This window comes from Tenrec ecaudatus, chromosome 6 (genome assembly GCF_050624435.1).
Source record: "Tenrec ecaudatus isolate mTenEca1 chromosome 6, mTenEca1.hap1, whole genome shotgun sequence".
Taxonomy (NCBI): domain Eukaryota; kingdom Metazoa; phylum Chordata; class Mammalia; order Afrosoricida; family Tenrecidae; genus Tenrec; species Tenrec ecaudatus.
In genome coordinates, this window is record NC_134535.1 from 7412128 (window position 1) to 7482025 (window position 69898).

At 52.0% G+C, this 69898-nt stretch overlaps 1 protein-coding gene across 1 annotated transcript; it reads left to right on the forward strand.

The window, feature by feature from the left end:
- Window positions 1–12782: 12782 nt before the first annotated feature.
- On the forward strand, window positions 12783–60579 carry A4GALT (alpha 1,4-galactosyltransferase (P1PK blood group)). Its single transcript, XM_075553534.1, has 3 exons — window positions 12783–12883; window positions 57395–57530; window positions 59335–60579. The coding sequence occupies exon 3, from the start codon at window positions 59380–59382 to the stop codon at window positions 60442–60444; it is 1065 nt and encodes a 354-aa protein (XP_075409649.1). The 5' UTR covers window positions 12783–12883; window positions 57395–57530; window positions 59335–59379; the 3' UTR covers window positions 60445–60579.
- The last annotated feature ends 9319 nt before the right edge of the window (window positions 60580–69898 follow it).

Genomic DNA, 69898 nt, shown 5'->3' on the forward strand with positions numbered 1-69898 from the left:
GAAGTGATTCGAATGGTTTTTACTTGACTTTTCCTGCCATAACACCCCTTATCCCACATTTTAGGGGTCCAGCGTGGGGGCTCCCCCAGTTTCTGAGTATATCTATTCAAATGATGCATTCTGGAACTGGGGAGATCATTACAAGATTAACTCAGGGACAAACAAGACCCACTGTGAGAGGGACCAGAGCGGAAACTCCATTAATACTTAATCTTCGTACTCCCCTGAGGAAACAGCATGGGGCCACGCCTGACCTCCTCTAGGTATTATACAAGGGGGAAGGATAAGCCAACACCCCCATTGGCCCAGCACTGATTGCTCTGAGACAGGAGTCGGACATTCCTCCACTCACCACCCTTTTTACCCTGTTCTGACACCATCCTTGCCGCCATGGCGCTCGGCCTTGGTCATCCATTGCCATGGTCCCACAGTCAATACTCAGAATTATAGGGTTGATGAGGGAAGCTACCAGATTCCCACAGATCGGAATCAGAAAACATTAAAGATGCACCTCTCTTGTCCACAGTGTCTCAGCCAGGCTGGCAGGCACATCTCTGCTGCTTGTCTCTCAGCTACGTGGCCTCTTAGTCCCTGCTCTGCTCAGACAAGTGTTACAAAGCCCTTGAGAGCTGGCGGATGCCAACAGAGCCCCTCATTCTGCAACTGGCAGACATCTTTTCTCCTTCTTGGGCCAGGAAACCTTCCTCTCTGTCTCCTGGTCTCTGTGCTGTCGCCTCGGTGCCCCGGCTGTCACCACCACCTGGGGTCTGCTCCAGTCCTAGCGCTTCTTTCCCTGTTGGCAGTGAGATTCTCAGATCCTGCTTCACAGATGACTCGCTTCATGCCCGGTGGAGTGTCAAAACGGACCAACCCTCCTGTGAGATTCCTGCACACTCCACCCAGTCACTGCTGGGAGTTACGAGGATTCAAAGAGGCAGACTAAGTAATTTCACTTCACTGCAGCCGCTCGCCCCCCACTCACCCCCATCTCTAACTGGTGGACACCGTGATGTTTCAGCTTTCCCAGTGTCAATTCAGAGGCAGTATTCAATAACCCCTGAACAGAATGATGATCTTCTTTGCCTCACTGAACAGTCCATTTTAAAAAAATCATTTTATTGGGGCTCATACAACTCTTATCACAATCCATACATACATACATTGTGTCAAGCACATTTGTACATTCGTTACCCTCATCATTCTCAAAACATTTGCTCTCCACATAAGCGCCTGGCATCAGCTCCTCATTTTCCCCCTCCCTTCCCGCTCCCCCCTCCCTCATGAACCCTTGATAATTTATAAATTATTATTTTGTCCTATCTTACGCTGTCCGACATCTTCCTTCACCCACTTTTCTGTTGTCTGTCCCTGAGGGACGAGGTTATATGTAGATCCCTGTAATCGGTTCCCCCTTTCTACCCCACCCTGCCTTCACCCTCCCAGTATCGCCACTCTCACCACTGGTCCTGAAGGGATCATCCGTCCTGGATTCCCTGTGTTTCTAGTAAGTCAATTTTGTAAAAGACCATAGACCCCTTTGGGGCAGGCTGGGGAAGAGATTAATGATAGAAAATGTGGGGCTATGGAGTGGGGTGCTTCCCTCGGGTGAACCCGAGTCCCCTTCATTCGGAGGAGTGTGGGTCTATAAACTGCCTCAAAGCTGAGAATTAATCGAGGGCCCACGGCTCTCGATTCTGGGGATTCAAGTTAGACTGCCTTTCACTTGCACTATAATTTTTCTATACAGATAAAGTAGCGATTTTATGAATTCTCATCTATCTCACTTGTAGGACACCATACTTAAGTATCCATTGGCATAGATCCACGTGGGCCAGGTTGTTCTGATTATCTGACTCTGGGAGTTTAGAATAAGCACGTGCAGCTTGTCTCGGTCAATTAAGTGCTGTCCCTGGATCCCTACAGCCACAGGGTCCAGTCAGCCCCACTGTATCGCAGTGTCAATTGATTAGGGAAATTCCCACCATCAGATCTGACTGAAAGAAAACAGCAATCAGCAGTTTTCAAAGATGCTGAGCCTCCGTCACAAAAATGCTCCTTCCTCCCTGTTGCGGTGAAAAGCTTGTCCTCGGGGTTCTATGTCTGTGGGTCTGCGTGAGTCCGGGTGGACGAGAGAAACAAATCCACAGACACACACGTGTGTGTAAGAAAAAGGTTCATAGACAAGAGCAATTGAATACTGAGAAAACAGCCCAGTCCAGATCAAGTCCACAAGTCCGATATGAGCCCATATGTGCGATACTAATCTATAAAGTCCTCTTCAGATTCCCAAAACACGTGCAATGATGCTGAATGTAGAAAATCACAGGCCAGTGGGTGGGAAGTCCTTGGATCCAGTGTCATTGGAAGCATCTCGGTTCAGCGCTGGCAGAGGTCTCTGCATCAGGGTGGGTCCATGTGTCTTGTCAGCTGCCCTGTCTCCCAGGGAGTGAGCCGAGAGTCTCCCACCTCCCAGGAGGAAATACTGGATTTCCCGGAATTCGCAGGAAAAAGCCATGCCCACAGAGAAGCCTCACTGGCTATGATCCGATTGGCAGACTAGACTCCACCCCTTCACTCTTAATCCTCTCAAATTGACAATTCTCTAGCTAGGATAACCTGATAAATCAGCTCAGGCATGCCAATATCCCTTAACTTTTGATCCCTCCTTCTGCAGTATGCACTGGTAGACCAGGTACTTCAACTGGTTGTAGTGTAGACCACGCTGATCCATGCTGCAGTGAACCAGCCAAATGGTTAGATTTTACGTCGATTTGATGGGTAGGTCTTATGTAAACTTGGTACACCTGTGGGAAGGCATTGGCGGCGTCTAGCCTCTAAATAAGGGCGTAGCCTAACGACATCGCTCTGGGGGTATGGCCTATTTATGAGATGCTGTTAGGAGTACGCTTCCTTCTGGCCCCTCGTCACCGTCTTGCTTGCTGGGATTCTGCATCTGGCTCTGGCACGAGCAGCCCATTTGACCTGCCGTCCCTGGGAGCCTGTTGGACCCAAGTGACTCTGCACCCATTGGCCTGAGATTTCCCAGCTGCCCACTCCGACGTTCTGCTTCACTGGCCAGCAGCTGCCTCAGTCTGGAGGGGGCTCCAGCTAGCATCTAAACCATGGACCTGAGTCGGACTGAGCTGGGCCACTTCGTTGATATACATTTCTTTCTCCCTGTGACGTTCTTGATTATACTTATAGAATGCCACGGGTTTTGTTTCTCGGGAGCACTCAGCCTAACACAGACCCTTTCCTGATGGTTCAATCTTGAACGCGAATGGAGAATCTGTGTTTAGTGGGTCCTCCAAAACAACCTCGGATCCAATTGCATATTCTTTGCTCCATTGTCCCACATCCTTAACAGCCATCCCTACGCATGTCCTCCAAGTTTCTCATTGTAACTATTGAAAACGCAGGCAGTTCTTTTTGGAGGACAGTTTACTTCTTCCTGGGTTTCAAGTTGAACTACTTTTGAGCTGGGACTTCGATCTAATTATAGGTCTAGAAACAATACGAGAGCGGTGGGGACATTTCCTGGGAAATTTCTGCCCCAGATGACATCTCAGACAATGACTCTCTCTGTATATACACACATATCTACACTGCGGTGGTTTGGGTTCGCTGGAGAATCCGGCCTGAGACATTAGGTACCAAGACTGGTTCTACAGACATAAAATTGTAAGGATACATTTTCTAAAATGGTATTCTAGCCTGGTTTTCAAGACACTGACAATATTTCCTCCAGTTGTAGAGAGGTCTGTTAATCCACGGAATGAGATGACAATAAATCATTTCAATCTAAACAGTTTAAAAAGTGGTTGTGACCAAAAAACAAAACAAAAAATTCATTTCGGATACCATTATGACCTTACGCCGATGGTCTCTTTCATTTGGGTCGTTTGTTCGCATCTTTGTCCTGTTTAAAAATCTAATTTAAAGTCCTTTATAAATTATATTTTAATTTGAGGGGTCTCTTCCCAACATACCCCACTCCCATAACAGAGTAGCATAGCCCCTTAGACTCAGGCTGTCCTTCCCAGCGGGATCCCGGGTAAGGGACGGTGGACGGTGGCTGTGTCCAGGATTCCCATCATAGCTGTGAGGAACTCGTGAGATAAGTGGGCTTCGATATTTTTAACCCGTATTTCGATGAGGGATCTCTGTTTGATTTTTTTAACCCGTATTTCGATGAGGGATATCTGTTTGATTTGAGGTCACCTTATGATTTGTTACTTTCTTCCCAAGTTTAAACCCATCTATGCTCTCTGGAAATCTAGTTGACGTCTCTCCATTTCAATGTTTGGTATCTCTTGTTCCCTCTCTTTAATTTTTAAATATGTTCATTGGAGATCAATGTCTCTGGCTCCCTATTTTCACCCTCATAAATTCCTTTTGCTTAATTTCCGGGTGTTTGGGGCTTATATGTTGATCTCAGCTTGATCTTTTCTGTTGTTGATTTTCTGTCTAAAGAACCTCCCTTATGACTTTTTGTATCATTAGCCTGGTTTTTAAAAAATATTTTAATTTGTCACTTTCTGTAAATGCTTTTATTTTTTCTTTGAGGGACAATTTTGTCTGATATAAAATTCCCGGTTGGCAATTTTCACGTTCAGGGGTGGGGGTGGGGTGGGGTGTGTTTGTGTGTGTGTGTATGTGTGTGTGTGTGTGTGTGTGTCCACTGCCTTCTGCCAGCAGGTGTGTGTGTGTGTGTGTGTGTGTGTGTCCACTGCCTTCTGCCAGCAGGTGTGTGTGTGTGTGTGTGTGTGTGTCCACTGCCTTCTGCCAGCAGGTGTATGTGTGTGTGTGTGTGTCCACTGCCTTCTGCCTGTATGACCTGGAAGCTCAGAGCTTAGTCGTATTGGCTCCCGTTGTAGGTAACTTTTCATCACTCTCCCTGAGCTGTTCTCAGGAGTGTGAGCTATCCTGGTACTTTACTTTGGGTCTGTCCTGCTCCTTCATCTTCTTGTCTGGTCATGTTCTCCTCCCTCGTGATGTTAAGGAAGTTCTCTCGTGAAGAATTCCCTTTGTGTTCGTGTTTATTTGATCTCTTCCTGGTCTGGAATTCCTATCTCATGTATGTTACTCCTCTTGATCGTGTCCCACATAATTCTTGGACTTTCTTTTTTAAATCATTTTTGGGGGCATATACCTTTTGTGACCCCGGTCGATGTACCATCTTTTATCCCACTTTCTCCATGTTCCCAGTTTCTAGTCCTCCTTCTCGCCTCACCTGCTGACCCCTGTCCCCGGGTAAATGCTGCCCTGTTGATCTTGAAAGATTGATTATTCTATGACGGGGTGAGTGCGGCTCCAGACCGGAAGGCTGACCAAGAGCCATCACCTGGGAATTGGCACTAGTCTCTAGCCCCTCAATAAGCCTGCTCTCCAGTCCCTGGAGAAGGACTTCGTGCTTGACAACGTGAAGGAGCAGCAAGCAAAGAGGGAGGTCCTCACAGCGGTGGACTGGGCATGGGGACCATTGTGAGGTCGGAGCAGGACCGTGCAGTTTCCATCCTGTCCCGCAGGGGGTCCCGATGGGCGGAACCGACTCAATGACACCTGGCAACAACGTTTATGATTTTGAGTGGTGTCCCACCTGGCAACCGGTTGTAGTCATTCCTTGCATACTTACATATTTGTTGAGTGTCTGGTTACGCTGATCAGACACTGATCAGGCGGCGGGGGGCGGGGGGAGGACAGAGATAGGATCAAGTCAGCTCTGCCCAGGGGATGACTGTCAGGGAGTGGGGACAGTGGGGAGAGTGAGGTGGGGTGCATAGTTTTGGGGAGAGAGATCAGAGGAAGCTGATGTTGAATCAAACACGTGAAAGAGATCGGGGTGGGAACTGCGTAGGTACCTGGAGACGTGAGGACTCACTGGCGTCAGTAGGGGGTGCCGGCAGTTGGGAATGCACCGGGTGACACCCCCACTGCCAAAGGGCTGACGCCAGAATGACTGTGCAGTGTTTCAGCAGAAATGTATGAGTGGTTCATTGTAGCAACAAAAATATTTTTTCATAAGCCCAGCTTATTGTATCGATGAACCTATAGGCTAAAACTTTAGGCTCATTGACTTTCTTTTTTCTTTCCTAAGGAGACCCCTTTATTAAGCCTTAGGGTAAATAGAAGACACAGACCAAACCAACAGGTGCGGGAGACCATCAGCCTGAGGCCATATGGTGCCTTTAGGGTTCGTGGACAGGTGACTAATTAGAGAAGCTAAGACAAAAATCCATCATCATAAAACCATGATTGGCAGCAGGTCAGCCCTTCGCTGTTGAAGGAGCTATTGACTCATGATTGTGATGGGCTGATTAGAAAGGTTTAGGGTTGGTTCTGGGATTCTGGACCGCCTAAGTTAGGGGATGACTCATGACCCCGAGGCCCAACCCAACCCCACTGCAATCCACTCGATTACAGCCCATAGCGACCCTGTGCGACAGGGGAAAACTGCCCTTATGGGATCCCATGACTGAGAATCTTTACAGGAGTAAAAGGCTCCTCTTTCTCCCAAGGAGCGGCTGGTGGTTTCGAACGACTGACCTTGCAGCTAGCAGCCGAAGAGATGATTCATTATGACACTAGGGCTCTTGACCCTGTGGCCAGGGCACCCTAATTTCCATTAAATGCATGCCCAGGCGGTCCCTACAGGTGACACTGCCCCTTCCCTGAGATGGCCAAAGGGGGCAAAGAGGGCAAAGCCTTTCACACGGTCTCGTCAGAAAGCAGAGAACAGCGGCTGACTGTATGTGGAGGCTCAGAACAGATTCAGGACTTTCATTGTGAACCATAGCCTCTGCTAACCTAGTGCATAGAATCGAAGCTCCAAGATATCCCCTCCTCTGCCACAGATTTGGGGAAGCCCTGGCGGTGTCGTGGTTAGGAGTTGGGCGGTGATCCCGAAAGCCAGCAGTTAGAGACCACTAGAAAGAGGGGCTTTCTACTCCTGTAAACAGCGACCGTCTCAGAAACGCACAGAGGCCGTTCTGCCCTGTCCTTTGGGGCTGCTATGAGTCGGCATCGGCTCGATGGCAGTGCATTTGGTTTGGTGTTATCATGGATTCTATTAAAAATCCTTTGACCACACTTCGATTGCTATTGTCGCCACAGACTAGCTGAAGTTTGCTGAAGAAGGCCACATGTTCTAGGACCCTAGATGTTAGCCTTTCCGGATGGCAAACACCATCTGATTCCTTCCTTTGCTGCCCCTGCCACAGCACCCAAATCGTCAGTGATCGCCTCATGGGTGTTTCCAGTGAAGCCACATGGTGAGATCTGCGTGTACTTTCATTAAGCCTTACATCTTAAGATGGGAGCTCAGGTTCATAGAGAGAACATATATATTCTCATATATATATATATATATATATATATATATATATATACACACACACACATACATACATACACACACCCCCACCCCACCCCACCCCCCACATATATATATATCTCCCATCCATGTTCCACTTTAGTCACTGTTGGGCTGCTAACTGGAAGGTCAGAAGTTCGTAACCATCAGCCACACACGGAGAAAAAAGGAGGCTCTCTGCTCCCATAGAAGTTGACAGTCCTGGAACTCCACAGATGCTGTTTTATTGTGTCCTGTAGTCACTGTGAGCCAGGAAGGACTTGACGGTGGTGAGTTTGGGAGTGGAGCGGCCCTCTTCCTGAGCAGCTTAATGGCTTCCTAAGAAAATTGCATTGCAAGTAACTCCCACGCTGTAGTTGATTGTTTTTATTATAATAACAACCCATCAAACCTACTGCCATCGGGTCCATTCAGACTCATAGTAAGCCAACAGGACAAAGGACAATCACCCTCTGGGCTTCTCGAAGTGCAAATATTTCAGGAGCAGCAAGTCTCCTCTTCCTCCTGGGAAGTGGCTTGTGGATTTGAACCGTTGATCACGGGATTAGGAGCCCAATGTGCAATCCTCTACCTCCAGGCATCCTTTCCTCACAATAATATGACCAATGGTGTGGGTTTAAAATACTATTGAGAAAAAGGCAAAGGGACGCTTTCTGATTAGCACCCATGGAGAATTCACGTCTACCAAACAGTAGCACTTAGCGATAGAGCAAAACCACCTGGAAAAAGAGGATTGGGCAGAAAGCAGCCATTTCAACAGCAATCCCTCACGGATGCCAAGTTCTCAGTCTACTGGGAAATCTCTGTTTCGCTCCTGCGGAGCAGCTGGTGGTTTTGAACTGCTGGTCTTGAAGTTATCAGACCATTCCACTCTGCCACCGGTTAGCAAATGCAGAATAAACCAAAGTTGTCGATGTCAGGCAACCTGAAGAGCCGCAGAGACATGAGCACAGCCCAGTGACCTCCAAGTCCCCAACTTTGGGATTACTGTCCTCGGACTCTGCCCACTGAAGACACATCAGCCTCAAGGCCGCAGGACCGGTTCCATTCCTTAGCTCCGGGATGAGTCAGTTAACATTCAACACCACCAAGTGTGGTTTCTTCTCATGGGCTCCAACAAATCCTTTCGTTGTCTCCTCCAAAATCTATGCTGTGGAGTGAAATCAGGCCGGCCTGGAGGTCCAGCTCTCTCGCCTACGAAAAACGTGCGACACATTGCAGAGACGAATCTGAAATCCAGGGAGCCTAAGACATCATGCTCATTTACTTTCGGAACCTCCTCCTGTGTTCTGGTCAGAGCTGCCAGTCTGACCCAGGGGCAATGGTGTCTCCATCACGTGGTTTCTTTTGCACACGTTACAAGCCCCTGAAGTTCTCTTCCTGGTGGCTTGATGTGTAGCTAGCCCTTGTCAACATTGCTGTTTTATCTACAGTATTGGGGTCGTTGGGGTCACTGGTATTTGTGACTCCCTATCTCTATCGAGAATGCTGTGGTGCCTAAGGGAAAGGGAGAAGACTGCCTTTCAGAAAGGCTTCCACTCCGGTTACTAATAAAGTACTTAACCCCGGTGTAATTCAAAGTAGATTTAAAACAATGTTGCTAGTAGTTGTTAGTATTCATACCATCCAAGAAATGTTACATTTAAGGAGTTTGGAGCTACATTTATCACACTGGTCTCTGATTAGGCGTCCTGGCGTAGTGGTTACACGTTGGGCTGCAATCGCAAGGTCAGCGGTTTGAAACCACCGGTCTCTTCTTGGGAGAAAGGTGGGGCTTTGGAGGCCCTCTAGCAGTTACCATGGTGGAAACTTACAGGGGGCAGCTCTACGCTGACCACTAACGTTGCTCGGCATTGACTGGATGGCAGGGAGTGAGTCTATGATGACAATTGATAAGAAGCTTGGCTAATGCTGTAGCCTGGAGCAGGAGGAAGCTGCGTGGGAGTGGTGATGGCTTCACGAATCCCCAGTCAACCCTGATGCCGTCCCCGTGAGGACCAGCTAGGAGGCCCATGTGGCTGGATCGAGTGGGACAGGACCAGGCCTGTTTCTGATGAGAATGGACAGGAGACACCTGATCTGACCTAGGTCTTGTCATCATCCCCCGGCTGCTATTTTGAGCCCCGATTCTGGGGCTGAGGGTCAGAGAGGAGCAGAGACAGGAATGTCAGGAGATGCTGGTGGCCTACGTCTGATTCTGGAGGGATTCCCAGGTAGGGCTGATGGGATTTGTTTAGGGGTTGGGTGTGGAAGTGTGTGGGATGTGTAGGTGGTGCAGAGGCCACGCCTGGGGTCTGATGCCCAAGCATCAGAACATGAGAGACCTGGAGATGAAACTTGGGGAGCACCAGCCTCCACAATCAAATGAGCACAAGGGATGGTTGTGTAATTGGGTAAAATTGAAGAGACATAAGACAAGATAAGGCATCCAAATGCTCACCTCTGGGACGGCCATGATCTCAGCAGCCAGATTTGTGCTGATGGAATATATTTCCAATCATGTAAGACCCCTAATTACAGGTAACCACATGAGTAACAGGAAGGGGTTGTACAATAGCCAGATGTGCAACAGGAGGGAGACAAGCCAGGGGTGTACACACAATAGGAAGGGGAGGCACCATGGGCATGCATGTGACAAGATGGGCAAAGTCAAGATGACAGCCTAACCTTGGTCCTCCCTGAGGTGGCTTGCCCTTACCTTTAGGCTCTCCTTCAGGGGAACAATTCATTATCCTGATCTGAAGGGAGTGGATCCTACTTAGGGTGGGACAGACTATAGCATCTAATTACTCTAGGTGGCTGATAACCCTCAGGGAGATAACCTTTTAAGCAGTTGACCTCCAAGTATGGTCATGGACCATGTGTTAGCCAGCAGCACATATAATATGGGAGGGGTGGGGGACAACCTGGGGAGTAACCTTTCTGTTTCCCACAGAAGGTGGAGACCAGAACCCACTGAGATGGAGAGACAGAGAGGACAAACTAGAGGGAGAAGGCCTAGCTGGTTGGTGAGGTGCTGAAGGAGGTAGGCAGTAGACAGGGAAGTGAGTTGAGGGACTTGTCCAGTGAGCCATGTTTGGAGGACAGCAGATGAATGGATTCCAAAGCCAGGGGCGGGGGATGGGATGACAATGACCAGGTAAAGTTGGGTGTGGGTAATAAGGACTTTGAACCTACTCCTCTGGGTCCCTGCATGACCAATGAGACAAAACCGGAATGGCACCGAGTCGGCAAAATGTGAATGAACCCACACGCTAACTGGCATGGGGGAAACGACAGGTCGAAGCCCTGCTAGAAATTGCATCTCCCTTTAAGGAAATGGGGTATGTGTTGCCTAGCAACTGCATTTCTTGATCAGCAGAGTCATGAACAGTGGTGCCCTGCTCAAAGGTGGTGACTGACCGTGCCACTCCCAACGCTTCTTGTTCGCCAAGGTCCTGGCAATAATCCACGCTCTCAAAGCAGGCTCCTGAGAGGACTCAAGATGCCTCTTCCAAGTCTCTCAGACCAGGGCTTTGTTACCCCTTCTGACTAGTAGTCCAGATGGTCCAAATCTTTAAAAGTTAGTTTTGTTCCAGTTTTGCTTTATTGGCCACAGTGGAGCCAGTTAGAACCCCTGATCACAGCTCAGAGGAAAGGAGAATGAGGGCAGCCAGGGAGGTAGGAGAGCCTGGGATGTGTAGTGCTTTTGGGGGCGGGGAAAGCTGGGAGGAGGCAGCTCACGTGAAGGGGACTGCTCAGTGGGGACAGAAGCCATGGGACAAGGACGGAGATTCAGGCCTGGATCTGGGAACATGAGTTCCGGGGAGTAAGAATGGCCGCTTGGGGGCATTAGGTCAGAGCTGGGGGGGTTTTCAGAGCACAAGGAGGCAGAGTGTGCACAGAGAAGTTCTTCTGAGACTTTGCTCCAAGTGGAAGGAGAACAGTGAAACTGAAAGGGGGAACAGGGGTCTGTGAGAGAGATTCCTCTCGCTGTTTCGATGGAGAAATAACTGTGCAAATTAATAAGATCGTCCTAGGGGAGGGGAGAGAGGGTAGGATTGCTAGACTGATGTAGTAGAGTCTGTTGGAAGGGCCTGGTGGTGTGGTGGAGAAGCGATGGGCTGCCACCATGAGGTCATCAGTTCTCGTGACTTCTGGGGCAGGTCTACCCTGCCCCTAGTGGGGGACTATGAGTCAGAATCGAGAGAGTGTCACTAAGTGAGATCTTCCCACAAGTGGAGAAGATGGCTCCGAGCCGGCCCGGGAGAATTCAGCATGGCGCCAGGAAGGAGACTTGGGGGGCTGGCAGAAGCTGAATCACCCGATGGTTGTAGCTGGTGGGAACTTGATTCTGATTGGCTCATTCAAAGGACACTTACGAGACCATCGTTTTGGAGCCCGAATGGTGTAATGGGTGACGGGGTGGGCTAGTGACCAAAAGGCCAGCAGCTGGCTGGAAACCATTTGCTCTGCGGGGAAAGAGGACGTTTCTCCTCTCGTCAACATGTCCAGTTTCAAAATCGCTCCCTGACCGGTAGGTCTACTTTGTCCTGTAGAGTCGCTTAGAGTTGTGATCCCCTTGATGGCAGTGGCGTGCAAGCGGCTGACACTTCAGTGCACCCTAAGTTTCAAACTCACCTAGTGGTACCCTCGAGGAAAGGTCTGGTGATCTAGTTTGTGAAAACTACAGCCAAAAAAACCCCTTCGGAGCCCAGTTCTACTCTGACCCTTCAGCAACAGGCTTGATTTTGGAGTTGGCTAGGGGCCCTTCTTGGCACCGGACACAGTGGCTGTCTTTGGTGTCATACTGGATAGACCTGAAGCTGCTAACCCCAAAGTCAGAAGTTCTAAACCACCAGCTGCTGCACGGAAGAAAGATGTTACAGTCTTGGAAACCCACCGGGGCAGGTCTACCCTGTCCTACAGGGTCGCAGTAATTTAGCATCCATTCCATAGCAGTTGGGTTTGGTTTTGGGTTTGAGCAGCCGGGTACCTCGGGGAGGGTGAAGCGTGTGCGGGCGGAGGTGGGTAGGACCGTCAGGAGGACGAACAGGGGGTCATGAAGGGGAGCACTGGACAATTGACATTGGAAACGCAGGGGGCAGGTTGGCAAGCCCAGAACTGGGGATGTGGCTCTCTCTTAGAAAACCAGGTGAGCTAACAACCGTGTTCTGGGTGGGGTGACAGTCCGGGGCGCTTGGTGCTGTGGGCTAAATGGAGGAAATGAGATTAATCTGACAGCGCGCAGCGTGCTTGGTTAACCCGTGTCTGGCGGCAACGCTGCCTTTCCGTGCCTCCGGGCAGTCCTGGCCCTGGAGCCCGGAGGACCTGGTGGGCCCAGGGAGGGGGGGAGGGGGCGGGGCGGACGGCGTGGCCCCGCCCTGGCCTGGAGGGCGGGGCGGCGGTGGCGACTCTGGGCACTGCCCCGGCCACCGCCCTCCTCCCAGCCGCCCACTGGCCATCGCCGGCGGAGCCGGAGCCCGAGGTGCGGGGCGCACCGGGACAAGGCGCCTGGAGGAGCCCGGGCGGGTGAGCGGCCGGGAGCGGGGCGGGGGCGGGTGGGGGACGAGGCCACCGCCCGCCGGGCCACCTGTTCCGGGGGTGACATTTGTGCGCGCTCCGACCGGCGCGGCGGTCCCAGGAACGCGCCCCGAAGTTGAAGCGCGGCCTCCAGACCGTGCGGGGCCGGCGAGGCGGGAGCTTCGGACAGGCCCTGTCCCGGGTGGGCGAGGGGGGGCCTCGGGAAGAAAAGGGGACCTCGGTGCGAAATGGGACCCGCAGTGGGACTGGGGAGTGAGAGATGATGGGATCGGAAGGGGGGCCTGGAGGTGTGAGAGGGAACCTGGGAAGGAGTTGGAGGGGGGGCATCGGGAAGGGGGTGGGGCGGGAGGGAGATGGCTTCTTCAGGGTGTAGGGAGGAGGGCGACTCCACCCCAAACCCAGCTCCTCCCCAGGGGCACACGAAGTTGTTCCTAGAGGCTGGAGTCTCACTGGGGAGAGTGAAAAGAGAGAGAGAGATCTGGGGCTGAAGGCTCTGTGCTGGGGCCTGGGGGACACAGAGGGGTCCAAGGTGGACTGCTGGAGGCCCTCCAGGTGGAAGCAATTGGGGAGGACAAGGCTGGCAAGCAGAGAATGCAGGAGGAGTCTCTGGCCAAATCCCGGGCTCCCTGGCATGGGGTCACGACTGCCTCTCCTTCCCTCTTTCCCTTGAAGTCCTAGTGGAAGCTGTGTCACGGTTGGAAGAGCCTCTAGCCCCTTCAGGGCAGGCAGGAGTCGCCTTGCCTCAGTTTCTTCGTCTGTTCCCTGAGGGCAGAAATGCCGATCTCTTTGCAGGGCCTCTGGCTCTGAGATAGTTAAATAGCCACACACCCTCTCCTTTGGGCACACGCCTATTCTGCTTCCTCCCCCAGACCCCTTGGGGCACAAAGATCCACTGTTATTCATCAGATATTTCCAGGGCACCTGTGGATCCAGGCTCACCTGGCCTCCTGGTGTCTCCTCCAGCTGCCAAGCACTTCCCCTTTGTCCGCTGCCCTTGAAGAATGAAGAGCCGCCCTACCTCCCAAGGCCAGGACTCTATGCAGACCCCCACCCCTGCCCACTTCCCTCCAAGCCTACCCCAGCCCCAGCCCTTCATCCCTTTCAGCCAGACTGCGTGCTGCCCAGTGTCCCCCACCAAAGGGAGGGGTCCTCAAGCCACAGGCTAAAATGCAGAAGGGAGACGGAATGAGGCACAGCACCTCCCCCTCCTCCCCATACTCCTTTTAGTCCCAAGCATGTCTCTGAACCTGCCCCAGCGGGCAGGTCCCCTCTCAGCCAGTGGCACCGCTCAGTCAGAAGACAAACTCAGGTGTGTCTTCGGGAAGATGTGTCTTCTTTCCCTCTGGGCTTGGAGCTGGTTCTTCCTGGTTCCGCATGGGCCACAAAAGAAAGTGTCAGTGAACCAGAATGGGAAAAGTTACCGGTCAGACCCCCGCTAGAAATGCAACCTCTCTCTCTTAGAAAACCAGGGCAGTGTGCCTGCCAACCGGTCTCATTAACAGCAACATCAGAAACAACAGTGCCCCACTCCAAGATGGTGGCCATCGGTGTGTGAGGCCACACTGTGTGCCTCAGTCCTGGGAATTGTCCAGCCACCGCCTCTGGCTCCTGAAAAGGCTCAGTGGGGTCTCTTTGGAGTCTCTGACACTGTTCCATTCCGGTAACCCAACACATCCGAATCTATCACCATCCCAGGCTGCTCCAGCTCAGTATGACCCTGTAGAGCTGAGTGGAACTGAGCCATGGAGTTTCTGAGGCTGGAAGTCTTACAGAAGCAGGCGGCCACTCACTCTCCCGGGAGTAACTGCTGGGTTTGAACTGCTGACATTTGGCTAAGCCACCCAACACCTCACACCTTCTGCTTCACCTAAAACTTGTAAAATTGGGGTCTGGTTAGTTAGGACTTTGTTGGTCATGACTGGAACCATTTAACCTGGTCTGAAGCCCTAGTTTCCTTGTTTCGGTGGAATACTATGTTGCCCCATAGATTAGTCAGTGTGTGTGCAGGCTGAGCCCCAGGGCCAGCAGGTTGGCCACAGAACCTCTGGAGGGAGCGCACAGGGAAAATGGGACAAGGTTGTAAGTCACCATGCCAACCTCAGCCAGACTCTCCCACACCGCCCGCTGGGGCCCCAGGTTTGGACTCTAGAATATTCAGGGCCCCTGGGGTCTGAGCTGGGAAAAGGGCAGAGTGCGACAAGATGGCATCTAGGACAGGGACTGAGGTAAGAGAGGGGCCCTCAGGGTGTTGAAACAGTTCACTGCCCCCCAATCTTTCCAGCCCCCATCCCTCGGTTTTCCTGGGCCACCAACTCCCAGTCTTTGTACTCCCTCTACCTCCTAAAAACACTGCAAGTCTCCAAGTATATTCCTGGCTCCTCTTGGTGGCCCTCAGGGTCTTGTCCCCTCTCGCCCTTCTGCCTTCCAGATTGGAAGCTCCTTGAGTCAAAGAACCTCATCTGAATCCCAGTGTCCAGTGTCTGGTGCCAAGTGCCGGGCCTGAAAAGAAAATTACTCACCAAATGTTCCTTGAATGAATGAACTGAGAGGAGGAGGGGTATGAGGAAGCCCCCCAAAACCAAACTCTGGGCCATTGAATCAATACCAACTCACGGCAACCTTATAGGATAGGGTAGAACTGCCCCTGTGAGTTTCCGAGATTAACTCTTACCGGAAGTCAAAAGCCCCTGCTTTCTCCCGAGGATCAGCTGGTGGTCTCAAACTGCTGACCTTGCGGCGGGTAGCCCAGTGCATGACCACCAGCGCTCCTTTGTGGGAGAAGGGGGCTACAGTCACTATTGCTCAAAGGTGCTGCTCTTCCCAGATCTTTTCCTCCTAAATACTTTTTACATACCTGCAGGCTTTTGTGGACAGGCTTCTTTCCATTAGCATAATTTCATATGTGGTGACCGCCTCTCTCAGACGTTTCCCCCCCTAATTCTCCATCTCACTCCCTGCCATCAGATCCATGCCGACTCAGTGACAGGGTAGAACTGCCCCCTGTGTGTTTCTGAGACTCTCTCTTTTTAAAATCATTTTACTGGGGGCTCGTACAACTCTTATCACAATCCATACATCCATCCATTGTGTCAAGCACATTTGTATGTTTGTTGCCCTCATCATTCTCAAAACATTTGCTTTCTACTTGAGCCCTTGGTATCAGCTCCTCATTTCCCCCTCCCCCACCCTCTCTCCCTCATGAACCCTTGATAATTTATAAATTATTATGTTTTCATGTCTTACACTGCCCGATGTCTCCTTTTACCCACTTTTCTGTTATCTGTCCCCCAGGGAATGGAATATATGTAGGTCATTGTGATCAGTTCCCCTTTCTCTCCCACCTTCCCCTTACCTTCCCGGTATCGCTACTCTCATTATTGGTCTTGAGGGGTTGGTTTATCTGTCCTGGATACCCTGTTTCCAGGAAACTGTCTCTCTACAAGAATAGAAACCTCAACTTCCTCCCGAAAAGCAGCTGATAGTTTTGAACTGCTGACCTTGAGGTTAGCAGCCTAACACCTAACCACTACACCACCAGAGCTCCTATTTCTCAGTATACAATGACATCACACAGGGACCTTTTTGATTTGGCGCGTCCAGAGAGTGTGACATTGAATGTGTGCAATAGTGTGTTGCTGGGTTCTTCCTGAAAAGAGAATTGCCCAGTAGTCAGTGGACAGGAAGTTCTAGACAGAGGCAGCCAGCGTCCCAGAGGGCCCATGACAAGAGCACCTCCTCAGGAGGTGCATGAGCACACCTACCTCGCTTGCACCCTTGAGCATTTTAGTTCCAAGATCCTTAACCAGCTGCGGTGGGTGAGAAAGAATTGCTGGTTCATATCCATCTCACTTCTCGGGGTTACAAATCACAGAAACCTATTCCTATTGGGAGCCGAAATGGAGCGGCGTTCTGATCAGACTGTAGGTCTCCCTCGGAAGGGAGAGGCTGGAGGTTGTACCTGTACCGGACCAGCACCGGTCAGCACCTCCCAAGCCCGCCAGGGACGAGACTTTATGTTCCGTTGCCACCAGCCGCCCTGTTTCCAGTGTTCCACAGGGCGGTCCGGTAGCCACCTCACCTCTTCAGCCACATGGCGAAGGGCTCTTTCAGTGCCAGCTCTAAATGCCAGAAGCATCTCAGTGGCTTCCCTTGGCTCAGGTGCCCCGCCCTTCCCATCGGTCAGAGGCAAGGCCGCCATAGCTGTCCTTGAAGAGGGAGGTAGGTTCCACAGGAGGAGGCCAGTTGGCACCATGGTTGACAGGGCAATGGCTGGAGCCTCTCAGCAGCTCTGCGGGAGAGGAGTCTGGTCCATCTGGGAGGACAACGGCCTTGGAAGCCAAAGGGGCAGTTCTGTGCTGTCCTGTGGGGTTGTGATGCATCCGAATCGCCTGGGAAGCTCACAACAAGCCCTGAAGAAGAGGGGCGGCATTGAGGCCAGGGCGGGGATAAGCTTCTTACAGGTGCCCATTTGTAAGTTATCGCGCAGTTGAGTTCCCACCCCATCTTATATGTTGACGTGGCTGTAGTTCAACGCCTCTAGGAGCGCTGGGGGTGTCGTGGTTTCCCGTTGGGCTGCAATCCTGGTGCTCGGCAGTCTGAAACCACCCAGCAGCTCCTCGGGAGGAAGACTGAAGTTTCTACTCCCGTCAACAGTCAGTCTCAGACTGGAGAAACCCCGGGGCGCGTTGCGATGAGTCAGCACTGGCTGGATGGCAGAGTTTGGTTGGGGGGTTCAGTTAGATGCCATAGAGTGGTGGTTCTCCACCATCCTCATGCCACAACCCGTTCATACAGTTCCTCATGTGGTGGTGATCCCCCCCCACCATAACATTAGTTTCATAACTGTAACTTTTGTTACTGTGATGAATCGGGTGACCCCTGTGAAAGGTTCGTTTGCCCCCAAAGAGGTCGCGACCCACAGGTTGAGAACCACTGCCATAGAGTCACCTGCGATTTGTGGTGGCTTTTATGTGTGACAGAATGGAATGTGGCACCTCGGCGATTGCTTGCACACGGCTTAGTCCCCTGGGGCTGTGATGAAAATACCAAAAGGGGTGGCTTTTCACAAACAGACATGCATTTTCTCGTTGCTTCGGGGGTGAGAAGCCTGGATTCGGGGCCAGCTCAAGTGGAAAGCCTTCTCTTATGAATGGGGAGCCGGGGGGCCTTGTTTAAGTGCCATCGGATTTGTTGCAGCGGGTTCTGTATCTATCATGGTTGGCTTTAGCTGTTTTGCCAAGGGTTCACACCAGAGTTTGGGGTGCTCACGAACAGGTTGACTCCTGCTTCAGCTCATTCGATGGCTCCCGCTTTCTTGGCTAGTGTGTAAGGCTGATGGAGGCGGTCGCCTGGGAAGGAAACGTCAAGATAACAAATTGTAGAATTTCTTTTCAGGCGCTCGCTGGGTTTTATGGCTTTTTGTGGCTCCTCGTGTAGTTTAAGAAAGACAGCCCACCTGCATGGGATTGGTATTGTTCGGAAAACTAGGACAATGGTTGCTTGGGGACTGGTCAGTGGAGTACCCACTAAGCAGCCTTTGTGGCTGCTGCTGATGCGCTCATCTGACTTCCCAGAGGTCTCTGTGAGTGCTCCTCTTGGAGTGGTCACTAATTAGGCTCCATCGATCCAGGGCTCGGACCCAATATTCGGGGTGACAAATTGAGCCTCCAATGCGGGGCCCACTCTGGCTCCATCCCTGGAAAGACCAGAAAGAGACAGAGATGGTGTATCCCTCCTCAGGCCCAGCCTCTGGTCTCTGTTCCCTGGCCTCTCACCAGACTTCAACCGAAGAGGTTTCTACTGTGTTGGAGTCTCGATTGCTCCAGGATCTAGACCTGATATTTGGGGTGCCCCTCTCTTTCTGGGTTCGGGAGGAAGGACCTTGTCTTTTCTGAGCTTCTGCTCCTAAAAGTTCTTCCTATGGCTTGGTAGCCCTCCTCTCAAAAGAGAGACTGACTTAGACACACACACACACCCCAGTCATATCTCATTAGCATAACAGATGCTGTGTCCGGATAATAACCGGGTGTTTGTTGTTGTTAAATGTCATCAGGCCAGTTCTAACCCATAGGGACCCGAGGTCACAACCGAACAAAACAGGGGCGTGGCCTGTGCCACCCTCCCAATCCCAATCCGTGCTGTGTTTAAGGCCATTGTGTGGCCACCGTGTCCCTCCATCTCCTTGGCTGCCGTCCTCTTGGCTTGCTGACCCTTGTTACACTGGACAACACATATTTAGAGGGCAGAGCGCAGGGCACCATTCAATTCATAATATGCCACCCTTTGCCCCACCCCCAATTCAGGTTCTTCCCACATGCAAAACACGTACACCCCAGCACATCATCCCCCAAGTCTTAAATCCACCTCAAGGCCAGATTTCTTCTTCGGAATCATCTAAATCCAACATGGTGGGTGGGAGGGGGGCTGCTCTTCATCAGAGAAACTTGTGAAATCATCTAGGATATAGGTTGTCTGTATCTAAACTAAGGAGAAGCCGTGGTATAGTGGTTACGGGTTGGGCTGCTAACCACAGGGTCGTCAGTTTGAAACCACTAGCCACTCCATGGGAGAAAGATGGGCTCTCTACTCCTGTAGAGAGTTACAGACTCTGAAGCCCACAGGGACAGTTGTGTCCTGACCCATAGGGTCCCTCTGAGTCTGAATGGGCTCAGTGGCGGTTGGGTTTTGTATCCTTTCTCTGGTTTCTAAAGTACAGCAATGGACCAGACACAAGGTGGTCGTTTCCATTACAGACAGGAGTCTTTTGAGGCAAAGAAAGAATAGCAAGCAACGAGGGAGCCCAAAGCCCAGTGGACCAATCTCTATGACCTCTAAAGGCTTGCAAATAACCTGTGTTCATTGAAGCCATCTGGACCAGGGCTCTGTGCCCCAGCCTGTGTGCGTTGGCTGGTTCTCTGGATTCTGGGTGGAGGGCCCTCAGCCCTGGGCTTCAGTGCAGTCAGTCCACTGGGACAGCGACTGCTCTCTCTGTTCCAGCCAACCCCATCCTCCTAGGCCAGATGAGTGACAATGCCAGCCCCATGCCACCTCCCCATGACACCTGCAGGCCCTGTTCTCCTGTCCCCCCTCCCAGAACTGAAGCAGAGAAAACCCGGCTCTTTAAGACCCAGGAAGCTCTACCCTGGAAGACTCCTGGGGCTGGTTCCTGCTCGTAGGACAGCGGGAGGCAGATGGCATTCTTTCCTTGTGCTTCTCTGTGTCCCTTAGTCTGAACTGATGGGTTATCTGCCTGGGTGGTTAGACATAGCCGTCCATCGCAGGCTTAATCTCCTCAGCAAAAGATGGCGGAGCCTCGTCCTTGCCGAGCATTCTAGGACACGGGCCCCTGGTTTGTACCACAGAATTGCCCAAACCTTCTGGTCTTTGGTGTTCACCGTTCCGTTTCTTTCCTCTCACGTGGCACTAGCAGCAGCAAGGAGACGCTGCCCTTCAAACCCCGGCTTGGAAATCGCATCAGCCAGGTATCTACGTTCATCGCTGACCTTCCACCAAACGTGTGGACGTAATTCAGACGAGCTCTCTGCTAGTGCTTCAGCTGCCTCGCCCTCCTCCCACGGTCCAGTGTCACGGTCATCATTGTCTTTGAAAGCCTCACCAGAAGCACCCTTCACAGGGTCAGGGTAGGGCCCGTAGATGCGGGATTTGAATGGATGGATGCAGAGTTGATGGCCCGAAGTGCCAAAACCATCCCCCCTCCCCACCTAATTCACAAAAAAAATTCCACTTATTAGAAAAAAGCGATGCACTTAACATCCACATTCCTGGCGGCGTTCTATCGCTGACACCTATGTATTCTCTCAGACCATGCCCACCGGCACCCAGTGCGATTCTACTTGTGGGAATGAGCAGAACTGCCCCTGGAGGTTTCTGGGAGTTTGCATCTTTCCAGATGGAGACAGCCACCTCTTTCTTCCTCAGAACAGCTGCTGGGATCAAACTGCTACCCGTAGTTAATTAGGAGCTCAGTGCAGAGCCTGCTATGGACACTCTTTATGGCTTGCTCACTTTGTTCTCCGCCCTCCCCAGAATTGCCTCTGCCATCCATCATTCTACGGGCAGCGTCTTTCAGGCAATCGGGCGTTTGCTCTTGGGCACCTCAAGTTCAGCACCCATGCCGTCAAGTCAACACTAAATCATAGTGGCCCTGTGGGACAGGAGAACTGGGAGTGTCCAAGACTGTAACTCTTTACTCTGTCTCCCTTGGTGAGGCTGGTGGCTGTGAGCTGTTGACCTTGCAGTTAGCAGCCCAGCCCATACCCACTAGGCCACCAGGGCTGTGTTAGGCGCCTGAGACCCTTCCAGTGTACCCATTACCAGTCTCATCCCTCCTTCCGCACTTCGACTATCTGCAGGGCAGTGCTCCACTGTGGTCCCAAATTCTGTCTTGATTAACTAGTGCAGCCATAACAGAAATACAGCAAGTGGGTGCCTTTAACAAATTAATTGTCTGATGATTGTCTGAAGTCAGGGTGCCGACTGGGGGGGGGGGCGACTTTCTCTCTCTCTTTGGTGGGGGCGGGGGGAGGGGAGATGGTCCTTGGCTCTTCTGAGCTTCTGCTTCTGCGTGATCATCATATGACTTGGTAATCTTCTGAAATCTCTACTTCTTCCCCATGCTGCTCCTTTAATCTCTTTGAAGGTCCAGAGGAGATTGAGACTGATAGAAGACACACGCCACACCCACCTCGCCTCATTAACATAGCAAAGAAAACCCATTCCCAAATAGGATTATACTCCCAGGCGTAGATGTCAAGATGGCTACGTGGACAAAATTCAACCCATCACAGTCTGCTTGAGTCCACTGTTAGGGCGCCTATTTATGGGTGCCCTAGGTGTCCCCTTTCTGACAGCCAGGGTGCTCCTTAGAGGTGCTGAGGGTGAGACTCCATCCATGCTTGGGGCACCTTACCATAGGTACCAGTCCTCAGTGAAGGACATTGTGTTAGTCCGGGTTTGCCGAGAGAAACAAATTCATGGACACTCATATGTGTATAAGAAACAGCTTTTAGAGAAGAACAATTGAATATTGAGAAACATCCCAGCCCAGATCAAGTCCGTAAGTCCGATATTGCCACTATGTCCATACCACTTCACACATTCCTCTTCAGACTCACGCAGCCGTCCAATGATGCTGAGTGCAGGAAGCTCCCCAAAGGGGTTGCGACCCACAGGCTGAGAACCCTCGGGAAGATCACCTTTTAGCAGCTCACGTCCAAGTGCATAGCCATGGACCATGTGTGAGCCAGCAGCACCTTAGGTTTGGCATATCACATGGGGGGCAACCTGGGGAGTAACCTTTCTGTTTCCCACACTTAAGTCTCCAGGCGACACCAGATTAGGTAACTACATGCTTAATAAAGTAGAGGGTCCATGAAAAAAAGGAAGATCCATCACTAGATGGGCGCAATGGCTACAGGGCTACAGCAATGAGCTCAACATAGCAAGACTTGTGAGCATGTTGGTGGACCAGGCTCTGTGTCATCCTGGTGTGCAGAGGGTCATTAGGGGTCACAACTAACTTGATAACGCCTAACACACACATACACACACACACACACACACATCTATCGATCTACAACAGGGATGGTGAAATTTTTTTCTTCCAAGGGCCATTTGAATATCACATCATCCTCGGGCCCTTCTGGTCAATTGTTTCATGAGTAGCCCTGATGCGATAGCCAGAATGGCTTCATTTGGATGAGGCACGCCATTTTCACTGTGTTGATGACTTCATGAGTCTTTCATGAGCCACGGGCTGGATGCTCCCACCCCTGGTCAAAAGAAAGAGAGGGAGGAAAAGAGACCTATTTCCCTTGGATGGAACCGATTCCATGCTTGTTGGTAACTGAACTACGGAGGTTCAAGCACACCCAAAGGCTGCGGCCGCCCTTGTTCGGTGCCGTCAAGTCCGTTCAGACTCATAGGGACCCGAAGTACAACCGAATGACAGCCCGCCCTGCCCTGCACCAGCCGCACGATGGTTCCTAAGTTAGAGCCCCTTGTTGCAACCACTGTGTCAGTCCGTCTCATCCAGGACCTTTCATCGGCCCCTCGACTTCACCCAGCATGATGTCCTTCTCCAAGGACCGGTCTCTCTGGACAGCAGGCCCAAAGTATCTAAGATGCCGTCGCCGCCGTCCTGGCCAATAAGGAGCACTCTGGCCATACTCCCCCCAAGAGAGATTTGTTTATTCTTTGGGCAGGCTGTGGTTAACCTTCAATATTCTTTGCCAGCACCGTTATTCAAGTACATCGATTCTTCGTCCGCGTTCCTTATGCAGTGCCCAGCTTTCCCGTGCCTCTGACACCATGGACAGTGCCAGGACTTGGTCAGGGCACCTCAGTCCCCCTAGTAATACCCTTGCTTTCCAGCTCTTTAAAGAGGTCTCCTGCAATGCGTCCTTTGATCTCCAAAGGCCCTTCAGAAGAAAATCCTGGCAGTATGCTTCTGGAAACCCATCGAGCACAGGTCTCCCCTGACACCCAGGAGCCACCATGAGTTGGGACCAAAAGACAACCAGCAATGATGACCGCGGGCACGCCCACAGACACGCATGCTTGTTGGAAACGGGTGGCCCGTGGTTGTCTGCGCGTCCTGTTAGTTCTTGAAGTGACTAGGCCAAAGACAGTGGACCTCTGGCGTCTCGTCAGGTGGTTAGTGATTTGCTTAAGTGCATCAGTGAAGGGTTTGCTGCTCGTGCAGTCTCTTAGTGACCAGGAATTTCTGCCAGGTTATCGTTTGGCATTTGGCGTGTGTGTGTGTGTGGTGCGCTTTGCGGTGTTCTGTGTGTGTGAGAGAGAGAGAGTTGGATAAAAGATTGTTTTCTTCTGTTTGGAATGTTTACTTTAGGTGTGGGTGTGTGTATGGGTTTCAATAAGGAAGAGCCCCATGTGTGAACTGATGGGAAGGAGCCAGGAGATGGAGAAACCGGATCCCAGGAAGTAGGTCCCCATGGAGGTGGGTGGTGGGAGGCTCCCAGCCCTGGGTCCATTCGGAGCTGGGGAAGGAGGGGCAGGGCTGGAGTGGAGAAGCCACAGTGGAGAAAGAGGGGTGCCAACCTCTGGGGCTCCCTCTGACTGTGTGCTAACCAGTGCATTCTCTGTGAGCTGCTCGATGGCCGTCCCCCAGAGTCCGCCCTGCTGGCCGGCTGTTCCCTGCTGACAGATGTTACCAACCCCCTCCCCTCACCTCCCCCAGATCTTTTAGGGGAAGTGCCTTTCAGCACCCATCAGCTGACAAGCTGCGGCAGGGCTGGTTCAAGCTCGGCTATGCCCCGAGAGGCCACACGGAGTGACCACATGGCCCAGGCACGCCACTCTGCTCCTGGCTGAGCCTCCGAGTCTGTCATGCCGGCGAGTGGTGCCCTTTCTACTTCGTCTGATCCTCCGAGAACAGTGTCTTATCCTCTCCTGTCCACTTCCGTCTGTTTTCCCAACAAGTCCCCGGGCCCGCAGCTCCGCTGAGCCGGCCGCAGGACTGGGGAGCCTCTTCCTTCTGAAGCATACCCGCCCTCTTGTGACCCCACGAGTTCCCAGCTGGGCCACCACAGCCCGCTGGGTCTCACGCCTGTGCAGGGCAGAACTCCTGGAAGCGTCCCAGGAGAGGTGGTCTTTTCCAACCCGGACTTACACTCCTGAACAGGCTCCGTTGGGAAGAGCAGGCCCAGTCCCCCTGCAGGGTGCCTGTAGCCTACCCACCAGCTCAAAGGCCAGCCCTGAGTTGGGGTGGGAGGCCAGACACCTGTGGCTCGATCTCATTTCATCCTCTCAGCCACCGGCCCTACTGCTAGTGTCCCCTGCTCCAGAGACCCGCAGACAAGGGCCTTTCCTTACAGCGGCCTTGGGGGCCCTGAGCCAGCTCGGGGCTCGGTCGATGGGGCTGCTCTCATCTCGCAGGAGCTCCGGGGGCATCAGGGCTGCGCGCTGGGCTGCCAGGGGAGCAGTTAGAACCACCGACGATGGAGCTTTCCACTCCTGGGAAGAGTGAGTCTCGGGAACTCAAAGGCGGCTCTCCCCTGTCCCGCAGGGTGGCTAGCAGTTGGCCTGCCCTCAATGGCACTGAGTGGGCTTTCTATCCTGTCTTCACCCCAGCACAGTCTCAGGTGAGCCAGGCTGGGCCACAGGCAGAGCGAGCCCTTTCACCTGGCCAAAAAGCCCCAAATTCACTGCCACGGAGTCGGTTCTGGCTCACAGCGACCCTCCGGGACAGGGTGAAATTGTCCCTGTAAGTTTCCAAGACTATCTCTCTATGGGAATGGAAAGCCCCATCGCATTCTCATGGGGCGGCTGGTGGTTTTGAACTGCTGCCATGGAGCTCAGCAGCCCAGCGCATTGCCACTCTGCCCCCGGGGAGCCTTCTGCACCTGGCAAGGCGTGCTTGAGTTCTGGCGCGGCCACTTCCCGGCCGGGCACCCGTGTCCACCAAGAGCATCGCTAACCGCAAGAGCCCCTGCTGCTCCGGGTTTTCGCGGGGTTCAAGGAGCGATTACAGAAGACCGCAAAGACGTGGTCAGTCCCCAGAAAACAACTGCCGGCTTGTTCCTGCCAACAATCCGAAGCCATCAGCCACTTCCACGGGCGTCAGATCTGTCCTTCTGTAGCGTGGCAGTCCCGGAGACCCACGGGAACAGTTCCGCCCTGTCCTGCAGGGTCGCTGTGAGTCGGGGTTTTGCTGTGTCTTGTTTCTTTGGGTTTCACTGTCTCATGACATGACATGGCGTATGTGCAGCCACAGTGAAAACTGTCTTGCGCCTTCATCAAAAACATTTGGCGGGACCCCCACACCAAGGTGTGGAGGGAGCGAAAGTAACAGTGGCTGGGATGGGGAAGGTCACGTGTCGAGTCGCTGGACCACGGTTCCCAGGGGCGCAACCATGTGACCGGGAGTTGCAGAGTGTGTGCTTTGGCGGTGAGGTCGTGATGTGGTGATTACCCTTTGTATTTACATAGCAATGATTGTTTTGCATAATAGCCAGGTCTTTGGAATCGTTGATAAGCGAGGGGGGGCGTGTGCTTAGCTCTGGGCATCAAGGGGAGCTTTGAGTTGGTGTCAGGCCGTGGGAAGATGCTGTGCCTTGCTGGCTCCGGTCTCTGGAACACATTGTCACCCAAACCAAATACATTGCCCTCTCTTGGAATCACATACATGTGTTGTGGAGATGTAGCGACCCTTCAGCCTAGAATTCTGGGGGAGGGGCAGCTGTCCACGTGGTTGGGATTGGGGCCGGCCCCTCAGACCTCTCCGCTGGTTTCCTACTCCATGTGGAAGACTCAAGATTTTTATAAGAGCAGAAAGCCTCCTCTTGATTCCCCAGGTGGACTGGTGGATTCGAAGCACGGACCTTGTGATTAGCACCTCAGTGAGCAATCCCCCACAGGGAGTCTGTGAAAGTCTCCTTGTGTAAGAATGAAAGCGTCCCCCTCTCTGTAAGCCTGTAGTTGAGTCGTTGAGGTCACGCCTATGCTCATTTCTTGGGTGCCTCCAGGCATTCCGCATTAAGAAGGAAAACCTATTGGGAAAAACTTCATACCCTTTACATGCAGGGTTCAAGTCCATCGATGGTGATGTGCTTGCTACATAATCATGCAAAATTGATCTCTGAAATTCAGCCACACTCCTGAAGCACTTGATTTGTTTCTTCTGATGCTTCTGAGACGGGGAACTGCTTTAATCAATACTTGTTTTGTTGTGTTTTCAAAATCTTCTGGTTTTGTAAATACACTATTAATGACTGGCAGAGATTTGTAAATGATCTTTACATTTATTTCTGAACCTTCATCTGATGAAAATGCTGCAATATATCATTCCACATAACCAACAGAAATAGATGCTCTAGGATTTCATTTTTTGGCAATGTTCTAAGCTGCTCTTCTAATACCCCCTTTTTTGTCTATTCTTTTTTAATACCTCCTTTTTTGTACCTGGTCCTTAGCAATTTTTTTTTCTTCATTTTATTGGGGGCTCATACAGACAGCTCTTATCACAATCCATACGCACACCCATTGTGTCAAGCACATTTGTACATTTGTTGCCAGCATCATTCTCAAAACGTTGGCTTTCCACTTGAGCTGTTGGTATCAGCTCTTCATTTTTCCCCTTCCTTCCCACCCCCCCACCCATGGACCCTTGATAATTTATAATCATTATTTTGTCATGTCTTACACTGCCGATGTCTCCCTTCACCCACTTTTCTGTTGTCCGTCCCCCAGGGAAGAGGCTATATGTAGATCCTTGTGATCGGTTCCCCCTTTCTCCCTCCACCCTCCCGGTATCGCCGCTCTCACCACTGGTCCTGAAGGGATCATCTGTCCTGGATTCCCTGTGTTTCCAGTTTCTATCTGTACCAGTGTACATCCTCTGGTCTAGCCAGATTTGTAAGGTAGAAATGGGATCATGATAGTGGAGTAGGGGGGCGGGGGGGGGTAGGAAGCACTTAGGAACTAGAGGAAAGTTGTATGTTTCATTGGCACTATACTACACCCTGACTGGCTTGTCATCTCCCCAAGACCCTTCTGTAAGGAGATGTCCAGTTGTCTACAGATGGGCTTTGGGTTTTCACTCCACACTCCCCCTCATTTGCAATTATATGGTTTTTTGTTCTGATGATGCCTGATACCTGATCCCTTCGACACCTCGTGATCACACAGGTTGGTGTGTTCTTCCATGTGGGCTTTGTTGCTTCTGAGCTAGATGGCCGCTTGTTCATCTTCAAGCCTTTAAGACCCCAGATGCTATATATTTTGATAGCAGGGCACCATCAGCTTTCTTCACCCAGTTGCTTATGCACCCATTTGTCTTCAGCTGTCGTGTCAGGAAGGTGGGCATCATGGAATGTCAGCTTAATAGAACAAAGTGTTCTTTTTCTTTTACATCTTTCATGGATTTATTTATGGCCATTTATGGAACAAAGTGTTTTGCATTGAGGGAGTACTTGAGTGGAGGCCCAATGTCCATCTGCTACTTTAATACTAAACCTATGAATATATGCACATAGATCTATTTCCCCATCCTCATATATAAATATATTTACATGTGTACATGCCTGTATTTAGACCTCTATAAATGCCCTTTGCCTCCTAATTCTTTCTTCTATTTTCTTTTACTTTCTTCTTTTCCCACCAACATGCTCAGCCTTCATTTGGGTTTCAATAATTCCTCTCAGTTACACTGCCTTTGATCAAGCCTTACCAGGCCTCTTACACCCTCCTTGCCACCAGTTTTGGATCACTTGTGGTTTCCTTGTACCTGTGTGTGTTAACACCACTTCCTTTCCTCCCTGCCTCCCCTTCTCCAAAGTCCCTCCCGCCCCTGCCCACCCCCACAACTGTTCCTCCCATTGTTTTCTCCTCCACATTGTTTATCCAGCCTATCTTATCTAGATAGACCTGCAGAGAAAATAATATGCACAAAAATAAGACAGAGCAAAACAAAGCAACAATAGGAAACAAACCAACAATAACAAACCAATGACATAAAAAAGAAAAGTCTGTAAATAGTTCAAGGTCTGTTTGTTGACCTTTAGGAGTGTTTTCCGGAGTCTGATGGGGTGCCACACCCTGGCCCCAAAGTCTATTTCTGGTATTCCCTGGGGACTTTATGGCTTTGTTCTCCCTGTTGCTCTGTTGCACGCCCTTAGCGTTTTGCCCCGGTGTGGTGGGGTCAGATCTGGTACAGCTCCCACACTGTGCCTCCAGTGTTGTCCCTTGTACCAATATGGGTCAGTGAAGGAAGTCATGTCTTCTGGTGGGGCCAGTCCTGGGGTCCAGTCCTGGCCTTGGCTGCTCTGAGCAGGAATATAGTCCTCAAGGCCTGGAGGGCCAGGATGTGTTCCACTCTCTCTCCTTCCCTCTTCCTTTGCTCCTGTGTGCTCTGATCAGATGTGTCCCTCTCCCTGAGCTGCAGCTTCACTGCTGTCCTCTGAAGTAAATTCTAATGGGGGGGGGGGGGGGTTCACATAGTTGGAATTTGGGCTATCCCTGCAGATCTCTCTATTGGTTCCCTGCTTCGTGATGGTACGTTGCCTTCATGTTTTGGTGCACTGGGTTGAAGTCTGGTCCCTCCCTCTGTCTCCTGTGAAGATATAAACAACACCCTCCCCTTGGGTGGGTTGGTGCCCTGTCCCCCTGCTATCCATGTCTTTTTCTTTTTCTATTTTTCTTTCTTTTCCCCTCCTTTTAGTTGGCTCCCATATGTATCCCTAGATTAGGTCTGGCCCCTGCCATAGTACCAGGGCATCACCCCAGGAATGTATGTATATAGTAGCTTTTCCCCCATACCCCTTTTGCATTTTTAAGCTTCTCTCGGCAGACTTAGCAATATTTTTAAGATGTCGAGAATCTGAGTCTAATATTCTAGGATTGTATTCTTTGCTGCAGCATACAATCTTGAGGTTTTACATCCGATAATTGCAAAATATGTTTTAAGAACTGTCCACTGCAACAAATGTATAAATGTGCTTGACACAATGGATGAATATATGGATTGTGATAAGAGTTGTATGATCCCCCAATAAAATGATTTTTTAAAAAACGACTGTCCGTTGAAGGGTGAAAATCACCCTGCGGTTACGTTGATTTCCACTAGCCGTGATCCTAAAGAGGGTTTCCAAGACTGCCGGTCTTTAATGAAGCGGACAGTGGCTTGGCACATGAGCAGCTAGTGACAAAAAAGTAGGATTCTCCCTCATTCTTCCTTCCTCTTGCTGTGGCCATCCCCGCCCTGCACCGTTCCTGCTCTGTCTGAGGTCAGCCACAACCTCATGGACTGGGTTCCTGGTTCACCCCCCGACCCCCACATCTAGTGGCCTGTGGCCTTCCCCTTTTCTTATCATCAGATCGGCAGGACTGGGTCCCTGGCCACCTCTGCATGGGTAAGAACTCCTTCCAGAACTAGCTGCCTCTGGGCATGAAACGGTTCCTTCCAGAACAAGCTCAGTCGCCTCAGCTGCCATCAGAGCTATAGCAAACTACTTCTCGATCAAATACCCTGATGTATTGACGACATCTAGGCTGGCAAGAAATCCACCCCCTTTCCCCTACAGCACCCCTACAGGGTGCCGGCCCACACCAGGTAGATAGCCTGCCCCCCACAGCTTTCATCTTGCGTTGCTTTTTTCTTTTATTTACTCTTCCTGGTTTTGTCTGTTTTCTTCCCTTCCGTTTTCTCAGTTTTTTTCTTTTACTGTTCTTTCCTTTTTCTCCTCTCTAGCTGTGTTGTCTTTCTCACTCCTTTCTTTAGCTATTAAATTATTTTATCCTGTTGTTGGGTCTGATTTTCCTTGCTTGTTTTTCCTTCACTGTTTTCCTTTTTGCCTTTTTTTATTGTGTTTTTTGTTTTCTCTCGCTTCCAACCCCGCCCCCTCTTATCCCACCTAACAGAAGACAGCAACCTTACTCACATGGCCCGGCCACACATGTACCTCCTGAAATCCCTTCTCCTGGGTGCAGACCACCACACGCTCCTGTGCCACCTGGTTATGAGCAGACAGCAGTCATACTGTCCAAGCCCACCCTCAAGGGTGCTAAACAAATAGCCAACGGGGAACTGCACCCATGCTCACATTCTCTATCACACTCACCAGGAGACAAGTGAGCAGGGCCTAAGACACACTAGCGTACAGTCATAAATTAAATCCAAATTCAACAACGCTGCGTTGTCTTGAAGACAAAGGACAATTTCAGCTCACAGAAGCAAGACAAAATGGCTCAAACAAGTGGCAAAAACACAGAGTCAGAAGAGTTTCTGAGAAAGAAATGACATTGAAACTACCTGGTAAGGAATTTAAAAAGAATAATACTTAGGCATTTTTAACAGATAGAGAGAAATATTGCAGAAATTGCAGATGAAGTCATTTAAAATATAGAAAAAAATTAGAATTTAGGGAAACACTCTGTGAACAAACTGACAAAAGAAATTAAAAATTGGAAACCCCCCCAAAAAAAATCAAATAGAAATCCAGAAGATAAATACTAAGATGCCAGAAATAGATAATACATTGTAAAGGCAAAGGAGTAGAATTGAATCAATGGATGGCCAAGCTAGTGAGCTTGAAGAAAAATCTCTTACTATTAGTCTGTTAGAAGAATAATTGGGGTGTGGAGAAGGATCAGAGAAAACTTAAGAGTTATGTGGGAAACCATGAAGAAGGATAACTTACCTGTGGTTGGAATTCCAGAACAGAGAGAAGGGGAAGGCACAGAGAAAATTGTTGGAGTTGTTAAAATAAAACTTACCTAACATCGTGGAGGAAAAGCTATGCTTTCAAGAATCTGAATGAACGAACCCCCAACAGGATAGACCCCAAAATAAAGTCACCAAGACACAGATTCATCAAACTTTCCAAAACCAAAGGAAAACCCTAAAGAAACCAAAGGGGGTGGGAGTGGGGGAATCCTAGAGCAGTTCAGGAAAGAAAAAAAGTTACCTTCAAAAAGGAACCAATAAGACTAAGCTCTGATTTCTCAGCAGAAACCATGCAGGCAAGAAGATATATTAACTAAAAATGCCAACCAGAAATCATATACCCAGCAAAACTATCCCTCGGGTATGACAATGAAATTGGGATATTTTCAGATAAACAACAGGGAAATTATCAAAACCAGATCAACTGTACAAGAAATACTAAAGGGAGTTCTGGAACAGAGAACCAACGTTGGCAGACAGCAACGTAAGATTAGCATACATACATGACAACCTCACTCAGAATCAAACCAGATATAGAAGCGTCCAAAGTGAAACACACCTGTACGTCTGAAAATAATAATCCAGAGATAACAGCAAGTAATGAAGAAAGAACATTGCAAAGTAAACAAAGAGGAAATAGTGTAGCACTTCCAAATGGAGAGGAAGTCAAGTAGGAGATGTCGATGTACAATCAGAAGGAGGTGACCAAAGAATGATGGGAGTAGAGGAGGACACTGGAAGGTGTGAAAGGGCTGAAGGACACAGGTAAATACTGTTATATCCACAACCCTGCAGTGATGCTGATCTACGAGTAGATGCATGGATTAATACATCAGCTGAGTGGGTAGAGGAGGGAGAGTGGGTATACCCTCATATAAATATTGGGCTGACAGGACATTTGAACATGAGTGTTTACTCTGATGACTTAATGTTCTTGATTTTACCTCTCTGGGTTCTACTATCCACTGCAATGGCTACACAGAACTCACAGACAAAATCCGTGGTTAAAGAGTTTGTTAAGGAAGTTAACAAGATGTAATGCCAGTAAGAAAGACTCAGGGTAGAGTTATCTGACATGTTATAAAGTTCTTAGGTCTGTTAATAAATACCCACAGGGCTTACCACTTGACTGTACGCCTCATCCTTAAGGCCTCCAGAAAACCCAGCTCTCTGAATGAAGTCTCCGGAGGCACCCACTCCAGTAAGCCTCTGCCTGACACTCAGCTCCACATAGGACATCAGCACACTCAACTTCCCCAGTCAAGTGCCCAGATACACCCCACCCGGAAAGCCTGCACAAGAAGCACTCGGTTGTACTTGCCCCATGGATTGGTAAGTCCATCACTCTGTTCCATGCTCTGGCTCCTAGTTCTAGTTCTGCTGCTGCTCCTCCGATGGCACAGCTGTCTTCTGGATCCAGGAGGGTCGCTGCTCAGAGATCTCAGGTCCAGAGAACAAGCCCCATCCCTAGCTCTTTCTGTTCATGAGGTCCCTCCTGCTGCTTCTGGAGGGCTCATTCTATATGCAGCAGGACGGCATTCCAGGGAAACCTGTCCCCTATTACTCACCGATGAATCCTGTCCAAACATCCCTGCCCCCTCCCTTACCAGACAAGGTCATTTGATGGGGGAGACTTTAGCTGGAAGAGCCACATTAAGTAATCCACTGCCCCTGCATTTACCTTGAGTATATCCCACTTGAATCTGGAGACCACCTACAGAACAGATTAGACAGAACGTGAACGATGCGCCGTACATCCAGAACAACATATGTGAAGAAAGCAAAAAGGCCATTAAACAGGAACTAAAGAAAAGATCGAAGTGAATATCAGAGGAGACTCTGAAACTGCTCTTGAATGTAGAATGGCGGCAGCAAGTGGAAGACATCAGTAAGTGAAAAAGCTGAACAGAAACTTTCGAAACCTCAAGAAGACGAAGGAAAACATTCTCATGAAATGTGCAAAGACCTAAAATTAGAAGCCTTAAGGGAAGAACACAGCATATCTCCAGCTGAAAGCACTGGCGGGGAAAAAAGGAAGCATCAAAGAAGATAGTAAGAATACACACGGTCACTGTGCAAAAGTGTTGTTTGATAGTCATTCATTTCACGAGGTAGCAGGTGATCAAGAGCCAATGTCTTGAAGGAAGAAGGCATGAGTGAAAATGAGACCCAAGGAACTGATGGAACACCAATGAGATGTTTCAACAGATTGGCGCAACGCTGGATCGATTCACTAGTCTGTGCCAAGACATTTGGAAGACACCTGCCTGGCAACCAAGTAGAAGAGATCTAAAGGAGGTGAGCCACAGAATGCAGAGACCATTGAGCAATACCGTTGAGGTCACGTGCAAGTGAGGTTTTGCTGAAGAGAATGGAAAATGGTTGTAGCTGTCCATAGGGAGCAGTCAGACTTTCAGCCGTTACTCAGCCAAGGGCGGAGATGAGGGACATGATCGTTGGCATCAGATGGACTTCGGCTGAACGCAGAGAATACTAGAGAGAAGTTCCGTTGATCATGGAAGGACAGTGTGACTCATTTGATTGTGCGGAGCATAAAACGCTGTGGCGGAGCCTGGGAGTTCCACAACACTTCACTGGGCTCAGGTGGAACCTGTACACGGGCCGAGAGCCAGTTGTTCCAACAGAACAATGGGATGCTGCGTCGTTTGAAATCAGGAAAGGTGTGTGGCTGGGTTGCAGCCTTCCGCCATGCTTGCTCAATCTGTCTGCTCAGTAATCGTCAGCGACGCTGCAGTAGAGGAGGAAGAACGTGGCATCAGTCTTGAGAGAAGGCTCATCAACAACCTGCGAGGTGCAGCGGAGACAGCCAAACAGAGGACTTGAATCGCGGAGGCCAAAGACGACAGCCTTCAGCGTGGATTAGCCCCCGAGGGAAAGAAAGCAGAAATCCTTTCTGCCTGTAGCTGCCTCGGAGGACGGTCACTCGGGTCATCCCCCCGCGCTCGGCCCGCTGCCCTCACGTGGACGTCAGTCTCCTAGAGAGCCCCGAACAGCTGCGGAAACTCTTCCTCCGAGGGTTGAGCTTGGAAACAACAGGTGAGCGTCTGCAGGGCCATTGTGAGCCACAAGGGACACTCAGCATGTGAGCTTATGGGAGACGCAAACGCCAAGGGCTCTGGAGGCTTTGGGTTTTTCACTTACCCTGCTGTACAGATGGTGGAGGCCGCCAGGAACGCAAGGCCACACAAGGTCGAGGCGGAGGAGTCGTGGAACCAAGTCGTGAGAAGACTCTCAAAGACCAGGTGCCCATGTAACTGTGGAAAAGACCTTTGTCTCTGGCATCCAAGAGCAGCCCTACGAGATGATTTTGAGCCCTGTGGGAAAATGGAAGTCACTGAAGTCATGACTGATGGAGGCAGAGGCAAGGAAAGAGGCTTCGCTCTTGTGACTTCTGATGGCCATGACTCCGTGGATATGATTGTCATTCAGAAACACCAGACTGTGGATGGCCACAACCGTGAAGCAAGGGGAGCCCTGTCGAAACAAGAGGTTGTCCATGCCTCCTCCAGCCAATGAGGTCAGAGCAGTTCTGGACACTGGTGGTGGCCAAGGGGGTGGCTTGGGTGGGAGTGATCACTTGGGTTGGGGCGGAAACTTCAGCGGACTGGGTGACAGCTGTGTCCACTGGTGGGGATGGTTATAATGGATTTGGCAATGGTGGAAGCAGTTTTGGAGGTGGCAGAGCTACAATGATTTAGGCAATTAGAACGATCAATCTTCCAGTTTTGGACCAGTGCAGGGAGGAAGCTTTGGAGGCAGAAGCTCTGGCCCTTACGGTGGTGGAGGTCAACACCTTGACAAGCCATGAAGTCCAGGTGGTCGTGGTGCTTCAAGCAGCAGCAGCAGCTATGGAAATGGCAGAAGATTTTAAACAATAATTTTAGTGGGACCTCTTACAGCTCTTATAATAATCCATATGTCAATTGTATTAAGCGCATTTGTGCCTACCTTGCCATCATTATTTTCTGATTCTATTTGAGCCCTTGATATTAGCTTAGCTCCTTTTTTTAACCTTCTTTCCCTCACCCTCCCTCCCTTGTGAACCCTGAAAAAATGATAAATTATTTTTAATCATTTTATTAGGGGCTAATACAACTCATCACAACCCATACATGCATCAATCGTGTAAAGCACATTTGTACATTCATTACCCTCATTCTCAAAACATTTGCTTTCCAGTTAAGCCCCTGGCATCAGCTCCTCATTTTTCCCCTCCTTCCCAGCTCCCCTCTCCCTCATGAACCCTTGATAATTTATAAATTATTATTTTGTCATATCTTGCCCTGTCCAACGTCTCCCTTCACCCATTTTTCTGTTGTCTAGACCCCCAGGGAAGAGGTTATATGTAGATCCTTATAATCAGTTCCCCCTTTCCACCCCACCCTCCCTCCACTAAATGATAAATTATTATTGTTTTCATATCTTACGCCGACCACTGTCTCCCTTCACCCATGTTTCTGTGGTTCTTCCCCTAGGGGTGGGGGGGCAGGTGTTGTATATCAATCATTGTGATTGGTTCCCCCTTTCTCCCCACGCCTTTCCCCTACCCTCTTGGTATTACTACTCCCATTTCTGTACCTAAGGGTTTATCTCCTGGATCCCATGTGTTGAGAGAGCTTATCTGGACCAGTATACATGCTCTGGTCTAGCCGTAAGGTAGAACTGGAGTCATGATACTGTCGGTGAGGAAGCCTCAAGGAACCAGAGGAATATTATGTGTTTCATCGGTGCCATACTGCACCCTGGCTGACTCATCCTTCCTTGTGACTCTTCTGTGAGTGGATGTCCAGTTGTCTACAGATAGGTTTTGGGTCTCCACTCCAACCGCCCTCATTCTCAACAATATGATTATTATTTGTTTGGGGTCTTATACCCGATTCCGTCGATAACTCATGATCACACACGCTGGTGTGCTTCTTCCATGCGGGCTTCTTACTTCCCTCCTAGATGGCCACTTGTTTAACTTCAAGCTTTTAAGACCCCAGATGCTATATCTTTTAATAGCTGGCCACTGTCAGCTTTCTTCACATTTGCTTATACATCCATTTTGTCTTCAACAATCAAGTTTGGAGGGTGAGCATCACAGAATGCCAGGTGTGATAGTCTGGGTAGACTAGAGAAACAGATTCATAGATACTCATGTGTATAAGAAAGCTTTAAATCCAAGAGCAATTGAATATTGAGGAAACATCCCAGCCCATATGTCCGATACCAATCTATAAAGTCCTCTTCAGACTCACAGAACGTATATGATGACGCCGAATGCAGGAAGATCACAGGCCACTGGGTGGACAGTCTTGTGGATCCAGTGGCGGCAGAAGCATCCCAGCACTGGCAGGGGTCGCCACGTGGCTCCTCCAGCTCCAGGGCTCTGGCTGCCATCAGCATAACTCCATGTGGCTCATCGCCAGTAATGTCTCACAGGAGGTGACCATGTGTCCTGCCTCCAGAGAGCTATTTATCTCCTTAGTGGTTCCAAATGAGGTCATCAAGCTGTGACCTGACTGACAGGCTAAACTCCACCCCGTCACTCTTAATACTCCAACTGACAACAGATTATGTAACTACCACACCAGGTTAATAGAACAAAGTGTTCTTGCACTGAGGGAGTATTTGAGTAGAGGCTCCAAATCCACCCACTTCCTCAATATATTTCCATAGAAATATATGTACATAGGCCAATACCTCTATTTTTATGAATTAGTGTATTTATATATGTACACAACTATATTTCTACTTTCAATCAATCGTTTTGCTTCCTAGATCTTTCTTCTGTTACCTTCCTCCTGCCCCACTATCATACTCACCCTTCGTTTGCCTCTAAGTAATTCCTTTCAGCTAGATTCCTATTGCTCCAACACCACCAGGTCCCTACACCCCCTCACTGTTGATCTTAATTCCCTAGTTGTTCCCCTGTCCATGGCATTGTTTGCTTGCTGCTCTCTTCTCCCCACCTCGTGCTCAACCCCCACCCCTATGTCATGACTGAGCAGGGGAGCCAGAGGAATGACAGGGAAGCTACAGTGGTGGCTGGGTTTAGCTGCTACAAAAGAAGACATGTTTTAGGCAATACTCGTGTGTTTGGGCAAACAAACTCGAGTGTTCTATTTGTGGCAGGTTGTTGTAGTTTCCGTTCTGTGAAAGTGTAAAGCATTCCAACAAAGGGTTTTAATATTTTTATTATTGGCTCTCATGCTGTTGATCGCTAAATGTAATAATCTGACCAATGACGCTGAATTAGGGTCTTTAAAAAGAAAAAATTCTCACAATTGGACCAACAGGGCAACATCAGGATAAGCAAGGGACACGTTGAAATCGTCAAGGACTCCGTGTTGGTTGGGTTCACAATCAACACATGGAAGCAACACACAATCAACACACATAGAAGCAACAGTCAAGACACTAAATATGGAGAAACTCTTCTGCCCAAGATCTGCTTAAAGTGTTAAACAACACAGATGTCACTTTGAGGACAGAGGTGCACTTGACCTAAAACAGGGTGTTTGTTTTTTTTAAACCATAGTATTTTCAGTTGTCTCATGTGTCAGTCTGGGTGGACTAGAGAAACAAATTCACAGACATTCAGAAAGAGCTGTGTATCAAAGAGTCGTTATATATTTAGAAAACATCCCAGCCCAGTCCGGGTCAGGTCCATGTGAGAGTTTGTGCAACGTGCGGGCACATTTGGCTTGCCTTTGCCCCAGACCAGATATGTCACAAAATATGTGATCACAGTGCGTCTGGCGCGTTCTTTTATGGTTAGAGTTAGAGAGAGAGAGAGAGAGAGAGAGAGAGAGAGAGAGAGAACTGAAAGCGACATAATGACCCACGGGCTGGAATGGAAATCCAGACAGTGTACTTGGTAAGGGAATGTCAGTGTCTTCATGTTCAATGTTTATAAAATGCCATCTGTTTTTTTTAATTAATAAGGTTATTATTAAAATAATTGGAGTTTGCTATATTATTCATCTGCTTTCCCATCTCTACAGCCTGGAAGTTGCTGCGTTCTTTCTTAGACTCTCAGAAATTTTTAAACTTTCAAATAAAAGTCTTAATCATTTTATTGGGGGCTCGTACAACTCTTATCACAATCTATACATCCATCTGTTATGTCAAGCATATTTGTATATTTGTTGCCCTCATCATTCTCAAAACATTTGCTTTCTACTTGAGCCCTTGGTATCAGCTCCTCATTTTTGCCCCTCCCTCCCCGCACCCAAAATGCCAACTGTTTTGTGTAGTGCCCTGCCCCTTCCACTGTGGTGCTTGATTTTCCTGGTGTCCAACCTGCTTGGCAACAATGGGTCTTTGCTTTGGACAATGGGTGCCACTGTGTTGTGCATTCCCTAGACACATGGTGGCCTTGCTTACTGGGGAACCCACCCCAGCCTGGGAGGCCAGGGTTTCTGACCACTCTCTTGGGCCTGTAGTGAGGCTGAGGGTGGGAGGGGTGCTGGTCACACGTCTCTCCTTTGGGAGGTTGGCACAGCTCCAGTTGCACCCATCTCTGGCCACATGAGCCAGAAGACTCTCAAGAGGGGGGGTGCTATCTTGCCCACTGAGGCTGGGCCATTCCTGAGGAAGGCCCGTCTGAGACGTTCATGCAGATGTGCCTGGGTTCAGACGGTGCCTCGCGAGTGCCAGCCTGGTGCTTTGGGGCCAGACCCCCGTTCTTTGCTGCCCCGTCCTTTTCTCCTCTCTAACTCATGGTCGGCGTCAAGACGAAAACTCTCCGTGCTTGGCAGGACGCCCGGCTGGGGCGCTCTTGGCCATCGGTGAGGGAGGAGCTGGGAGCATGGGGAGATGGTGGGTGAATTGGGGGACCAGAAAGGGGGTGTCACAGAATCCAAGTTTGAGCAGTGGGAACGCAATTGACGTGACTGGAGAGATTGATCACCTTGGCTGGCCTCCAGGTGTGGTGGCTGGGAAAGGGATGGGCTGAACAAAAAGTCCCGGGGTGGGGGGGGTGGCCCTACTGGGGTGGGGTGAAGCAGCGAGGACAGAGAGGAGGCTGGAAAGGTAGTTGAGAAAGGGAGGGAGGGGAAGGAAGGCAGGCAGGCAGAAACCACCTCCCTGACCTCTCCGTGACGCACCTGCGGCTGTCCAGGGAGGTGGGAGGCGTGGGAAATTCCTTATTTCCTTCTTCCTCGCTCTTGGGGCCTGCTCCGCTCCGCTCTCTTACCAGGATGACCTCAGCGCAGTTGTCTGGTTCCTCATGTGCCCCTCCCCCCCCGTGCCCTGCGGTTTTTATGCTCCAAAGGCAGCCTGGGGAATGGCTTCAACCACATAAGCCTCTCTGCTCAAAACCTCCCTAGGGTACCCCAGCCCACTCAGAGAAAGCCGAGTCTTCTCGGTGATCCTCAAGTCCCCCATTACCTCTCCTGCCTCCCTTCTGACGCTGTCCTGCCCTGGTTGGGGCACCTCTTTGCTGTTCCACACTTGGCCCTGCCCCTCACAGAGCCCCCTTCCGAGGCAGGAAACCTGCCCCCCACATAGCCCCAGGCCTGGCTCCTTCCATTCCCTGTGTGAGGTCTCCCCAAAGGTCATGTTACATGAGGCCATTCCTAGTGACTAGGTCAATTGTTCTTGCACGCCTCCCACCCCCCTCACTCCTGACCAGGGTCCCTCCAGCCCACCCATGCTGCTGCACCCAGCCTTGGCCAACATGACTCAGTGGAGCTCTTTGTCGGTTTAAAGTCAAGGCTTTTGTGTTAGCCCTCCCATGCAGGTATTTACTCTTCCCTGAAGCAACTCCACGCCCCTGTAGTGAGCTGTCCTGCCGTGTGTCGCCCAGCGGTTCTCTGCCTTCCTCCTGCCAGACCCTTTCACACAGTTCCTCATGTGGCGGTGACCCGCCAACCATAACATTATTTTCCCTGCCACTTGATCACTGCCATTTGGCTCCTGTGATGAATTGGGTGACCCCTCTGAAAGGGTCATTGGACACACACACCCCAAAGGGAGTCTCCACCCCCAGGTTGAGAAGCATTGGTTTAGCTGGACAGTCTCAGGCCCAGGTCAAGGTGTACAGAAGCAGATGATTAGAAATTACTCCAGACCTCAAAGCACACACACAAGGAGGACCGTCTCATGGGGTGCAAGTACTCCCCATTCCCTGAGGTAGAGCTTCATTGTGGCTCCTGCCTCCATTCATTAAGCAATTAGCGTGAGCTCCCCTTGGGTGGCTCCTGCCCCCAAAGCTAGTTGCGGTTCAGTGGGTCCCAAGTCCTGGAGACCCACCCACGTCCCACAGAGCAGAGCTGGTTATCTGGGCTCTCGTATTTCATGGATCTGTGAGCCTTTGGTCTGTGGCACTGCTGGGCAGGTTCAGCCACCAACCTCTGGAGACTGAACTGCTAACCACAAGGTCAGTGGTTCGAACCCACCAGGTGCTCCACAGGAGAAAGAGGAGGCCGTCTTCTCCTGTCAAGAGTTACAATCTCAGAAACCCAAAGGGGAAGTTCTACCCTGTCCTGTAGGGTCCCTGGGGATGGTTCCTGATTGGATGGCAGTGAGTTTGGCTTTTTGGCTTGAGTTCGGAGCCCTGGTGGCTCCATGGATGGTGTGTTAGGCTGCCAACCACAAGGTCAGCAGTTTAAAACCACCTGCTTGGGTGGGGAGAGAGAGAGAGAGAGACCCTAAGCCCAGCACTGCCGAGTAGAAGACAGGAGCAGCAAGAAAGAGCAGTGGGCTCTGGTTCTGGCTTTTTAAGGTCTTCTGCTGCAGTCGACGGTACTGGTTGATCTCCATTGGCTGAATTAAGGACACCTGGCCTAGAGTGGGCCAATCCAGGTGTACTGCCCACCTAAGTGTACTGCCCCCACCCCCACCCCTGGCTCCAGGCCTGGATTGGCGCATGCCCTTTAACCTTTATCAGCTCCCAACCTCCTGTAGGAGGGCCCTAGGCATGGAGAGGAGCACCCCTCTGTCTTACTGTCCTGCCCTATGGGGTCCCTATGAGGAGTCAGAATTGACTCAAGGGCAGTGACTTGTTGGCGTTCGCACACATTGTGGTGCCACTCTGGAACCTCCCCTTCCACATCCTCGATTCCTCCACGATCTTTCAGAGGGACTGCCCAGTGCCAGCTTTCCCCCGGACGTCAGTCTCAGGTGGGTGGACAATGTCGACGGGGATCCCGCCATCTCTGTGGGCACCATCAGGTGGAGGTGGGCTGGGAAGGGCCAGCATTCCGACTCCAGGCACTCCCAGGACCTGGAAAGGCAAAGTCAAAGGTCTCTGGCGTTCCCCCATTGTGGAGGCCACTCCCCAAACGGGTGGCCGTGGGAGCCCACCCAGCTGAGCCCCAGAGAAAAGGCTTGGTGATCTGCTCCTGTCAAGATTGTGGTGTGCGCCCTCCTGGCTCCTCGGGTGACCCTATAGGACAGAGTAGAACTGGCCCTGCTCCCAAAGGCTGTCCTACCTGAAATCTTTGCCGGAACAGATTTTTTTAGGGGCTTTTCTCCTTCTGAGCGGCTGGTGGATTCGAACGGCTGACCTGTGGTTAGGAGCTCAATGTGTAACCCTCTGTCACCAGGGCCCGCTCACAAAAAACACTGCCACTGAGTTCGTTCTGACTCATAGGGTCTACAGGAACAACATAGAACCGTCTCTGTGGGTTTTCAAAAGTATGACTCTTTGCAGGAGTACAAAAGCTTGTCTTTCTCCTGGGGAGCAGCTGGTAGGTTTGAACTGATGACCTCGTGGTTAGAAGCCCCACCTGTAACCCACTGCACCACGAGGGCTCCCCAGGGCTCACTAGCATGGGCCTCCTTGCAGGGCTTGGGGCAAAGTCTAGCAGGAGTGTGCATGGCATCCTTCAGCCCAAGAACATTCAGAGAGGGTCTGCATGAGAGGGTTGTAGGGGCCCCAAAGGGACCAGCCCACAGTTGGACCTGGGCAAAGGCCCTGGTGGTGGTGGTGGCTTCAGGCCCCAAACCCAGGAAGCCTGGCTTGTTCTCCCTTTGTCTTGATGCCACCTGGGCACCTGCATCTAAAAGGCTCAAGAAATGCGGTTTTCCCCACCTGTCCTCTGTCCTTTACGTCAGCAAAGGCTCCTTGGTTCTTTCTGGTGAAAGAGGAGAGTCTGTGTGAGTCCAGGTACTTTAGAGAAACAAATCCACGGAAACTCAAGTGTAAGAGAGGGTTTTATATACAGGATAAGTGCACATCAAGAAAACATCCCAACCCAGTGCTGCCCAAGCCCACAAGTCCAACATTAACCCATATGTCCAACAGCAATCCACAAAGACCTCCTCCAGCTCACAAAACACACACTATGACGCCGACTGCAGGGGGAAGCCGAATCAGTGAGCGTGTAAGCATCTCAGTGCTGGCAGGGTCTCCACACGGCTGCTCCAGCACCTAGGGCTGCATCAGAGTAGGTCCAGGTGGCTTCTCCTTGGGAATGTCTTGCAGGAAGTGAGCCTTGCCAGCTGAAGCAGGGAACTGCTAAGGCAGCTGCACCCTGGTGTGACCATCAGAAAGCAAGAGACCCGAGAACTAGAAAGGAGAGGCTCACCAAGCCATTTATCTCTCCGCCCTTCAATTAATCCCACGTGTGTTCATTGGCCTGGTTGGCACAATAAACTAACTCATCATTTAATCCTGTTTATTTCTGAAAGCCCAAGAGGTCTGAGCAAAGCAGTAGGGTCCTCCCAGCCATCTCCTAGAGCTGCCAAAAGGACTGATTCCCTGTTAGTGGTGGGGCCAGCACAGAGTGGATATCTCTGGGGTCTGGCCCCTCCCTGGGGTGTGAGAAGTTGCAGAGAGCCAGGGGGAGCTGGCTCCCAACTCATTTCACTGATTTTCCTTCATCTGTATAATCAAGCGTGATTAGTAATTTCAAAGCCCAAATAAGTCTGAAACACCGCATCCACGAAACGACATTAATAAGAAACCAGAGTGACAGAAGTTTTAGTGCCATTTCACATATCCTGTCGTTCCACAGTTCAATCGCATTAAAAGGAATTGTGCAATCAATTTCAGAACATTGTCTTCTTTCTGGTACTTATTGTTATTAGCTCCCCATCCCCCCCACCAACCACCCTTGCCAACCCCACCCCCACCCCAAGAAACCATTCATCCAGTTACTGTCTCCCCCACAGATGTCCCTATCCTAGATTTCATATTCAGAAAAGCATACAAACAAACAAAACTCACCCCAACCACAAAGGGAAACAGCAGAAACTATTAACAAGTAGAATGAATTCTAAATGGGTCCAAAGGGAGAGCCGGCGAGAAGGTGGTGATTTGTAAGCCGACTGCGTCGGCAGCAATCAATCCCCTGGGAACAGCTCCAGATGAAGAGAATTTATTTCTTCATCGCTGCTCACAGCCTGGATGTCTTCTTCGGCGAAGTGTCGGTGTCCTCTGGCCACTTTTAACTTGAATTCTTTGTCTTTTTGTTTTTGCGGGGTTCACGTTCTCCATCCATTTGAGAGACCAGGCCCTTGTTTGCTGCGTCTTTGCCAATATTCTTTGTCTCTTGGTGAAGTCTTTCGACGCACTAAGTGTCTCATTTTCAGGAGCTCCCAGTTTCTGCTGTCTGTGTGTTTTCGGTTATGGTTAATAGTGTGTTTATGTGCCATGGTCCCAAGGAGCCCTGGCGGTGTAGTGGTTATGAACTGGCCTGCAATCGGCAAGGTCGGGGCTTCAAAATCACCCGCTGCTCCTCGGGGGAAAGATGGGGCTTTCTACTCCCGTAAGGAGTGACAGGCTTGTTAACACACAGGGGCAGCTCTACCCGGTCCTGCAAGGGCATTCGGAGTTGGCATCGATCCCATGGTTGTGATTTTGTTGTTGTTTTACTAGGGCCCTGTTTTTTCATTGATGATCTTTATCAGGCTAGGTTTTCCTAGGGGTTTGGTCCCTCTTGCGTTCTTTCTTGTATGTGGTATGCGATATGGATCACGGTGTATTTTGCCTCAAAATTAAAGCACCCAGCCCTGCGTCAAAGATCAGTTGCCCGTAGGTGGATGGCTTTGACTCTGTTCCAGTCATCCGTGTGTCTGCCATCATGCCAGGACCAGGCGGTTTAGCCTCTCTAGCTGGGTCGGGGGGTTGAGATTGGGCAGCGTGAGGTCTCCTGCTGAGTTCTTCCTTCTTCAGCAGTGACTTCCTTCACTGGGGTCTCTTTCCTTGGATGGGAAGGTGATTGATTTGTTCACCTCTGTTAGAACCAGGCTTGAGATTGCACTGTCTCTGTAGATTGCCTTGGGTATGCCTGACATTTTCACACTGGGAAGAGTTCCTACCCATGGGCATGGTCTATTCTTCCATGTAGGTAGGCTTCTTTGGGTCTCTTGCAGAAGTGGTTCAGGTTTCCCTTCGTTTCCCTTGTTAGATTGATTCCTATATGTGCTTGCTTCGGCGGCACATATACTAAAAAAAGAATTTATCCCTAAGGATCTAATCTTTGAGTGCCTGTGGTGAATGATATATTTTTTAAAATATACTGAGTGTTGTATATTAATCCTGTCTCCTGCCACTTTGCTGAATCTTTCCATCGTGCTGTGGCTGGTGACCGAACGCACCACAGAATGAAGCACTGCCCAGTCCCGCACTGTCCTCACGGTAGTTTTGGCTGTGTTCACGCCCACTGTTCCAGCCACTGGGGCAAAATCCAGTTCACTGAGAATCTTCCCCTTTGTCTCTGACCCTCCACTTCAGCAGTTCTCAACTCTGGGTGGCAACCCCTTTGGGGGTCAAACGACCCTTTCACAGGGTCGCCCGACTCATCACAGTAGTAAAATGACAGTGATGAAGTAGCAACAAAAATAATGTGATGGTTGGGGGTCACCACCACATGAGGAACTGTCTGAAAGGGTCGCGGCATTGGGAAGGTAGAAGACCACTGTTCTATTTGATGAAATAGGCTGGCTCTCTGGAGTTTTCTATGTATGGAGTTGTATCATCTACACATGAAAGGGTTTTACTCCGTCTTTGCCAGTTGGAATACTTGATCTTGCCCTTTCTTGTCTTGTCGCCATGTTGACTGGCCGTGCTGACAAAGGGCATGCTTGCTTGGTTCTCGTTTGCAAAGGCAATGTGTTCAGTCTCTGCACTGAGACCGTGTTGGCCATTGGTGGATATGCCCTTGATCCACGAGGATTTCTTCCTCTCTTCCTAGTTTGTTGAGGGTTTTGATTAGGAATGGGCACTGGGGCTTGTCAAGCACCTTTTCCGCGTTGATTGGTGTGAGCATGTAGGTCTTTCCCTTTGTTTTATCTATGTGGGGGATTACTTTTTTAATGTTCCACCATCCGTGTAAAACAAGCAAACAAACTCACTGCCGCCGAGTGGATGCTGACTCATAGAGATCCTTTAGGACAGAGGAGAGCCGCCCCTGTGAGTTTCCAGACTGTGACTCTTTATGAGAGTAAAAAGCCCTGCCTTCCTCCCGAGGAGCTGCTGGTGGTTTCAAACAGCTGACCTTGTGGTAAGCAGCCCGATAGCTGGTATGAATCCCACTTGGCCAGTACGGTGGGATTTTTTGTTTGCTTGTTTTTAATATGTTGTTGAATTCTGTTGCCTGGGATTTTGTTCATATTTGTACATGGGGGCTATGGACCTCTAATCTTCTATTTTAGGCATGTCCTTGCTTGGTTTTCCTATCAGGACCGTGATTGCTTCATAAAGGAACGCAGGAATATTCGTTTCCTATGCTCGGGAAGAGGTTGCGTAGAATTCAGGTCAGCTCTTCCTGCACATTTGATAGAATTCTTCAATAAAGCCCAAACACCCCCTCTTACAGAGATCACCACCTTAGAAACACCACCAGTCCTCTCTTCTGGGGTAGAAATAAAATATGTGTTCACGCCTTGAAAGACTGGGCAGGCTGGGACAGAATGGAGACGGTGAACATTTTCTTTCACACACACACGTACCTCATTTTTGTGGGCGAGGAAGCTCAGGCCCAGAGAGAGTCAGAAGTGGGCAGAGATGGGCCCAAGGTCTGCCAGTTCTTGGCAGATCCAAAAGCTGCCAGGAGGGACAAGGGTTTGAATTCCACACTCCGCGCTGCTTCCTTGTCCTGTGACCTTCTTGCCCAACTGCCCGCAGGTTCTCTGAGCCTTGGGTATCTGCCCAGATGTTGCTTTTTCAAGGAGACCGATCAGCATATATCCTTGTGTCCATAGAGCATTTGGTTAATCCTCCCCTCCTCCGACTTGACGGACCAGAACCTGAAGGCCAGAAGAGAGGCATAGGGCAGCACGGCACAGCAAGATCCGGCCTCCCCGCTCAAAGGCCCCAGGGGCCTTTCTGCTGGGACCCGGGAAGGATGATGTCATGCTTGAGTAGCTCAGTTTGCAACACATTTCCTTTCCTTAGTCCTCCGAAGCCATTTACCTCTAAGGGGGCTAACAGCGTCTTTATGCTTCAGCCTGTTTACACATCTGATTGAATTTCTAGCAGTTATTTTGTGTTCACTTACTCGAAAGACGAAGCCAGCTCCTCTTGTAAAGATGTACAGCCTTGGAGACCCTGTTTAGGGTCCTGGTGAGGTGGGATTGGTTTATGGCAGTGGGTTTGTGTGATGGGTTTGAAGTAGGACTTTGTTCATAAAAAGCCATCTCTTGCCATTGAGTTGATTCCAATTCATGGTGACCCCATATCAACACATTTTCTTGTTAGTCATTCAATACACAGTACCTCAGCCCCTAGGCTGCTCTCTGCCCTGAACACACACACAAGTACACACACGTGTGTGCACACCTACGTGCACGTATATGCACACAAACACCCTGTGAGGCCCCACGTGCTAGTCAGTGATGCAGGCCAGGGGAGCAGGGATACCATGGCCAACAGACACACACGAGCTCCACTGCCACGAGCCCCTTGGATAAGCCACTCAACTTTTCAGAAAGAGGATGGAGGGAGCCGGGGGTACAGGGCTGGGCTCAGGTAGAGAATGCCAGCCCTCTCACTGGATGGCCAGGCTGAATCAAGGGGGCCCTGATCCCAGCTGCAACCCAACACAGTGGCTTCTGGAGCCCTCTAGACGCTGCCTCTCCACATGGAGCAATTCATCCAGGTCTTGCACCTCCTCCAAGCCCACGTGCAGTCTCCTGACCCCTTGGCTCGACCAGGGGTGGGTTTCCTGCCTGCCTGCAGTGCCAGGCTGGGACAGGGTAAGCCCTGCAGGTCTGTCCCCCACCCCCAGGCATACTGTACATAATGCCCGCAGCCTTCTCCAGCCTGGCATGGAGTCCTGGTGACGGTTGGGATGGGGAGTTCATTTCTTGCAGCACCTGCCCTGAGGAAGAAGAGTGGAGATAAGCCCTTGGTATAGTTCCCCTTCGTCCCCCCTCCCCTACTCTCTGCCTCTCTTTCTCTCCCTTCTTCCTGGTCCTGCCAACCCTGTGGTGGCATGAGATCAGAGACCAAGAAAGACATCCTGGTGTCTGTTGAGAGGGGGAGAAATGGAGAGAGGGAGAGCGAGTTGGGGGAGGGAGAGGTCTGGAGGGATCACAGGGTAAGAAAGGGGTAGAGAAAGCAAAAGTGAGTGAGAGCAGAAGTGAGTGAGGTGGGGGAGTGGTTGGTTGGTTGGTTGGTTGGTTGGTTGGTTGGTTCATTGGTTGGTTGGTTCATTGGTTGGTTGGTTGGTTGATTCATTGGTTGGTAGCTTGGCTCCGTATGTCTTGTCAAGAGGAAGATGAAACAGAGAGTCTATGTGTATCTGGCCTTCAGTCAGCTATTTATCTCCATGGCACCTCCAAATGAGGTCATCAAGTTGCGACCTGATTGACAGGCTAGACTCCACCCCTTCAAGTTGACACCAGATTATGTAACTACAACAGGAGGCCAAAGGACTGGCCCCTGAACATGCACTGCCTCCCTCCACACCCCCCATGGTGGGGGATTAATGCCATTGAAGGACAAGGAGGCTGGTGCTCCAGGAGCTCACACACTGGTAATGGCACAACAAGTGGACCTTAGTCTGACCCTGAGGTAGTGTCTTGACCCTACCGGGGTCTCGGATCATGGGTGACAGACCTGCAGGGCTTACCCTGCCCCAGCCTGGCCCTGCAGGCAGGCAGGAAACCCACCCCTTGGTTGAGCCTTGGACACTGATCCTCAGTCCCCCTGCTCCTCCCCCAATGTTCCCGCTGAGATGAGATCTTGGGCTCCCAGCCCTGCACCTGGCTTTGCCTGAGTTCTTGCACAGGCTCTACCTGCACTGCTGTAGGGCCTGGCTGAGTCCCCTCCCCTCTCAGGGCCTCTGTGTCCATCAGAACATCTGCACTCCCAAGGGCCCAGCTTGGCACCTGGCAGCCCTTTGGCCAGCATGCCTCCTGGCAGCAGGGTTCGACATGAATAGGTCTGCCCATCCCTGTGACTCTGGCTCTTGGTTACCAGTGCTGGACTGGGCTGGGCTGGGCTGGGCTGGACTCAGGGGCCTGGAGAGGGACAGAGATGGGCCCCACCTCTGTGGGGCACAGGTGGGTGCACATGGCAGAGGGATAATGGGGAGCCTTTTCCAGGCATTGTGGCCTGACCTGGGGCCAGCAGAGTTGGCCAGGCTGGCAAGGTTGGGTCAGGCCTTTGTCCCTCTGCCTCCACTATGCCTGGGCTTCTACCTGATCTTTACTTCCTGCCCAAGATGGATGATGGAGTGCTTCACCTTAGGGAGCCACAGAAAGGTGACAAGTGACCATAGCCCATTCACTTTTCCCAACAAGGATGGCAAGGTTAAGCCTGGAGGCTGGGAGGGGAGAGGTGGTGGTAATGATAGGCCAGGTATGAGTTGACGAGGGTTAAGTGTGAGCCAATGAAGGCCAGAGTGGGCTGACAAGGACCAGACAGACTGATGAGCGCCAGGACTTGGGCCACAGCTGAGGTCCATCTAGGGGCCTCGAAGCATGCTTTGGCTTGAGGTCACTCGGGTCTTGGGCTGCAGCCAACCTGGCTGCCTACACAGCTTCTATTCTTGGATCTTGGGCTCCGACACCAAATATGGCGCAACCTGAGCCTGGCAAGCCCAAGTGAGGTGGGGCGTGGGCTCCAGCCATGCATCATGCTTCCAGAAGGGACCCAGACCTCACCCCACAAGGAGCTGGAGTCCGATCCCTTCAGGGCTGACCCCCCTCCACCACCACCACCACCAATCAGTCAGGGCTTTGTTCTGCCACTGCCGGTCCATCCGGCTGTCTGTCCGTCCGTCAGCACCGTTCACACTAGACTAAAAATACTCAGACCCAAAAGAGACTCTCCCTGCAGGAGTGAGAATGGGGGCTGGGGTCGCAGTGGTTTTCGATCACCTGTGGCTGTGGCCCAGGCAGCTCACATCGCCAATCTGACCCCCGTGTCCTCACCTACTAGCTCATAAGGGAACCCACTGATTCACTGCCTCCCTCCTTTGTTGATTGACCCCTTCATTCTTCGATCCACTCCATCACGGATCCACACATTCATTGATTAACTGTGCTCACTCACCGGTGTGCTTATTGGTCTGTTGCCATTCTGATTCACTCGGGCATTGATTCACTCGGGCATTGATTCTCTCGAGCATTGATTGGTTCCTTCACTCATCCTTGGGCTGTTTCACTGGCTCGCTCACTCCATGTTTATCGTCAACAAACTCAGCCCTGTACTGGGTGCTGAACAAAACACCAAAACATCCCTTTCCTCACGGAGAGATGGCCTGTCCCCATGTCATGCCTGGGACTGCTTCTCTCTGCTGAGGCCTGGGACAGTAGCTGGTCCTGATGATTTCTTGGCCTTATAGGGCCCAAGGGCTGCATGCGCCCCACCTCTGGTAGCGTGTAACGGGATAGGACAGAAAGATAACCCAGAGGAGAAAAATGGGCAATGTGTTAACAATGAGTGTTCTGTTGGGTGCCGTCAGTCAATCAGTACAGGCTCCTAGCCATCCGACGACACTACGACACTACGTGCAGCAGAGAGAAACACCACCCGACCCTGCGCTCGCCTCCGCTGTGGTACCTGCAGGCTTCTTCTCCAGCCCCCCATTCAAATGCACCCATTCGTCGCCAGTCTTCCTGACTCCCGGTCCAACGTCCCCATGCCCGTGAGGCCATTGGACACACCATGGCTTCGGTCAGGGACACATCAGTCCATCACACTGGGTGTGTTTGCTTGTTTCCAGTCTTGGCTTTTATTTTCCATATATATCAGTCATTTCATTGGAAGCTCTTACGGTTGTCATAGCACTCCCTTATTCAAGTGAATCGGCATAGTTGTACGATTGCTACCATAGTCCGTTTCAAAACTCTTTCTTTCTTCTTGAACTCTGGGATATCAGCTCCCCTTTATCCCCTCCCTCCCCCACCCTGCCTCCCAGGAACCTAATTGTTATTGTTATATATTATTATCCTATTGTTGTCATGTGTAATTTATATATTAGCATATGTAATATAATATGTATTTTTTTACATTTTATTAGGGGCTCCTACAACTCTTATCACAATCCATACATATACACACATCAATTGTATAAAGCACCTCCGTACATTCTTTGCCCTAATCATTTTCAAAGCATTTGCTCTCCACTTAAGCCCTTTGCATCAGGTCCTCTTTTTTTTCCCCTCCTTCCCCACTCCCCCTTCCCTCACAAACCCTTGATAATTTATAGATTGTTGTTTTGTCATATCTTGCCCTATCCGGAGTCTCCCCCCCCCCTTCTCTGCCGTCCATCTCCCAGGGAGGAGGTCACATGTGGATCCTTGTAATCAGTTCCCCCTTTCCAACCCACTCACCCTCCACTCTCCCAGCATCGTCCCTCACACCCTTGGTCCTGAAGGTATCATCTACCCTGGATTCCCTGTGCCTCCAGCTCCCATATGCACCAGTGTACAACCTCTGCCCTGTCCAGTCCTGCAAGGTAGAATTCAGATCATGGTAGTTGGGGGGAGGAAGCATCCAGGATCTGGGGGAAAGCTATGTTCTTCATCAGTACTGCATCGCACCCTGATTGACCCATCTCCTCTCCTCAACCCCTCTATGAGGGGATCTCCAGTGGTTGACAAATGGGCCCTGGGTCTCCACTCTGCACTTCCCCCTTCATTTACTATGTTATATATATATATATATATATATATATATATATATATATATATATATATATATATATATATATGATGCCTTATACCTAATCCCTTTGGCACCTCGTGATCACACAGGCTGGTGTGCTTCTTCCATGTGGGCTTTGTTGCTTCTGAGCTAGATGGCCGCTTGTTTACCTTCAAGCCTTTAAGACCCCAGATGCTATCTCTTTTGATAGCCGGGCACCATCAGCTTTCTTCACCACACTTACTTGTTCACCCACTTTGGCTTCAGCAGTTCTGTTGGGAGAGTGAGTGTCGTAGAGTGCCAATTTAATAAAAGAAAGTATTCATGCATTGAGGGAGTGCAATATAATATGTATTATAGCCATATCTTACTCCACCCAATATATCCATTCACTTACAATTCTGCTGCTCACTCCCCTCAAGTGGGGTTATACAGTCATCAGCTCTCCCTCCTCCCCCCCCACCCCCACTCTCTTACTGTATCTTCAGGGAGTCATTACTCCCTTTGCTGTTTCTGAAAGGTCACCAATCCTGACATTCCTGCATCCAACGATCTTAATTATACAAAAGGAATGTATGTAGGCCTAATAATATAAGTGTGGTAAAGCACAAGCCTTAATAGTAAGGGGAGGAAATGTTAAAGAACCAGAGGATAGTGATGTGGTTCATCAGTGCTGCACCGCACCCTGGATTTATCATCCCTTCTGTGTGGCCCTTCTGAGAGGGACTGTCCAATTATCTTACAGGAGGGTTTTGGGTCTCCACTACATCCATGCCCCTTCACATCTGTTTGATTGCTTGTTTTTGAACTTCTGCTACCTCGTCCTGTCAACACCTCATGATCACCCAGGCTGGTGTGCTTCTTCCATGTGGGCTTTGTTGCTTCTCTGCTAGATGACCATTTGTTTAACTACAAGCCTTTAAGACCCCGACGCTATATCATTTGATAGCCGGGCACCATGAGCCCTCTTCACCACATTTGCTTATGCACCCGCTTTGTCTTCAGTGATTGGGTCGGGAAGGTAAGTATCATATACTGCCACAGTTTTAGAACAAACTGTTCTTGTACATAAGTGAGATTTTAGTAGAGGCTCGGAGTGCACCTGCTTCCTTTGTGTGTGTGTGTGTGTGTGTGTGTGATACAGATGTACCTATCTTTACATATTTATGTATTTACATATACATATATCTATATTTTTACCTATATTTATAATTTTCACTTCCTTCTTCTTTACTCTTTTTCTTTTTCTTCCCCCCTGTCCCACTGTCATGCTTACCTATTGTTCACCTCTCAGTAGTTCCTCTCAGACACTTTTTGATTGGTCAAACACGACCAGGAATACTGCACCCTCCTCACGATCAATTTTATAACCTTCAAGGGCCTTCATCTCCTTCACCGCCCATCCGCTTTACCAAACACGATGTCCTGCTCCAGACTGGCCCCTCCTGACAACATGTCCAAAGTCTATAAGACACGGTCTGACCATCCTTGCCTCTGAGGAGCTCTCTGGCTAACTTCTTCGGGCACAGATCGGTTTGTCCCTTTGGTATTTTCAATATTCTTACTTAGCACCACCATTCGAACCCAGTGATTCTTCTTCAGTCTTCCTATTCAAAGCCGTGTGAGACCACGGAAAATACCAGGGCTTGGGTGAGGAACACGTTAGTCTGTCACAGGAGGGGTTAATTCAACAGCCCACGAATGATGTGCTCAATCTCCCAACAGCCTTTATGTGCTTATGGTTGAGGCTGCTGTGGCAATCCAGCTTGTTGATGACTTCTCTCATTTTGCTGCCCATCTACTTTTGCCAAACACCTGCTCAATGGACAGCTCTCTCCTGACAGTGTGACCAAAGTATGTAAGACCAGGTCTTGCCAACCTTACCTCTAAGGAGCATTCTGCCTGTACTTCTTCCAAGACACATCTGGTTATTTTTTGGCCTTCTGTTAGCCTTTCGGTTTTCTTCACCAGCATCATGCTTCAATTGTGTCAACTCTGCTACGTTCTGCCTAACTCCCTGTCCAACTTTCACATGCACGTGGGGGAGTGGGAAGAGGGGCGCCTCCATCTTCAAAGTCACACCCTTGTGCACGGAGTGCTAGGGAAAGGAAATCAAACCATGCAGGGTGGCCTTTTCTTTGCAGGGAGGCAGGTTGGGAAGGCTCTGGTGGGAAGATGTATTTAAGGGAAGGAGCCCCAGGAGCACCTGCAGGAAGAGCCTTCTGAGCAGCAGGAACAGCAGGTACAAAGGCCCTGAGGCTACCGCCAGGGGGATACCAAGGAGGCTAGAGGTAGGGGCTAGGCTAAAGAGACAACAGAGCTCAGGGACAGTTGTTGGGCCTGAACAAAGCACTGACATGGCGTGCAGTGAGGAGACCTATGGGCTAGGGATGGAATAGGGGACCTTGGGTCAAGGGGCATCAAGGGACGAGGGAGACCGGATGCCTGGATGTGGGCATGGAGGCAAAAGGAGGCAGCCAGGTCCCTGGCTTTGGCCCTGAACAGCGGAAAGGGAAACCCAAATCCAACTCACTGCTATGGAGCCGATGCCAACTCAGAGCGACCCTGTAGGGCAGGGAGAACGGCCCCTGTGAGTTTCTGAGGCTGCAGCTCTTTACAGGAGTAGAAAGCCTGGTCTTTCTCCCAAGGAGTGGCTGGTGGTTTTGATCTGCTGGCCTGGAGGATCGCAGCCCATATGTGTAGCCAGTACTGTCGACTGGGAAATGGGGTTAAGAGTTAATGTCAGGAAGTGCCCTTCCCTTTGGTTGCCTGCTCTTACCCAGCGTCCACTCCTCAAGCCTGATCTGGACAGGACACAGGCACCCAGGTGCACCTCGGTCCCACCTCGGGGAGTTCTGGGGCAAGAAGTGACTCTAAGACCAGTGTCCTGGGAGGTGAGAGCGTGGGAGCTCAGGCAGGGCAGCTGTTCTGGCGAGGCAGGGCCCTGATGAGGTAGGGTCGATGGCCTGGGCTGGCGAGAGCGAGGAAGATGGGGGGCCTTTGTAGGAGCAGGAAGAAGACCCCGCCTGGTCACAGGAAGCATGTGAGCAAAGGTGTGAGAGATGGTGAGGATGTCAAGGGCACAAAGCAGCTTCCAGAGCCTTCTACACGCTATGGTCCTGACCTGCTGGGCACCAGGGGCTAGAGTTGTCAAGGACAAGCTCCCTCCCAGGCTGAGCTGCTGCTCCACAGGGCAGGGCAGGGGAAGGGAGTGGATCGGCGGTGGGGTGGGGGGGAGGGAATCAGTCACTGCGAGTATGCCCATTTGCTCATGAATCAAATCCATGTGGAAATGGGCCTCCCTTATGCAAACTCACTGCCATCCAGGCGATCCTGACGCCTGGCAACCCCAGAGGACCAGCAGACCTGCCCCCGGGCTTTTCCAGACTGTAACTTTGTTGCTGTTTTTTTTAAATAAAGTAACATGTGGTTGTAACCCCAGGGTCTCAGCTGAGCCTGTGGCAGCAAAGACATTGAATGGTGAGACAATGGACCATTTCCTAAATGAAAACCATCTATTGGTGAAGAAGGAAAGAGGCTAGATAGGACGACTACCTAAAAAGACAGTAAGACTTACTCCCAAGAATCACCTGCAGACAGGCTCCTCGACTTTAAGAAGCATTCGGTGCTGGTCAAAGCCAATTAAACTGAGAGCTTTCCCGCCAATATTTGTTCAACATCATTTTCCAGCCGGTCATCGAAGAAAACCCCCTAGTGACAAAGATAGGTTCTGATCTACTTTGGGGAGGTGCTAGGGAAGTACCCACACTTCCAGAGGTCCGTAGACGGACATCTGAGAGAGGAGGGGTCATGGAGTCCATAAGGCCAGGGTCATGTCCGAGGCAGGAAGGCCTTACAGGAGGAGTGGAAAGCCTCCTCTTTCTCCCCCCGAGTGGCTGGGGTTTCAACACGCAGCCCAAAGCGTAACTTCTGCGTCACCAGCACATCACAGCCTCGCTTGCTGCTGTTAGTTGCCATCGAGTTGGCGCCGGCTCACAGGGTCAGCACGCCGCCCGGCCCTGCACCGGCCTCACAATTGTTCTGTGCCTGAGTCCCCACATCTCCTGGAGGGCCAACCTCGCCTTCGCCGCCCCTCTGCTTTCCCGAGCACGACGTCCTTCTCCAGGGACTGGTCTCTCCTGACAACACGTCCAAAGGATGGAAGACAAAGTCTCGCCGGCCTCCTCTCTAAGGAGCACTCTGTCCGTCCTTCTTCCAGTGCAGCCCTGTTGGTCTTTTGGGCAGCGTGTGGTATTTTCAGTGTTCTTCTCCAGCACCGCCATCCAAATGCATCGATGCGTCTTCGGTCTTCCTGGTTCAAGGTCTAACTTTCGCATTGTGGTGGAGACTGTGGACCATACCTCTGCCTGGGCCGGGCATATCTTAGTTCTCAAAGAGACAGCTCTCAGAGGGCCAGCTCTCTGGCTTCCCCGCCCTGTGTGACCTCTGTCTGAGGGTACCTTGTCTCTACAGCTCCTGTTTTCTAGGTCCTTGGAGGCCGCTGTAAGACGCCTTGGTGGTGTAGTGGTTTGGCATTGGGCTTTTGATCCCCACGGTCCACAGTTCGAAACCACCAGCCAACTCCTAGGGAGAGAGATGGAGCTTTCTTCTCCCATAAAGACTTCGTCTCAGAAGCCCACATAGGCAGTTCCACCCTGTCCTGTAGGTTCGCTATGGGTCAGCATTGACTCGATGGCTGTGAGGTTTTTGAAAGGAGGCCTCTGTGGGGCGTGGGGTCAGTCCCCGTCTCTGTTCTTTTTATAGCTTGTTACCAGTTAAGACACACCCTGTGCTAATCCTGTCTCCCAGACACAATCCCCCAGTGGGGTTACAGCATAAGCATGGAGGTCAAGATGTAGAACACATCATTTGGGGGAACATAATTCAATCCCTAACCCTCAGTTTCCACACTCGGGCCGAGCCAGCATCCACCCCATTGGGTTGTGTGGTGCCTGGCTACGTAGGGTGTGATGTGGGGTAACAGTTTTGCGTAACACGCCTCCCTGAGAAACTCATTGCCTTCCTTCTTTGTGTGCCGCCCCCAGGAGCCGGGCGGGGGTGGGGGGTGCTGCCCTGTCAGGGACCCCACTGAAGTGAGTGGTCCTCCCCAGCTCATCCGCCATCACTTCCTCTAAGGCATCCCCGTTATCAGCCCAGGACTGAGCAAGTGCTCAGGAATGTTCGCGGCCAGGAAGAAAGGTCAGATCCCACGCTTGCGTCCAAGGGCTTCCTGAGCAGAGGTAGCACCAGGACAGCCTAGTGGCAACAGGAGGGACCCGTGTAGGTCCCCAGGGGGCAGGAGGCCAGCCCGGGTGACCCTTTCCTGGGGGGAGAGAGGGACTGGTCCCCTGAGAGACAACCAGCATGAACAGGCCCACAGCCCAGAAGCCACAGAGGGTGATAAGGACCCCCACCCGGGCCATCCATCTATCTGCCCTTGAGCGAGGTGGAGACATGAGGTGGCTGTGGGGAGCATGGCGCCCCCACGGAGAGTGGCAGCCCTCTCACAGAGGGGCCCAGACCGCTGAACAGAGACAGGGAAGGGTCCCAGATCCCAAACTGCGCACACGGGCATCACCTCCGGCACCTATCGCCTCCAACACCCGGCCACCCCTCAGCCAGCAGAAAGTCACACTGCGCCCCTGCCATCATCCCAGTAGCTGCCTTAGCTGTGGCCGCTGTCTAACACTGAACCCCAGTGTTCACCCCACCACCTGCGCCCCTCTTCTAGCCTTTGGCCTCACACACAGGGAGAGGCTCCTTCCCTCCCCCACAGAGCCCCTGCCCACGGAGAAGTGAAGGCCCTGTGACTGCTGGTTATTCTGTGCTCCATGCTTTGTTTGGGTGGCTGCTGTGTGCTTGGCCCAGGACGGGGCCCCATCATTCGCTGCCCCTTCTTCACACCCCACCCACCCACCCCCGCCCCACTGAGCTCCATCCAGCTCAGCTCAAGAGTCTCTCTCCCAGGAAGCCCTCACCCCTCCCAACCCCCGGGGCTCTGCTGCTGGCCCCTTCCTTCTGTCCCTGTGTCAGCTGTCACCTGCCCTGTGTCAATTTCCAAGCACTGGGGACAAGGAGCTGCCCCTCCCGTCTCCTAAGCTCCAGGCAAATGTGCCTGAGTCAGCCAGCTGTGTGCTGGGAGAGGGTGGGCTAGGCCTCTGGGAGCCAGGACCTGTCTCACTTCCTCCTGTTCACTCTTCCTCCCTCACCCCTCCTCCCTCCCCTTCCTCCCCCATCTCTGCAGATGGCCTCACAGATGCCCAGAGCCCGTGGAAGAGCCGTGTCCAGGGAGGCATTGGCAGAAAAGGTCGGCTGCTGAGCCGGACGTGTCTCCAGCAGGCTGCCGGGATCCCGCCTCCTGCCATGGACCACCCAGGCTGGTCAGTTACTAGCTGGGGACAGGGCAATGCTGGGCACTGGACCCTGGGGAGGGCTTGTCAACAACTCTTATCCCAGCGCCGGGGCACCACATCTCGACAAGACTCCTCCCCCACCCACTCCCCCACCCAAGGGATTCCTGGGGGTCAGAGGAATGTGAGTGGGGCCTGGAGCCCCGGGAAGGGTGACTGCAGGTAAGTACAGGTGGGCCAGTTTCCAGGTTGCAAAGGCAGGTGTGGGGGGGGCGGGGTGGGGGGGCTTTGATACATCTCTCCCGGGCAAGGGGGTAGGGGTTGACAGCACAGAAGCTAGGTTTAAACCCCAGCCCGCCACGTACTGGCTCTGGGGCTCCACCAAGCCTCAGTTTCTCATCTGTGAGATGGGTACTGGCAGCACTGCATGCTGGGTGGCTTCACCCATCAGAACTGTCTCCCAGGAGCCTGAGTATGGGGCACCTGCTTCCTCCCCATCCTGTCCACTTCAGCTCAGGTGAGTGGAGCCACGTGCTCCTGGATCCTGGACTGTGGCTTTGTGGACCTCAAGTCCTTCCCCAGGGAGTCACTCAGGGGCCTCAGGACCCACCCTCCCCAGTGGGTCTCATGTTCACAGACAGCATCTGCAGAGACTTATTTCCACACAAGGCAGGAAGTGGGTTTTCAACGTGTACTGGGGGAGACACAAACAGTGTGTGTAAGGGTTTCACAGCTCCCAGCTAAAGGAAGAACAGCAGCCCCGGAGTTGTGGAATCCATCCCACCGCACAGCAATGCTCTAGGACAGAGCGGGACCTGGCCCCTGCCCGTTTCTGAGACTGCCGGTCTTTACAGGAGGGGGGACAGAAAGCTTGCTCTTTCTCCCAGGGACTGCTAGTGGTTTCAAACTGCTGGCCTTGCAGTTAGCAGCTCCGCCAGCAACGGACCACGCCACCAATGATTTAATCTGTAAAATGCTTAGAACAGTGGTTCTCAACCTGTGGGTCACCACCCCTTTGGGGGTCGAATGACCCTTTCACAGGGGTCGCCTCATTCATCACAGGAGCAAAAAGAGTGATGAAGTAGCAACAAAAATAATTTTATGGTTGGGGGGGGGGTGTCACCACCACCAGTGAGGACTGTGTGAAAGGGTCTCGGCATGAGGAAGGTTGAGAACCGCTGGCTTAGAAGGTTACTGGCACCTGCCTGGCAGCCAATCTGAACAAATGAATGGGTTCCTGTCTTGCAGGGGGGAAACGGAGACAGGGCTGGGTTCCCAAGTCTCCCGAGTCTTGGCTGGCCCCCTGCCCTGCCCTCTAGCAATTCTCAGGGCGACCAGGACCTGGGTCATGACACACGATCCCTGGAGGAGACTGGGAGGGTCGGGCCCTAGAGACCCATCATGGTGAGCAGAGCTTAGCCCCTAGCCGGCCTCCCTATGTGCCTGGACCCCAGCCCATCCTCACGATTGAGTGGCCGGGGCCAGTGCCAGGCCCATGTGAGCCCAGGCTCGAGGCTGGCAGCCCACCTCTGGTGCCCCAGCTGTGCCAGACCCTGGCCTGGGTCCACAAGGGCCACTTTGTAGTGGCACTGGCCAACCCTGGGGGAGCTGAAATGGCCCTGCGTGTCATTGGTCTCATCTGGCAGGGCTCTGGGAGGAGTCTTGTGCAGAGGCGCCCAGCACCTGGCCCCAGCTGAGGCTTCAAGCTCTGGTCTTCCTGGCCGCACAGGTCTGTGGGGTGAGGAAGCTGTCTCAGCTCACAGAGCCCCATCCTTCCTGTGTCAGGCGTGTTGGTGGCCGACGCTCCCACACTCTGTGTTGCCTTCTTTTGCAGACCAGCCAATTCCACTGCAGGCTCCAGGTGGGATCTGGGGAGACCATGCCCCGCACCCACGACTGCCTGCTGCTGCTCCTCCGAGGCGCCCCCAGGCAGCGCTTCTGCGCGATGTTCATCGGCTTCAAGTTTACCTTCTTCGTCTCCCTCATGATCTACTGGCACATCGGGGGAGAGCCCAGGACCCCCGGACAGCCCTACAGCCTGCCGGCCGACTTCCCCTGCCCACTCCTGCCACCTCCCAAGCCACCCCCCAGGGGCCTGGATCCTGGCAACATTTTTTTCCTGGAAACCTCAGACCGGACTAACCCCAACTTCTTGTTCATGTGCTCCGTGGAGTCGGCGGCCAGGGCCCACCCCGAGTCAAGGGTGGTGGTCCTGATGAAGGGGCTGCTGGGCGTCAACGGCTCCCTGCCCCAGCACCTGGGCATTGCGCTGCTCAGCTGCTTCCCCAACGTGCAGCTGCTGCCCCTGGACCTGCAGGCGCTGTTCCGCGGCTCCCCGCTGGCCGCCTGGTACCTGGAGGCGCTCAGCCGCTGGGAGCCCTACCTGCTACCGGTACTCTCGGACGCCGCGCGCCTGGCGCTGCTCTGGAAGTTCGGCGGCGTCTACCTGGACACAGACTTCATCGTGCTCAGGAGCCTGCGGAACCTGAGCAACTCGCTGGGCATCCAGTCCCGCTACGTGCTCAACGGGGCCTTCCTGGCCTTCGACCGCCACCACGAGTTCCTGGCCATGTGCATGCGGGACTTCGTGGCCCAGTACAACCGCTGGGTCTGGGGCCACCAGGGTCCGCAGCTGCTCACGCGCGTCTTCAAGAAGTGGTGCGCCATCCGCAGCCTGCGGGAGCCGGAGCGCGGGACCTGCCGGGGCGTCACCGCCCTGCCCCGCGAGGCCTTCTACCCCATCCCCTGGCAGAACTGGAAGAGGTACTTCGAGGACGTGCGCCCCGAGGAGCTGGAGCGCATGCTCAACGCCACCTATGCCGTCCATGTGTGGAACAAGAAGAGCCAGGGCACGCACTTCCAGGTCACGTCCCGGGCACTGCTGGCCCAGCTGCACGCCCGCTACTGCCCCACGACGCACCAAGCCATGAAGATGTATTTGTAGGCTCGCCCAGCCAGGGCAAACCCAGGTTTAGGTGGCGCAGCCCTGGGCCAGGGGCAACAGGGTGGAAAGGTGGGGAGCTCCATTCCCAGCAGGTGTGGCCAGAGGGGCTGGACACTGTGCCCCACCCCCACCCCCATCAGGCCAGGCTACATTCTCAGGGTAGAGATATCAGTGGGGGGGGGGGGTTTCAGTGTCCCCGGCTGATGTGGCCACCTGGCCTTCTGGATGTCAGTCAAGAACAGTGAACCCCAAAGCATCTTTTTGGAGGCACAGGGAATGAGGCAGTTTGGGGGGCATGGAGCATCGAGAGGAAAAGCTGGTGGGAGGTAGGCGGTGGGAGTGGGGGCAGAGAGTCACAGGCAAAGGGGCTGTTCGCTTCCCTGGTTTTTAGTCTTTCACTGGGGGGCGGGGAACGGGGAGGGTTGAGCGGCCAGCAGTGGCTGCTGAGCGGGCCTGGAAGAGTCTCTGCCTGCCCACCCCACCCGCCTTTCTTTCCAGGGATGTTGCCAGGGGCGCATGTGCCAGCTGTCCCCATGTGACAGGGCCGAATATGGAAGTTCTGGCTCAGGGAAAGTGTTTGAAAGAAAATGCCCCCACCCCCACCTCACCCCCGATTCCACCCCATGATGAACACAGGGAAAATCGTACTATTAATAAAGTTCTGACCAACAGCCAGGGGGTTCTGGTTAATGAAACACGCCCACCCACAAAGCACTCCTTGGCCCCATTATAGAGTCCAGAAGCAGCTCGGGGGGGTGGGGGGTGAGGATGACCTGCCTGAAGCCACCCAGCCTGGCGGGCTCTACCATTGCCACCTAGACCTGGAGGGCCCGGGGACCTGGCCATCTCACTGGCTCCCAGCCAGCAGTGCCCTGGGCACCTTGGGGGAAGGGAGGAGCCTGAGGACCATCAAGCAAACACTATAGTTGGGAGTCCCCTTATAGCACCCCAAATCTGTTTCATGCCGTCCCCAGAGACGAGGCTAGGGGCCTCAGGGAGAGAGGCGGGAGCCGCCAGCTGGTTTGCACCATGGGGATGCAGGCGTGCCCGCCAGCTGGAGGAAGGGCTGAGGCTGGTGCCAGAAGTGAGCGGCCAGCCGAGGGAGGAAGCAAACCTTCAGAGGCCCCCGGATCCTGCCGGAGCCAGACCCGCAGCCAAAAAGAGGTGAGCTCCCCGGCGCCGAGGGTATTCGAGAACAAGAGTTGTGGATGAAGACAATGAATTGTAGGCCCAAGCTGGTGATCATTTTGCCTTCTTCCCACTCTGGTTATGCATTGGACAGCAGTCCACAGGTCAGCGGTTCAAAACCACCAGCTGCTCGCTCTGCAGAACGATAGGACCTTCCACTCCTGTAAAGAGTTCCAGTCTCAATCTCACAGGTCCCTTCTAGGGACCCCGAGTCAGCATCAGCTCGAGGGCAGTGAGTTTGTTCTGTTTTGGGATGGGGGGTTGGGCTTTCTCCAGTGGGCAGGCTTTTCTGGGGTTCAGGGAAACCTGCAGAAGCCTGGGTCTGTGTGCTGCCGGAAGCTCTCTGAGAGGCAAACTCAAATCTTGCCCACGAAAGCAAGTGCTGGAACAGTGGTAAGCCTGTGGAAAATGGGAAACAGGGGGCCTGGAAACTCGAGGCAGGCCTGCGAGTCCCAGCCTGGCAGGCTTCAAGCTGCTGGACTCTAAAAGATCGATGTCACTGTGTATTAGTCAGGGAGAAAGACCATGCTTTCTACTGCCGTAAAAAAGCTTGACAGCCCCGGACACCCCCAGAGGCAGTCTGCCCTGTCCTTGAAGGTCACTCTGAGTCAGACTCCACTCAAGGGCAGTGAGTTTGATGTGAATTTAAGTGAGAGGACTCTGTAGAGTCCATAACAAACACCGCCATTGAGGCGACCCTATAGGACAGAGTAAAACAGCCCCTGTGAGCTTCCAAGACTGCAGCTCTGTGCGGAAGAGGCTTTCTTCCCAGCCGAGCTCTCTGGTGGATTTGAACTGCTGACCTTTCAGTTAGCGGTCCAATTCCGAACCCACCAGGGCTCCTCTCTTGGGGTCAAGTAGGGTGTAAGTGGCCCCTTGGCCATCATGTAGTGCATGCCTACTATGTGCCAGCCTTCAGCATACAGAAACTGACACATGTTACTCCCTCACCCTTAGCCCCTTCTATAGTTCCCAATTGCCTGTGAAGCAAAGCCTCCCTCCCAGGGCCCAGCATTCAAGACCCTCCACCATCTAGCCCACCACTTCCTCCAGCCCTGAGTGTTTCCCTCCAACCACACGCCACAGCGTGTCCTTGACGCCCCTCCCCACCTCTGGGCCACTTGTTGACACCCCCCACTGTGTGCTTCCCAACCATCCTCCCCTCCAGCAAACTCTGCTCCCCACGAGTCTGACTTTCCCTCTGGGAAGCACTCCCTGGCTGCCCCCTCCAGCCCAGGCTGCCTCCACTGGTGCCCACTCTCAGCATGACTCCCCAAAGCTCTTGAAGGGTAGAGCTGTGTCCAGCCTCTGTGGTCCCCTGCTCTTCTCCCCGCCCCCCAGCTGACCCTGGACACTCCTGGGCCTCTCCCCATATGGCTCTTCGGAGGGGTTGGCTCCCAGTGCCTAGCTCAGGAGCGGCTGTCACAACTGCTGTTTCATCGATGAGAAAACTAGGGACAGATCGACTTAGGTTCCCTGCTGCGTGGCCTAAATAAACTATCAAACCTAACGGAACACACACGAGGAGCAGAAAGCTAATTAGATAGCGGGGCCTACTGATAATTAGGGACTTGATGCATGTCAGAGGTTTCACCAAGGGGGTCAAAGGAGAGCTGGGAACCCACCTAGGGGTGTCCTCCCACCTAGGGGTGCCCCAGACACCCTCTGGGAAGTGGTAGTTCCAATAGGCCCCACTTCCCCCTCCTGCCTACAGATGGGTGATGGGGGCCAGAGGGGCACTATGTGGCCCGCCCCTCCCCTGGGCACATTACATACACCCCTTCACTGGATCCTCACAAGCTGGGTGGACGGTACCCCCATTTCACAGGCTCAAACCAAGGGTCCCGGAAGACCCTCCCAGTGCCACAGGTGATCAACCAGCCACAGTGCCAGGAGTTACAGGGTCTGCTCGGTGGCCCCGCCGTTCCCCTCACCCTGCCCCCACCCCTCCGGACCTGAACTTAGTGGGCTCCCTGTCCACACTGTCAAGTGATCGTCAAACCCGAGCCTCTAGAAAAGACCAAGCTCTCCCACTTCAAAGGAGCCCTGGTGGCACAGTGGGTACACATTAGGCTGCATAGGCAAGGTCGGCAGTTTGAAACCACCAACCACCAGCCCCTCTTTGAGAGAAAGGTAAGATTTCCTGCTCGGGTGACACACTCCAGCCTCGGAGGCCCACAGGGGCAGGCGGGTCTCCCCTGTCCTCTAGGGCCCCTGTGAGTCACGGTCAACTCGGTGTCAATAAGTTGAGAGAAACCCGGGGCCAGAACACATCCTGTTCTCCTTCCAGAGAGCCTGCGAGGGGCGACTCTGGGTTTGTGTCTCTACAGGAAGGGGAGGATGAAGGGGGTCAGGTTGGGCAGAGACGGGAGCCCCCGGTTCTGAGATCTCTGAGGCTGGGCCCCAGATTCCTGCCCAATCCTCAGCGCAAAGTGGCCCGGCGCCCTGGCAGCCTCGGTGCCTGACGCCACCCCCTCTCCCTGGAGAGGCAACGGGAACATTTCTCGGAAAAGGCCAGGGTGAGGCTGCTCCGGTGGAAACCTGCCCTGGGGACTTGTAATCAGATCCTTTGCTCTCAGGCTGGTTTGTGGCCACTGTTTGCAGCCAGGCAGAGGAGATGAGCCCTCCCTTCTGGCTGCCCCTTTCCTGGGGGGCTGGCAGGGGTCCCAGGAGGGGGCCGGCAGGGGTCCCAGGCAGCCATGCAGCCAATTATTTGCTGAAGGTCCTGATTGGCCAAAGCCAGGGAGCTAGGGAGCAGTCCTGTAAGCAGGAGGTCCGAAGCAGGAGAGACCATCCCCCCTGCTGCTGTATGAATATTAAACATCTTGTTTAAATATTACATTGTAGCGTGTTCCATCTGAGTGCCTAAGAGAGATGGAGGGTTTGTGGGTCACTCGGACCCTTTCCTGAAAGTCTGGTTTCGTGGCTCGCTTGCTCCTAAGTTCTGCTTATCCCCGCTCTGGCCAGCCTAGTGCAGAGTATGCCACAGTCCCCCTGTGAGGCGGGGTGGGGTCCGGCTGGGGGTTCAGGGCTGGAGAGGCTTGGGGATCGGGTGTGACTTAGGCCACCGTGGGGAGAGGAGGAAGCAAGATGACAGGTGGGGGGGGGGGTGAGATTCTCATGCCAGAAGGCATTCTCAAAGCTGTTGCCCATCCTGGCTGTACCCTGGATCTTGCCACCTCCCAAGGAGAGAAAGCAGGTGAGAGAGGAAGGCTCTCAGAGTGACTAGGGGAGGAGTGGGGTTGTTGGGGGCGGGGAGACCCATTGGCCTGGGCTTTATCACATGTTTTCCCAAAGGTGCTAAGGTGGCGAGTCTGACAGGCCCTATGTCCAGTTAAAACTTGGGGTGCTCTGTGACCACAAGGATAGCAGGAAGAATCGAGGTACCCTACGAGGAGAGAAAGAGAAGCCCTGTTTTGGGAACCCAGGCCGCGGGAGCAGCGTGCATGGCAGCAGAGGGGGGTGCTTTCTGCTGAGAAAGTACACGTACCCTCCTCTCCTAACCACACCAGTCACGTGAGGCATGCAGGTGAGCCTCATCCTTGGCGTATGTGACAGACCACAAGAACCTCACAGGACACCATGTACCTTCGAAAAGAACTCCATCTGAAAGATCTTGACACACACTTCCCCATCAGCCCTCAGCCAGGAAGACCGGAGCCGCTCAGCCTCCAGCTGGAGCTCGCGTTCCTGGCCCCTGACTGGACGCGGGGGAGCAGCGGAGGCCTCCACTGGAAACGCCATGGCCAGCGCTGTGACTCATGACACCAGTCTGATGACTCTGCAACTTCACAAGACCCAAGACCACATCCCCTGCTGCTGTGTGAGTCAGGGCGGACCAGAGACACAAATCCAGGACACTCGGGTGTATAAGAAAGAGCTTTATGTGGAACAACAATTGTATTTTAAGAAAAAACCCAGTCCATGATCAAGTCCGTGAGTCCGATGTTAGCCCCTATGTCCGATACCAGTCTACAATTTCCCCTTCAGACTCATGCAACACATGCAATGATGTTGAATGCAGGAAGATCACAGGCCAGTGGGTGGAAAGTCTTGTGGATCTAGTGGCGGTGGAAGCATTTCAGCGCTGGCAGGGGTCTCCACGTGGCTCCTCCAGCTCCAGGGCTCTGGCTCCATCAGGGGTCTCCATGTGGCTTGTCAGCAGAAAGACAAGCAGTGTCTGTGGATCTGGCCTCCAGTCAGCTACTTATCTCCTTCACACCTCCAAATGAAGTCATCCAGCTGCGACCTGATTGACAGGACAGACTCCACTCCTTCACCAGCTGACAGGAGAGGATGTCAATGCCTCAGCCTTGAAGTCCATTCTGACTCAGGAGACCCCGTGTCGGGTTGCCCAGGCTTGGTGGGTGCAGACGGCCTCATCCTCTTCCCACAGAGTGGCTGGGGACTTTGAACCACTGACCTCCAGCCGAGCAGTCCCACACTTGCCCAGTGACACCTCCAGGGCTCCTTGACGTCACGCAGGACGGAGTCAAAGCAAAATGGCCGCAGTCGTGCTCACAGAACGACCGTGAGAGGACAGTTAGCGATGTCTGACACCAGAAGCCTGGTGACAGGATGGCTTCGTATCAAACTCATTGCTGTGGAATCGATTTGGGCCCATAGTAGCAGGGTCTAACTGCTTTTCAGGATTTCTTTTTTTTTTTTTTCATTTTATTGGGGGCTCATACAGTACTTGTCACAATCCATACATCGATTGCAGCAGGCATGTTTGGACATGTTGCCCTCACTCTTTTCTAGACATTTGCTTTCTATAGAGCCCTTGGTATCAGCTCTTGTTTTCTCCCCCCCCCCCCAATAGAGTGTCCTTTGTTTTTACTTTCATTTCTCACACGGGGGTTTCTGAATCTGTCCATCTCTGCAGGAGCTCACTACCTCACCGTCCTCCCACAGAACTCCTGGTGGGTTCGAAGCGCTGACCTTGGGGTTGGCAGCCCCACTTGTGACCCCACTGCTCCACTGCATCCAGGGCTCTGAGGATGACTCCAAGGCAGGTCCCCCACCCTCAACCGCTCCCGTTGCCATGGTCACATCTTCAAGGATCCCGACTTCTCATTGTTGTCCTCGGGCCTGTCTCCTTGTGGCCTCAAAGTGGCTGCCACCGCTCTGACACATTATACCTTCTGCCCCGTGAAAAATAGCTAAGAACCCCTCTTCTTAGGCCTCTTTTGCGAAGAGACGAAAACGTTCTCAGGCCGTCACGCCCCCACCCCCCTCCACCTCTGATCTTCTCCAACTGATTTTTCCCTCAATCTCTTTGGCCAGGACAGAAGCCCCCGTTCTCTGTAGAGTTTCCTGAGTTGAGACAAGGGCTGGGCCTTTCTTGACACCCCACATTGGTCAGCTTCTTGAAGGGTGGGGGGTAGCAGAAGGCATGAGGCCCTTGGACAAGGAGGTACCATCTGCTCAGGAAATTCCCGAAGAAGATAGCCACTCTCCCAGCAACTGGGGGGATAAGTCCTCCACTTTGTTATTTTTAATTTATTTCTTTTATTGTTGTCCTTGAAAGGATACAACATCGAAACATACATAAATCCAGTCGTTTCTACCGGCGGTGTGTTTCTGCTCTGACTGCCTAATTCAGTCCAATGGGTACAGCTCTAGGAGTTGTGTAACCATTCCCTTCCCGATCTGTTCCTTGCCTGCTCACGTCAACCTACTGCTCCCTGTTTCCCCCCTGATCTTTCCCGTCGTTCGTGTTGCGTGGAGCCCGTAGAGTTAGACGCTGAAAGAGCTTGGTGCTCAGGCACACATTCTTCATTGGTTGCGCTCAACTACGGAGGATTGCAGGCCATCTTTTTGGTTAATGGTTAGAGATGATCTCAGGCAAGAGTTTCCAGAGTCCATCTCTCGTCCATAACTCCAGCGGATCCGGCATCCATGCTGAGATAGTTAAGGTTTATTGTGCCAACCTGGCCAATAAACATGTATGGGGTTAATTGAAGGGCAGAGAAAGAGATAAATGGCTCGGTGAGCCTCGCCTTTCTAGTTCTCGGGTCTCTTGCTTTCTGATGGTCGGACCAGGGTGCAGCTGCCTTAGCCAGTTCCCTGCTTCAGCTGGCAAGGCTCACTTCCTGCAAGACATCCCTGAGGAGAAGCTGAATGGACCTACCTACCCTGATGTAGTCCTGGGTGCTGAAACAGCCGTATGGAGACCCCCTGCCAGTGCTGAGATGCTTACACATTCACTTATTGGCTTTCCTTCTGCAGTCAGCATCATTGTGTGTGTTTTGTGAGATGGAGGAGGACTCTGTAAATTGGTCTCAGACATATGGGCTAATGTTGGACTTGTGGGCTTGGGCAGTACTGGGTTGGGATGTGTTCTTGATGTGCACGTACCCTTTATATACAACTCTCTCTTATACATATGAGTTTCTGTGGATTTGTTTCTCTAATGTACCCAGACTAACACACATGATAACTTGAGATTCTGTTCTGGATTTACCCTTTCTAGGAGGACTCTTCCAGAGCATGTCTGGTCGCAAGGTTCAGTCCTGGTAGCTGGGCACCATCCTGTCCTAGTCTCGTGGCAAAGGAGGCGATTAGCCATACTTCCCTGTTGCTGGTAGGTGTGCCCACGTTGGCGCTGCCTTGCAGTGCTCTGAGAGGAGGCTGCCTGCTCCCATGTGATTGACAGCCTTGGAAACCCACAGGGGAAGGTCTACCCCATCCTACGGGATCACTCTGAGTCAGAACCAACTTGATGGCATTGAGTTTACATGCAACAGAAAACACCACTGCCTGGGCCTGGGCCTCCCTCGTCATTGTGATGTCGGAGCCCTGTGTCCACCACGTCTTTGAGGGTTTTCTTCCTTGGTGCTGACCAAGCAGGAGATCCTGTTCCAAGATCGGGTACCCTCCACCTTTCCCTGACTCTCCTTCTTCGCTTGCTCCCCCTGACTAGAGACCAGCTCTGGTGCCTCCGACAGCAGCTCGCAAGCATTTAGGACTCCAGGGACTGTCCAACAAACTAGCAGGAAGGACAGAAGCACTAACTGTTAGGTAAACTGAGGTATGAAATGAGAAGAGACAGACCATACTCGCCGAGGACTGATTAAAAAGCAGGCTTTATTGGGGACAAGCGGACGGGCTCAACAGCCCACAGTAAAGTGAAGCTGTGGAAGCCACCCCAGGGGAGCACTTGAGGAGTTTTTTATAAACCCCTCCCCCCCGTTGAAGCTTCTGGAGAGTTGATGTAAGGTGCGGTTTTGCTCAGTGGGGTGTACATGACTGTTTGCTCATTGTACAAGGTCAGTCTGTTCTGGTTCTAGGAACAGTGATATGGGCGGTCTGTGCTTTTAGAGAGTACAGTTGTTCACAGAACTAGCCCGTTTCTGGGAAACTCAGTCTTGGGGAAGGGTGTCCATGTTTTTACCAGACACTAACCACACGATTAGGCCAACGAACTGGATGTCCCATGAAGTCACAGTCCTCCAAACCAAGGAACCAGAGACCGTGAGGCTCTGGACGACATAAGGCAGCCTCAGTAGCTTCTCTCTCGTCCTTTGCGGTCGCTGTTGAACAAATATTATGTTAGGCTGGGTTTTCTGAAGAAACAATGTCAGTGACACTCATATAGGTCATTTTTTTAAATCTCTATCAAGAAAGCAGCCCACTGAGCCACAGAACGAGCAAGCCCAGTCCAACTCATATCCATGAGTCAGGTGGTAATTCTCTTGCAGACGTATGCAGCTGTTGGCTGAAGCGGGAGGGAAACCCGTTAGTAGGTGGGGGAACCAGGAGGCAGGCTCTGAGAAAGGCCGGGTCCAGGGGATCCAAGGAGGGGAGAGAACACAGCAGGCAGGTGCAGGATCCAGGCCAGCAGGAAGCAGAAGAACCAGCTAGTTCTTCACAGCGTCTATACCTGTGAAGTAGGCACTCCCCCAAGGAGCCTCATCAGGTCGTGGCCTGTGCTTCCTGGGGGAAGCCTGACTCTCGCAGTGCTGAGGATCCTGGCCGGGCCGAGTTGACACAAAGCCTAACGCCTACATCTATCACACAGCTTTTGCCGACTTAACTTTTTAGAGATGTTCAACGTATTGACAGCAATTATCATCACTGGCTGTGCAAATCCACCCCTTAAACAACGTGATTTTAACTCACTGTTTGCCCCGCCTCACCCCCTTCTCCCTCCTACCCACCACTGGTAACGACTAACAAACTCTGGCCTCTAAAAACTTGCCTCGTCTCTTTGTAGAATTGAGGTCGTACAATATTTGTCCTTGAGCGAGGACTCGTTGCACTC

Excerpts from the sequence above, each read along its gene's own strand:
- A4GALT (XM_075553534.1), top strand. The coding sequence starts at position 59,380 with ATGCCCCGCACCCACGACTGCCTGCTGCTGCTCCTCCGAGGCGCCCCC.